This window comes from Phodopus roborovskii, unplaced genomic scaffold (assembly GCF_943737965.1).
Source record: "Phodopus roborovskii unplaced genomic scaffold, PHOROB, whole genome shotgun sequence".
Taxonomy (NCBI): Eukaryota; Metazoa; Chordata; class Mammalia; order Rodentia; family Cricetidae; genus Phodopus; species Phodopus roborovskii.
The window spans coordinates 26904959-26977047 of NW_026126525.1; the positions used below are offsets into that span (position 1 = coordinate 26904959).

Genomic DNA, 72089 nt, shown 5'->3' on the forward strand with positions numbered 1-72089 from the left:
GTAGGGAACTGGACTTAGCCTTGGCCATTGAGATGGAGTAGAGGTAGGATCCAGGGGTGACTTAAAAACAGTACTTGGAGGGTGTAAGGAGCCAGGAGAAGAAATCTGAGTAATGCCCAGGCCTGGACTTGAGAGTTGGCTGTGCTTACTAGAAGACCAGATCTCTAGGCTCCTTGGTGATCTTTGTGGATCTGAAGGTCCTGCTAGGTCCCCTAAGCCATTTGGCTCTGTGAGTCTCCAGTTCAGAAGAGGGCATCATTAAAAACCATGAGCATGTAGAAAGTAAAGAAAGCCTAGCAATGCCCAAGGAAGAGAGGTCTGGGGAATTTTGCCTAACTACCAGTGAACAGACAATACAGTGCAGAGCTCCAAAGCCTAAACCACTTGTGTTTCCTCATCTAATCTCTGTATTCCTGTGGGTATCAGACAATTTCATTTTCACACATAGTAGAGGCTGCTGGTTGCCTAACCTGTATCCACCTTTCTTGTGTCTACCTATGTTGGAAGGGGTCTCAATGTGCTCATCTAGAAAACTACACTTCCCAGCACACTTTGCAAATGAGAAAAAAAAAAAAGGAAGTTGTTGTGTGAGACTTCTAAAGGGAGCTTCTAAGGAAGCCAGAAGTCATACGCCCTGTTGCTGTCCTGCCTGTCTTTATTACTTTCCTAGGATGTGGGCCTGATGACTGGGACTCCAAAGGCCATTTTCAGGCACAATCTTGAGCATAGAAGCTGCTATTTAAGGCCAGAGAGCAGACAGGAAGACAGTTTCTGCATCTCTGGTGCCTGGAAAACAACCACAGATCTCATGGTAGCAGTGAGACCTAATACATCTAATAGATTATTCATGTGACAATTAAACAAGATGGTGAAAGAAATGATGAAAGAATTCTAGAATGAGACTGTGCAGGGATACACACACAATAAAAAGAACACATCAGGCAAGCTCATGTGCTAGAGAACAAATCGGGGGACATCTCCACATTTGTTTCAGTGTCTTGAACTGGGGCTGCAACTACCAAAGTAGACGCCCAGATGCGCCCCCCTCAGGGTCTATTAGCTGAATATCTCTGAATCCCAAGGGAATGTTAATTCCACATATTGAAAAGAAATACAAAAATAGTGCCCATTGTGATTACAATCTAGCAACGATAATTGAGTGATTGCAAAACTTGGAAACACCACTCTCTCTCAGCTGCACGGCATACACTCCCTATTTAGTACAAAGTTCCTTCACAAAAAATTTGAGGAAAGAATTCATACATAAATACATGTGTGTGTGCATATTTATCCGTGTGTGTGTGTGTGTGTGTGTGTGTGTGTGTGTGTTGTGCTATTGAAGTTCCCCTTAGCCTACCAAGTCTTCTAGAATTCTAGCTCCAGGTTTTCTGACCAAAGCAATGAATGTAGGATGACCTGCAACCTCATCTCCTTCCCAAAACTGCCCTGGAGGTTCTGGTCAACCTGGAAGCAATGGCAGTTTCTGAAGTTGTTTTACATAAAGCCATATCCATTGGCAAAGGTGTGCTCACTGGCAGGCGCTGGTGGATCATGCCTTTAATCCCAGCACTCAGGAGGCACAGGCAGGAAGGTCTCTGTGAGTTCGAGACCAGGCTGGTCTACAGAGTGAATTCTAGGACAGCCAGGACTACTATACAGAGAAACCCTGGGTCAAAAAAAAAGATGTGCTCACTGAATCTCTGAGGTCCACGATCCTGCCAGCGTCCTCTCCATCTACCTACAGCACTGAATCAATGACTTTTCAAGAAGATGAAGACCAGAAAAGTATTATCAGAACTTCTGCCCAACAACACAGAGGACTTTAAGGGACGAGTGCAATAATGTATTAGAGCCAAGCCAGGTCCATTAAGTAAACATTAGCATAACGGGAAGAAAAAACGACAACTTCCTACCAAGACGAAGGGAACAAGGATATGGCCAAAAGATAACGGTTTCAACGTTCTTGGAGTTTCTGTTGCTCTTTAGCAACCCCTTGTGGAATGTTCAACACTTTGCATCCTAGGACCCATGAGCTCCATACCCAATTCCTCTAAGCACTTAATACCCTAAATGCATTGTCCTTTTTCCAGGCACAAAGATATAATAGAATTTTCCAGCACTTCACAATGAGGAAGAAAAATTTCTGCATACCAATAAAATCCAACTGTTGAGAACCAAGTGAGTTAATATATCTATACTCTGTAATGAAAGACCTTTGATGTTCTGCTGAGAGGTGTGAAGGGAGACACAGGACATTTAAAAGGAAGCATAAGCAAGCCTACCATACACAAAAGATCATTCTAGAAACAGTCGAATTTTGTTGGGTGTGATTCAGTATGATGGATTGAGGCTACAAAGTTGAGATGGACCACTGAAGCATCCTGGATAGTTTATGTCAACTTTTCACAAACCAGGAGGAGGAGGGAGCCTCACCTGAGAAAATGCCTCCACAGTACCAGGCTGTAGGTAAGCCTGTAGGGCATTTTCTTAATTAGTGATTGATGAGGGCCCAGCCCATCCCTTGCCTGATAGTTCTGGATTCTAAAAGAAGGCAAGCTGAAGAAGCCCAAAGGAGCAAGCCAGTAAGCAGCACCCCTCCATAGTTTCTACATCAGCTCCTGCCTCCAGGTCCCTGCCCTGCTTGAGTTCCTGCCCTGACTTCCTTTGATGATGAACTGTGATGTGAAACATAAGCTGAACAAACCCTTCCCTCCCCAACTCGCTTGGGTCATCGTGTTTCATCACAGCAACAGTAAACCCAGCTAAGACACCAAGGCAAGAATGTGACGCACAGAGAAAGAGAAGGACAACTTAGAGAGTGCTGACAACTTCACAGGTTGGGTCAGCTCTCCAGCTAAGACACCTGAGCCATTGGCAGTGTGGATAGCTATGGCTGCTGTGAGCTTAAGAGGTCTGGAATAAAGCTGAGGTGGGAGATGAGAAGAGGAGGAGTTTGTGAATGCTGATGCTTTCACCGGAAGAGCTTTGCATCTGGAGATGGGCTTCTGTTCTGAACACACCTTTCCCAATTGTATGTTTGTCTGTTTGTTTTTAATGCTATCATAATCCACACAGCATCTACCTATCCCAGGACTAAGCATCTACCTATCCCTGGGCTAAGCATCTACCTATCCAGGGCTAAGCTAGCTGAAAAAGTTGTTTGCCTGCCATCCAGCTTTCCCAACATGCATGAGTCACACTGCCAACCCTGCAGCCAATCCCAACTGTACAGCCACAGCTAGCTCCTTTCCCTAATATTTACAAAATGTGGATTGAATGAGAAAGGAAAGCATCCCCCATAGGCTCATCACTTGAACACTTGGTCCCAGCTGGTGGTGTTGCTTGGGAACACTGTGCAATCCTGGTAGGTGGAGCTTCACTGGAGGAAGTGGGTCACTATAGGAGAGGCTTGAGGCTTTACAGCCTAACCTCACTTCTGGTCTACTCTCTGTCTCCTGACCGTGCAATGTGACCAACCATCCCAGCTCCTGCCACCATGCCTTCCTGTATTTGATTCCCAGAAGCACAAGTAACATAGCAATAACATAGAATTACTTAGTGTGATGTCGTGAAGCTGTTATAAAATGTAATAACAGGGGGCCTGGAGAGATGGCTCAGTGATTAAGAATACGTACTGCTCTTAACTTCAAGGACAGCTCACAAGTTCCTGGAACCCCAGTCTTTCTGGCCTTCACAGGCACCTGCAATCACACAAACATACCCACATACCCACACACATACACACAATTAAAATTTTTAAATAGTATTTTTGATCCATGACCTCACTATGTAGCTCTCGCTGATTACGTAGCCCACAGATCCATCTACATTGGCATCCTAAACACTAGGATTAACAGCATGCACCATCACACCCAGCATAAGTCTCTCTCTCTCTCTCTCTCTCTCTCTGTGTGTGTGTGTGTGTGTGTGTGTGTGTGTGTGTGTGTTATAACAGTGGTAGTGGATGGATATGATCAAAAAACATTGTATGAGTGCATGAGGTTTCCAAAGAACAAATAAAATAGTATTTTGAACATGATGAAAGTCTGCACATAATAAGCATATTCACTGTTGTCATTAGTTGTCTGATCACTTGCTGACTTTTCTTAGGAGCATAGTCCAGTCAAGGAGCCATGTTCATGAATGTGGTCCCAGATGGACAGCATCATACTGTAACCCATCATCTGTCCTGTTTTGTAACTATAGAGTAACAAGGAGCTAGACTGTCTTGCTTCTGCCTACTGTAATCCACACAAAACTCTACACTCGAAAAAGAAAAGTCAGGCAAAAGGACACCTCTGGCACATAAAAACACAAACAAAACAGAAATATAAAACACGTTCAGTTTATGGTGATACTAGTTAGAATGTTTCAAGACTAACCAGGGCTCATCTGTTCAGTTGTTGTTTAAATTCAGTTACCGGTGTATAAAAACTCTCCACCGAGTCTCAATCACTATTGTTCTCATTACAGTGATTAGGAAACAAAGCAGAATAGATGTTTTGAAAAGGAAGGTAATACAGGGCTAGAAAAATAAGAGAAGCAAAAGCAAAACGGTCTTTCCCGGCTACAACATGATATTGTTATTAGGAAAATGTGGAGTTTCCACAGAAATCCCCTGGACGGTTGCAAGATGCTGAGAGGAAATGCCTGTCAGTCAAAGTACAAGAACATGATGGTGACTGAAGGAAACATGAGGCAATTATAGATTTCCCAGAGCATTTTCTGCTAACTCTACCTAATGCGAAGCTGCTGAGGCTCATGGGTGCAAACCCGAAGGACCACAAATGCCAACTTTGACGGCCCCAGGGCCCCTCCCTCAGTACAGCTGCAAGGATGAAGAGCCTCCACTCTAAAGTCACTGGCTTAGGGCATCTTGAGCAAGTGGCCAGTCCTCAGCTGTAGCATAACCTAAACACAGAGCACTGTGTGCGGTACTCCACGCTGAAGCACGCCTCTATGCACAGACTGCCTCCTTTGCCAAGTTGCTCCCATCAAAACACACAAGAAGTTCCAACGCTGAAGAGGAACTGAAGCTAAACAGTGTCTGCTTATTTAGAATCAGCCGCAGAGCAAGTTTGCCATCTTGGTGAGCCGAGAGAATTCCAGAAACTTCACCCAAAGTTCAACCAACTCAGAGGCCTGATGCAAACAGCCATCACTCAAGACCACCTATGCGCTTCATTCCAGAAGTGCTGGGGATCACAAACTGCACTGCCTCCATGTTCCTTTCCTTCTCCTCCATCACCTCAGTCACCCCAGACTTGGATAAGAGACCAATAAAACTCTCAGGTAAGTGGTTCTCAACCTGTGGGTCACAACCCCATCAACAAACCCTTATCTCTGAAAGTATTTACAGATTACAGTACTACAACTCATAATGGTAGCAAAATTACAGATGTAGCAATGAAATAATTTTATGGTTGGGAGTGAACACAGCATGAGGAGCTGCATTAAATGGTCACAGCATTAGGAAGGTTGAGAACCACTGATCTGGGAGGGTGTTATCAATTTCAAAATCTGGTGAATGAGCTTTTCAACTTTCTATGTTTGAAGCTTTTCATAACAGAACATACGAGAGGGGAAGAACTAACTTCTTTGTTAAATACGGTCATAGGCTGAGAAAAGAAATAGGGTGTGTTGGGAATGTTTTTGGGGGAATTGAAGGAGGAGAATTAAAGGGGATGGGAGTTGACAAGATCATTAATACATTGCATGCATGCAAAAGCTTCTAAAAGAGTAATGCATGCGCTATGAAACTCGAACCCAGAAATTACACATATGTTTTACCAAACAAAATTCAATTTCTGCTGCTTGGAAATTTGAAATTTCTGCTTTGCAATATTTTATTAGGTAGGAAATCCATGAAAACAATATTAGAAAATATAAATAAGGCTGGAGATATGGCTCAATGGTTAAAAGCGATTTTATTAGAGGAGCGGAGTTGAGACCACATCACAAATATACAGGCTCACAAATATGCCTGTAACTTCAGTTCCACAGGCACCCTTCATGGGCCCCTGTGCACACATACACGTAAACAAATTAAAATAGTTTTTTAAACAGTGAGCCAATCTACTCACACACCACTGTGTGTGTGTGTGTGCTTTGCTACTCGGGGTGAAAAGTTACAGAGATAAGGCTGTCGAGGATGCAGACTAGGATGCTAGAGAACCCAACATTAGGTCTCTCTGATAGATTACTCTGTAGGCATAGAAAGACCTATAATCAAATCAATGCCTATTTCTGGATTTCCACCCCATTCTACCTGTGTTCTGATCAATAACCTAGAATTTCACAAAGGGCTGTGCATCTTTGGGCTCCATGCTGAACCATCACCATTCTCTTTGAAGTGGGACCAGCAATAGGATGGCATCACATGTCAAACAGCTGTTCATCATCACTGCCACTTTTGGTTTCCAGCACTGACAGGTGCAGCCTCTACCTTTCCAAGAGATGTTCTACCTGTATGCTCCTACTGTGAAGGATTCACACACACATATATATACTTCATAGGGAGAAGGACAAGCAATTGATCCTGGCTTAGTTGTTCTGTTGGTTTCTTGTCTATCTTCAACACCCAATTCTAAAGCTTTTCCTCCATTGTCCCCTAGCTTATGGGAAGGCTATTGTCTTTATATGGGGATAATACTTTGAATTGTTTATTGTATTTCATTGAGGTTTGTAAGATGTTGCTGAAATAGGGCTGGAGAGATGGCTCAGTGGTCAAAAGTACTGCCTGCTCTTCCAAAGATCCTAAGTTCAATTCCCAGCAACCACATAGTGGCTCACAACCATCTGTAATAAGATCTGGTGCCCTCTTCTGGCCTGCAGGCATACATGCAGGCAGAAGAGAGAAATTTGTACAATTAAATCTCTATATTGGAAGAAGTTATAATCTCAAATAAATGAAGCTCTACCTTAAGAAGCTGGAAGACAAAAAGAACAAACTTAACTGGAAATGGGCAGAAGAAGTAATTAATAAAGACTAGAAATCAATTAAATAGAAAAGCAAATAACTGAGAGTAGAGAAACAATGAAACCAAAATCTGAAATTATCATTAAAATGAATCAACCCCAAGTCACAACCAACAGTTAAAAACTGAGACAGAAAGTCAGGGATGGGGGCTTGCACCCGTACATGAGGGACTGAGGCAGGAGGATTGCCATGAGTTCAAGGCTAGCCTGGGCTACAAATCAAGATCCTGTCTCAAAAAAAAAAAAAAAGTATAGCACCCAATGTTCAATACCATAAGGGGGACAATGCTTCAGACTGTACAATATTAAAGAAGAAAAGAATGTTATCAGGAACTCAGTGCTCATTAATCTAATAATTTACAAGACAAGGACAAATCTTACGGAAATACAAATTACTTAATCTTCCTCAAGAATAAATAATCTGAATACCCCGATATGAATTTAATGCTTTAGCAGTGTAAAATCCTTCCAAGCCTGGGTGGGTTCCATGGAGAATTAGATCAAATATTTAAGCCAAGTGTGGTGGCACATGCTTAGAGTCCCAGCACATGGTAAGAGAGCTAAGTATGAGTGTGAGGCCAGCGTGGAGCACATAAGGAGACAATACAAGAATGCTAACTGTGGTGAGATGGCTCAGTGGGCAAATATTCCTGCTCCTAAGCCAGATGACCTAGGTTCAATTCCACCCCCCCCCCCAGAACCCACACAGTAGAAGGAGGGAACAGATTTCTAGATAAGATCCTGTGACCTCCATGGGCACATTTGTGTGCATGCGCGTGCACGCGCGCGCACACACACACACACACACACACACACATACACTGAGAGAGAGAGAGAGAGACTAAATAAATAAATAAATAATTTTAGAAAAGAGACAGGACCAGGCATAGTGACACATGTCTTTAATTCCAGCACTTGGGAGGTAGACAGAGGTGGGTCTCTGTGAGTTCCAGGCCAGCCTGGTCTATATAGTCAGTTCCACGAAATCCATAGATTCATAGTGAGATTCCCTCTCCAAAAAAAAAAAAAGCAGCAAACAAACAAATACATAGGGGAGGGGCTCAGCAGTTAAGAGCACTTGCTGTTCTTGTAGAGGACCTGTTTTCAGTGCTCACAACCACCTATAACTCTAGTTCCAGGGATCTGACACTCTCTTCTGGCCTTCAAAGTCTCCTGCACATATGTGCTACACATAAACTCACTCAGGCTTACACACACCCATATGATAAATAAATTTGATTAATTGATTAAATCTTGGAAAGGAAAAGAAAACTGTATTCTCTCAGTATGCGCAAACAAAGCTCTTCATGCATTTTAATATCCATTCCAGATGAAAATTCTCACCTAATTAGGAGACAAAGAAGCTTCCTTAACCCACTAAAGGTGATCTGTGAAACTCTTTTGTTAGCATTACATCAAATAGAGGAAGCCTCATTACCTTCCCTGTAACATCCAGAACCAGGCAATGACGGGTGGGCTTTTCACTGTTTCCATTTTTTATCTTGGCTGGAGTTCTCTGCCAACGCAATAATGTAAACACAAGAATAAAAAGCACCCACATAGTCAGGCGATGGAGGTGCATGCCTTTAATCCCAGAACTCAGGAGGCAGAAGCAGGTTGAACTCTATGAGTTTAAAGCCAGCCTGGTCTAGAGCTAGTTCCAGGGCAGCTAAGGCTGTTACATGAAGAAACCCTGTCTCAAGAAAACAAAACAAAACAAACAAAAAAGGCACTCACATTGGAAGGAGAAAGTAAACAAACAACTGGGGATGATTATGTGCGCCTTTAATCCCAGCACTGGGGAGTCAGGTGGATCTCTGAGTTAGAGGCCAGCCTGGTCTACAGAGCAAGTTCCAGGACAACCAGAGCCACATAGAGAAACCCTGTCTCAAAAAACAAAAACAAAAACAAAAAAAGTATAAGGCATGCACAAGGTTTTGCAGCACTACTTACAGGAAATGGATCAATCTAGACATCCATCAAAGATGGATGGATAAAGAAAATGTGACACACCCACACAAAAACAATGAGAGCATGGCAGTTGAGAGGAAATAGATGCTACTGGAAATCTTTATGTTATATGAAATAGACCAGACCCAGAAAGACAAACACCAGGTTTTCATCTACATGCAGAACCAAGATCTTAAATGATAGGCATTTGGGGATGCAAGGTGTCAGAATATAATAAGGTCGATTAATAGAAACTGAAAAAAAAATCAAATGCCATTAACTAGATGGTATAGGCTTGTAATCACAGCACTTCAGAAGCTGAGGCAGGAAACCTGAGTTCAGCCTGAGCCACTTGGTGAGTTCCAGGTCAACCTAGGCAATATATAGAAACCCTGACTCAAAAACAAAAGAAAAAAATTCATGAAAATATGAAATATTTGTAAGTATAGTAACAAAATATACAGAGATGCATTAAAACTTACAGCATATGGTCTGCCCTCTGGATCTGTGGGGTCTCCATACCCACAGATCTAACCAACCATGGATGGAGAACACTTAGAGAAAAACAAAGAAAAAAGTCCAGAAAAGTTCCATAAATAAGGTGGATTTGTTGAGCAACACCCTGAATCTAGGTAAAGAAGCAATGTAGAGGCGTACCCCACAGTAGCCTTCTGCCCCTTCACAGACACACACACACACACACACACATACACACACACACACACACACACACGAGTAAAAGTAACTCCTTTTTAAAATCCCAGTCTTTACAACCAGCTTGCAAGTAAATCTATCAGCCTCTGTCCCCAGGGAATGCACTGACCTCAAACAAGATCTGTCCTGTGCTAAGGGAGAGGCGGGGGGAGGGGGGGCACTATGGGCTCAATGCAACAGTCTTATACTTTGTAATAGTTGCTAAATCCCAGGGCCTGAACTAATGTCCAGCTCAGTAAGGTTGAAGCCTATAGGAATAGTTTGGAAAGAGACATGCAGGCTGTCATGGAAGTGTCTAGAATCATAGCAAAGACAGGATCAGGAGGAGACAAAGCTATCCCAATCCAAGCTCCCTGCCCTCAGCATGGTGTCTGCCTGTATCCCCTCCACACAGAAAACCTTCAGCCTCATCAAGACGATCCAGTGAATGGCACTCTGTGTTCTACTCTCAGACTTTTCATTACTCCAAGGAAGGCCTGTGAACTCCAATCACAATTTTCTGCCCCGCTCTTCTGTGTGATGTATTGGTCCCCTCGGGTCCCAAGTTGACTAGAATGAAGTCTTCCAGCTGCCTCATTTAAGCTTATACATTTTAGATATCAACTCCACAAGGAGGAGTCTACCCTATAATAAACATTCTTGGAGGAAATTAATTTTAAAAATGGCTTCCTGTGGCTGGCCCATTGCATCATGCTGTCATGTATTCTCTCCACTTGAGAAAGCAAACCCAGCCTTTTGAGGGAGGAAGAAAGGAGGCGTAATCATCCCACACTCATGAAGGATGCATCCAGTCTGAAAATGGCTTTGTGTACACCTGATTCTACCAGGAGCCCTGTGGGAGAGCCATCTAAACACAACAAAGATGGACAGTATAGCCAGCACAGATCCCCAACAACTTTCCTTTGTTTCAGAGAGCTTCATTGTAGTCAAGCATCCAACTTGGGTAGACCAACCAGTCTACAAGCCAAGCTTCACACAGAAAAGCCTGGTTCTGATTCTGTTTGGAGCAGCCGGCATGAAATGTGATGAAATTCAAAATAGACAGGATACACAAGCTCCAGAGGGAAGTCATTAATGCCCATGAACAATGATAAAGCAAAATGCCATCTGCCAGGCTAATGTGACAAACCTTTTAAAAATTCCAATTAGCCTATAAACCAGAATGGGGGGGGGCAGATACATTCCCCTGCCACGTGAGACCATGCATCCACGATATCTTCATCACTTTGTATGTAAACTACAGTGTAGATGATGGAAGCATTACTGGTGTATGAATCTATTTGGGAAATGGTGTTCATTATTCTTCAGGACACAGGTGCTATTTGTGTAGCCAGGTGGGGCAGGATGACATAAACTGCTAATTAAGAACACATACGTATTTTCACACACATTTTAACTCGGGATGAAACAATTGTCTCTATTATAAACACCACTACCATGATGATATTGGGTTTAGCCTTTATGCTTATTTGGAGTTAAAGATAATAAAAAAAAATTCTGTTCTGTTATCCCGAGGGAAATTGCCTAGCTTATGATGGATTCTGATATGGTCGGCTGTTTTCCTGAGTTGCTTTTCATGAAGCACACCACTGTTAAAATCACAATGCCCATTATTAGGGCTGATATATTTCAGCCTGAAAAGAAAGGCTCTGATTACAAACACATAGAATAATTCTACGGGATGCACTTGCCCATTGCTTGTCTTTGAAAATGCCAAAGAAGCCAGACAAGCTACTTCTGTATGCTGATATTCTCAGTATCTCTTGCTTTCTCCTTGGCTCATCATGCAAATGATAGTGGGGTTTATGTATTTGGAATTTCTAATCCTAGTGCTATCATATTACTCAGTTACGTGGCTTTCTCAAAAGCCACTAGTCTTGAGGTATCTTGGTTCCTACGCATATGAGATACCGTCCCTGTCATTGTAGAATTTTTTTTAAGTTATTGTAAGATTCAAAAACGTAAAAAAAAAATCATTTTCAAGGTTTTTTAAACCCCTAATAAAAAAATCACTAAACCAGATAAAGTAGACAGAATTGTCTGTGTTATGTTAAAGGATGGAACTTGTGTAGCTGTTGTTCAGAAGGAAAAAAAAAAGTGTGTTTTTATTCCCAGGAATCGCTCTCCTTTCTGGGCAGAGCCAAGGTGGAGCTAACACCCAATGAACACCATGCTCTGAAGGATACAGGCTTGGATGTATAGGCTGCCTGAATTTGGGCAATAAGGAATTATTTTTCAAACAGGGATCTGTTTTCCAATTATTAACATTATACTTTCCATTAATTAATTGCATTAATTTATACGATGAGATACCAGGTATGTGACAAAATATGAAGGTCATAAGTCTACGTATAACTTTCATGGAGGATGCTAAAGCATAGCATAGGTGATGATGCACAGATTCAGACTCATTATCGTAACAAACACTGTACATTCTGAGAGGTTACAGTAAAGACAGAGAACCTGCTCATGTATGGTGTTATTAGTGTATAGGAGATCTTGACTTTCCATCCAATTGTCCTGTAAACCTAAAACTGCTTTACTAACTAATCTACTCAGAGGAAGGATGGAAGGAAGGAAGGAAGGAAGGAAGGAAGGAAGGAAAGAAAGAGTCAGTCAGTCATTGTGCTACATGGCTATGATACCAGCACTTTGGGGGCTGAAACAGGAGCATCACAAAAGTAAATGCCAACCTGAATATTATAACAAAATCCTGCTGAATTGTAGAAAGGGAGCTGAATGGGATTCTGATCAAACTGAAAAACAAAAGAAGTAGTAGACCCTCATAACTTTAAATCATATATAATAAATCATTTATTGAAATATAAAGATCTCCATTTACACTTTTTAAAACAAAACATGAACAGGGGTATTTGGAAGCCATCTTGCATCGGCAGACCCTCCCTATGGAGTTAGTCGCTCTCAAGCATTCACCACACCACCATCTTGGGAACATGTAAGTATTTTTTCTCTTTATTACTTCTAAAATATAAATTTTGGACATTCAAAAGTGCAACAGTTAATGTGCCTGTGGGGAATATCACAGTTAAAAAAATATAAACAAAGGCAGTGATACAGCTTGTCATATACGTTTTGGCAGTATTCTCCAAGTCTACATAGCAACACATATATACATATTGATGTATAACATCATTTTATCTTACGTCCCTCTTCACAAATATAGGACCATTTTGTACAGGTTGGCAGACCACATTTTAAGGGCATCTCTGATCATTTAAAAATCCATAAATTGTGTTCCTCGGGCCAGCTTTGATTGTCATCATAAAAATAGAAAGCAGGAATGATTGGCAAATTTTCTTCCGGAGACTCTGCAGGAGGCCAGAAAGGAAATAAATTGGGGATACACACAAAACCCTGTTTAAAAATAAAAAATGTATTCTTGCTGAGTGTGGTGGTGCATGCTTGTAATCCCAGCACGTATGAGGCAGAGAGGCAAATGGATCTCTAAGAGTAAAAAGGCTAGCCTGGTCTATATGGTGAGTTCCAGGACAGTCAGGGATACATAAAAGAGACCCTGCCTCAAAAAAACAAAAACAAATGTATTCTCATTTACTCTCAGAGGAGAGTGCTGCTAAGGACATGAACTGTTCATCCAACCTCATGGCATCATGCAAGGCCCAAAGCAAAATCAGAATTAAAAAACAAGAACAAAAACAAGGCTGTGCAATTGGGTGACAAACAAATGTTTGAGCTGCAATTCTAGAAACACGAATGTGTTTCAAGTCTAATTGGCCCTAAAGAATCTAGTCAGGTTTTTGTTTTTTAATTGGCCAATCTGGCTCAGTCTTCACACTTACTGTGAAAAGGGAAAGTTGGGGTTTGCTTTGAGATTATACCGGTAGGGAGTCAAGTACCCTGTTATTGCTTCTGTGGCGTCCAAAGCATCACCTGCTGGAGGCATATACAGTGATTGCAGTAATCACAGCCCATGTTTCATTCATACAGAGTCAGCAATTAGGCACATTGCAGAGAATGCCGATGAACTCGGGATAACCAGTCTGACAGTTTGGATGGCTGTAATATCCTCCCACCTAAACCTCCCCCAAATCCGGAAAACTTTTTCATCTTCTCCACCAAGCAGACTATACAAAGACCTGACACACGGAGTTACCTAATCTGTGGACATTCTTGGAGGTGGACAAGCTCAGGTTCCCCACCCAGTGGGAAGTGGTACCCACATTGTCTAGAACTGGAAGATGTGCCCAAACCAAGATTTTGCTCAGCTGAGCCTGCAAACTTAAATTAAGACTAGGAATCGGATGTTATTGTCATGAAGCCAAGAACTTAAATAGTAGCCTTCCTGCTAAGTAGCCTTCCTGCACGGTTGACTTCTACCCAATTCCAAATTTCAAAATTACCCCACCCACAGCAACCCTCTGTAACTCAAGCCAGTGTTTTCTCAACACTGGTTGACCAAAAGCACCAAAGAGTTTACTAAAATATAGATAGGTTCCTGCTCTCCTCAGACCTAGTGATTCCAAATCTCTGGGGGAAAGACCCAGGGCCAGTGACTGAAGTTGCAGTTAACAGTGGGAGCCAAGCTAATGTCCATACAACCTTCATTCAACAGCACCATTGTGGTTTTGGGATATGCAGCTCTGTCTCTTTAAGACAAGAGAGGAAAGTGTGGTGCTGATGTTGAAGCATCCTTAAAGGTCACAGATTCAAAAAGTAGGGATGGGTGGGATCCATCAAAGTCATGTCTGGCCATGAAAGAAACTTCTGCCCATCTGAGTCCTTTTGTAGACTGTTCATTTCCACAAGGTCACAGCATGAGAAGTCACATTGGGCCCAGGCTTAAGCCTTTATACTGAGAACATCCAGGACACGGGGGTTCTACTTTGTTTGTTTCTAATCCCATTACTTCAGAGGTGATTAACTGCTTTTAGTGCCTTGGATTAGGGAGAACACTACTTAATACACAGCATCAAAAAGTTCTGGACGATACTACTTATACTCTGCTCTCTAGTGTTTGCTAACTTTAATCCACTAAAGCTATTATATTTTACTGAGAAACATGTTACTTAATATAAATGTCAAAAACTGCCAAACTTGTCACCTACTTAGTAAGGGTTTTTGTTCTAATTGTGCTTTCTCTGTTGGGAAGTTGTGTTAAGGATTACATATTTAGCATTACTGTTAACAGTAGTAGTATTATAAGTATTCATTACAATATACAGAGATCTTGGGCTCCTAAAAGACCCAAATCTGTTACTCAAGGTTGGTTAGTTATCATCTTTTGCCTCTTTGACACTAATAAGACAGTAAAACAGGATGGCCCCAGTACCTTTCAAGGTTCAAAGTGGTTTTGCATGTACTTCATGAGAAAATTCAACAGCAGCTGGTACTGGATTCCAAGAGGGAAGTACATGGATGGATTGAGTGGTCTCTTCAGAAGTCCAGAGAGGAGAGTTAACACAAATCTAAACACATCCTTGGTTAGAGTTATTTACATAATTACAATGCTGAAGCTGTGTTGCAGCACAAATTGCGAGTGTGGGAATCTCACCAACGCCCTGGAAACACAAAGCTTGCTTTCTGTGGCCTGTTATTCTCTTGTCCATTCATTTCCAAACTTCACACACCGCTGAGATGCTTCTGACGCATTGCAAGGGGCAACTCGGACAAAGTCCAATCCAAGTATCCCATTCTTTCATAGAGGCTCCCTGAGGCCCGTGGCAGGGAGCTTCTCTTTCCACATCACCCAAGTCCTCTTTTCAACCTCTGCATTGCAATGAAGTGGTTTTCTCAAAGGGATCCGAAGGAGGCCCCAGGAATGGAAGATAATCCCCAAACCTGCCAGTTACAGGAAGCTGTCCTCCACCAGGTCTGAGGAGTCTATACCAATGTCATCCATCATGTCGATGTCCTCAATGGTCTCGTCCTCTCTCTTGATGAAGGTGGAACTACTGGAACCTGTCTCGATGGCACTCTCTTCTGAGGTCTGCGAGCTGGTGGGGTTGGAAAGCAAAGGCTAAGGTCAGGAACAGAACTTATGCACCACACAGACTGTATTTCCAGGGTGACTGCCCGAGACAAAGGGACTCTTTGTACAAGGTCCTTTCCAATTGAAACACATGCAGCCAAACATGGCAAGTTTGCCTTCGGGCCAGGCAGCCACTGATTACCCATTGCTGCACAGAACCAAAACAAAGGCAAGACACAGCCATCTTTATAACTCAACTTGCCTTCTTTCCTGCCACAGGTGTTTTGTGGAAGCTGCTAAAGAGACATAACAGTTTCTACTTTCCCTACACATCCTATCAGGGAGAGAGTAAACAACAGCCTATCAAAAGGCATTGGGAAAGAAAAACAAAGGGACGAAGTCAGCTGTGAGGTTCAGTCACACCAGCTGCTGGCTGTCTCTGGAACCTCCAGAGCATGAGGCTAGAGTACCACATCTCCCTCACTCTCTTGCCATGCTCTTCTCTCGCCTCACTCACCCAGCCCCTCTGAGACTGAAGACAGAAGAGAAAAGGTGTTCTTTTTACACATATAAAATGACATGCCAGAAGCCTCACCAACATGGCTGCCTAAAACAAGACCTGAATAAGAACAACACTAATAGACATGTTAATGTGTAATGGGGAAAGTCAAGCGGCCTCAGCTCTAGGTTAGAGGCACCTAAGGAATGTTGAGATCAGAGAAACGGTCTTCCCCAAGGAGGAGCATTATACAGGCTGAGCAGGCTGTATTTATATACTTAGGTGAATATATCTACACATACACAATTATAATCTCAAAAACCAAAATATATGTAATAAATTTTAAGAGATTTCCCTGGAACATAAATAAAACTAAACAGTGCTAAAAATGGCATGCAATAATGCTTAACAATATGCCTGTTGAGACAATTTGTATTCTGCCTTTTATCACTATCCACCAAAATCTGGTGGCTAAAACCATGGCTTCTTCCCCATTGTGAAGTAGCTGCCCTGTGCTTCACACAAAGAGACGGTGAAGGCAGACCACCAGAGGAAGGGGGGACAGGCAGGCAGGGTGAGGCCTGTGAGTTGGTAGTTTGCAGATCCTCCTCTCGTTATTCCGAACTGTACGCAGAGCTAAGGACTATTGATGCAGTATCCCAACCCCGCCTCTATCAACGATGTCCTCAGCTCCATGACCGTTTAAGACCTCAGAGGAGAGAGAGGCTATCACCAGTCATCACAGCTTTGGTGCCACAGTGATCTAAGGACTCAGATCAGAAATTGGCCAGAGACGCACTCACTTGGGGGTGAAAAGACACCCTGGAACTCTGCACCTTGTTGCCTGAGCGCAGTCCACCACATCCCTGCCAGCTTTGGTCTCAAATGAGCCCTCCCATCCAGGCTAGCACAGGGGAAGGTGAGCAGATACCCCCAGCTACCTGTGTCTGTTCCTCTTGCCCAGGTCTTCCTCCTCTGGAACAGGGTCAATGTCTGGCAGGGGGATGATGTAGCCGCTGTCTGCACTCAGTCTCTGTTCATCCAGGCCACCTTCCCAGTCCTTCAGCTTGTCATTCTCATTTTTGTAAGTGACACCAATGTACGAATTGTCAGAGTCCACGCGCATGCGTGCCACAGCCGGATGGTCACTCTTCAGGAAGTCCAGGTGAATCTTTTCATAACTCTGAAAGGATGCATGTAATGCATTTAATCAAGTGTTACTGACAAACTGTAAAGTGAATATAGACATTTAGAATGTATGGCTCACATGTGTGTGTTCCTACAAGGATAACTGGGGGCGGGGTGTCATGTGTTAACCATCACCAGAAATGTAAGACATGAAAGAGGGACAGCCAGTGGCTCAGGACTCCTGGTAAGACTTCAGACACAAAGAGGTCTGTTATTGGAACAGGGTGCCTGCCACTCCGGCTCAAGACAAACATGTACAAACATGGAGTCTGGGGACCTGTCACCGAGTCACTCCGAGGCTCACACTGGGCATGTAGAGAGCAGAGGGCTACGGCTGGAAGCATCCTTCCCAGCATCCTCCTGATCCCTCCGTGCTGGGGAAGTCTGACTTCTGATGTGAAAAATCCTATTTTCCCTTTGTGGGGGATAAGAGGGGTCTTTTGTTGTTGTTGTTGTTGTTGTTATAACAATAGGTTTACATATCTGCTGTTTCTCTCTGGCTAATACTCTTCCTTCCCCCAAATAGGTCTTTCTGCTTTTATATCATGTATGTATCATTACTTTCTATCCCCTCCAGCAAAGATCCTCCATTCTCATGATCTCCTTTCTTGTTTCCTGACTTACATACAAGCAACCGTGCATAAGCACACACACATGCTCTAATTATATATGTAGAGGCTGGAGAGATGGCTCAGTGTTTAAGAGCATGTTACTCTTGCAGAGGACCCAAGTTCAATTCCCAGCACCCACATCAGATGGCTTACAACACTTCCTACAATTCCAGCTCCAGGGATTTCCATACCCTCTTCTGGCCTCCCTAGACACCTATACACACGTATAATACATATAGATAATCAGGTATATACACATATATGTAGGCAGAAATTTTAAATAAAATATTTATATAAATAAATGCATGTGTGAATATTTACATGTGTAAATGTGCATGTTATATTATACACACATACACATAATTTTTAAATTAATTTCTACATATAAAAAAACCATTGTACTTGTCTTTCTGAGCCTGGCTTATTGCACTTAGTGTAATGACTTCCAATTCCAAACATTTTCCTGAAAATGTCATGATTTTTTGTTTGTTTGTTTTTCACTATAGCTTTGTAGTATAATTTAAAGGCATGTATTATGATCCCTCCAGCATTGCTGTTTTAAACTATAGATTACTGCTATAGATTACAGCATGAGACCGGCACAAAACAGGCATATGGCCAACAGAAGAGAATAGAGGATTCAGAAGTAAACACACACACCGCTATAGCCACCTACTATTTGACAAAGGTGGTAAAAACGTACCTTGGAGAAAAGCCAGCCTGTTTAACAATTGTGAAATTAGAAGAATGTGGAACTAGACACACTTCTCACAGCACTGAGTTCAAAATGAATCAAAGACCTGAATGTAAGACTTGAAATTTTGAAATCGCTACAATAAAACCCTTCAAGATATAGACATGGACAAGAACTTTCTGAGCCAGACTCCAGAAGCACAAGATTAAGAACTGACAAATGGGCCTGTGGCACACACCTTTAACCCCAGCACTCAAACAAAAGCAGGATACTCATGAGTTCAAGTCCAGCCTGGTCTACATAGTGAGTTCCAAGCCAGCCCTGTCTCATACTTTCAGGCGTGTGCGCACACGCATACAACACATGGGATTAAATGAAATGTAAAAGCTTTTGTATAAGGCTCGGTGTGGCATGACACACGCATTTAACCTCAGAACTCAGGAAGCAGAGGCAAGCAGATCTACTTAAAGAGTTTCAGGCCAACCAGGCCCGCACAGTGAGATTGTCTAAAACAATAGATAAACAGACAGGGGCAATGGCTCATGCCTTTCTTTAATCCCAGTGCTAGGGAGGCAGAGGAAGGAGGATTTCTGAGAGTTCTACCTAGCAAATTCCCTGTCAGCCAGAGATACAAAGAGAAACCCTGTCTCAAAAACAAACAAATAAATAAAATGAAGGAAGAAAGAAAGGAAGGAATAAGTGAAGAAAAAAAAGTCACAAAAATGAAGAGAAAGCCTAAAGAATGGGGGAAAGCTCTGCCAAACACACATCAATCAATGGATTAGTATATCAGATATATAAAGAACTGCAAAAGTTAAATTCCTCAAAATCATCTAATGAATGGATTAATAAACTGAATATTTAGCTTTCAAGAGAATAATACAAATAGCCAATAGATACTTGGAAAAGTATTTAATATCCTTAGCCATAGGAGAATAGTAAAGCCATTTAACCCAGTCAGAATGGTTATCAACATGAAAGCAAATGGAAACAAATACTAACATGTTGTATTGATGGAAGTCAGTATGGAGGTCAGAGTCCTCAAAAAAACAAACAAAGCAGGGATGTGGTGGTGCATGCCTTTAATCCGAGCACTAAGGAGGCAAAGGCAGGTGGCTCTCTGAGTTCCAGGCTAGCTTGGTCTACAGAGTGAGTTCCAGAACAGTCAGGGCTACACAGAGAAACCCTGTCTCAAAAAACAAACAAAACAAAACAAAAACCAACCAACCACACAAATAAACAAAAAACACTAAAGGAAAGTTGGACATGGTGACTCACAGGATTCTGGAGGCAGAAGTGAGTTTGAGACCAGACTGGCCTACATAGTGACTTCCAAGATAGCCAGAGCTACACAGAGAGACCCTGTCTCAAAAAACAAAAAGCAAACAAACTAAAACCTAACAGCAGAATTACCATATGACCTAGTTATACCCTTCTGGCACAGGGAGTCTTGCCATCAATGTATAGCATGGCCCAGCCACAAAAGACAGAAATGGAAAACCCCTCCTCTTCCCAACAACATAGAATCTTCCTCTGGCCTGGGTAAATTATTCCTACCTGCTCCCAGAATCACTGACAGAGGCGCAACATGTGCTAAAGCAATCAAGACTGACATACTGAACTTTCAGCTCCAGGGCAAACTACTGATGTTGCCTCTCAAGAAGAAAGAGAAACGGGTCAGTCTGCAGGGCCTACTCTGAGATGTAATTCATCACACTCGAGTGCCTGGCTTCCCTTCTCAAGGCCTCAGCACAAAATCGCTCCATTCATTTGCAGCTCCTGCGTGGGTCCATGAAATTACATTTGTTCCTTTGAACAATGCTTTTTGTGCTTCAGAAAACCAGCTGGAGTCACAGATAACAGCTGGGATTGTCCCCTCCAGTCAGCTGGTAAAAGCCAGTTTCGAATGAATTTAAGGACATCCAAATGAGCAATTTAATGGCCTCAGATGTCCTGAGAGTTCTAACTGCGCTGCAGCTTCAGATACTCAAATGTCTGGAGAATGAAGTGCCTACAGGTGCCGAGCATGTAAGATGAAAGGGAGCCCTATGCGAAGGGAGGGGGTGTCTTCATTCATCATTGCTACCCGGGTCCTGTAGAGCACTCTACCCTGTAGAGCCACGGTCACGGAATCACACAATCTGTGTCTCCCTTTGAAGTGTTCCCTTCGATCAGCGCTGAACAGCACTGCTTGCTGGTATAACTGCCAACTCTTCTCTCCTCCTTGCCCACGCCCTCCCACCCACTGCCATGGGCTCAAACTGACCTTCTTATATTGTCCAGGCAGCAGATTCTCCACTATCTCAGTCAGGTGGTAGAAGGAGGGTCTCTTCTCAGGCTCACTGTCCCAGCACTGCACCATGATCTCATAGCTGCAAAGGCAGAACATTAAGTGAGTGTGGCCGCGCGTGTAGATGTCGGCCACCCCACAGACCCCGGGTGGGGAGGGAGCTTACACTTCACTGGTGGCATGGTCAGGTTTGGCCATCCGGTACCCGCTCTTGATCTTATTGTAGAAAGTGGAATCAACCATCATGCCAGGGTAGGGTGTGCCACCTAAGAGTCAAAAAGAGACAGTGCTGGGGTTAAAGGCGTGCCCCACCACACCCAGCGTAAGAATACCATTTTCATCACAAATGTTCAGATAATTACAGCCAGATTCAAAGCCAGGACCTGAAATGTCAATGATCCACTGTTTTAAGGGAGTGCCAGGTTTCAGGACTGGATATCAGGTCCAGTGTAGTGCCCTGAGCACACAGGCACGCTTTTACTCCAAGACCCCCTTTTTTTTTTCCCTTCCTAGGAACCCACTTTACAGCTTATAGGGTTTACCTCTAGCTGTGTAGCCCATATGTCCCTAAAGGTCACAGTCATATCTCATCATTCACTTACAACCTTCCCCTGGCAGCAGGCACCTGTGTCCAGGCCATGGTGACCAGTGATCAAATGTTAAGGAGGTTTATCTCCTCAAGATGGGGAGCTACACCCCTTTCCTTGCCACATCACCTTTTGCCTGGGCTTTGTTCATCATCAAGGAAAGGAAAGGAAGCTATCAGTGAACTATCTAGCCTGGAGTCCAAAATGAAAAGGCGGATGTCATCAGAAGCCCTTTCCATGGGAGCAAATCACTCTAACACAACCCAGGAGAGAAAAAGGGACAGTGACCAGGGTTGAGGAAACATCCCCCAAAGACTCCTCTGGGTCCACTCAGCCTACATCAGACATGATAAAGGCAGACTTGTGGAATGAAACAACTGCAGTGTGAATAGTTGACACTGCGTGTGTCATCCTGGACCTGAGACAGACACATTACCCTTCAGGATAAGCCCAACTAGCAGAACAGTTAAGCCCATACCAAGGGAAAAGATTTCCCAGAGCAGAATGCCGTAAGACCAGACATCACTCAGCGTGGTATAGAGGTTGTCAAAGATGCTCTCTGGAGCCATCCATTTCACAGGTAGGAAAGTCTGTAGAGAAGGAGAGAAGAAATTAACCCATAGGCTATGCTCCGATGTCTGAAGAAGTGGAAATGCAAAGGGCTTTTCCCTGAGTTGTGAATAATGCATTAAAGTTCTTGCCTGCATCATGTCGCTCATGTGTTTACTATTCACTGGCAGCTAGGTATGTTGTGCATGTACATATATATGTATGTATGTTCACATGTATGATGGTGCATGCATGCGTGCGTGAGTGTGCGCGCCTGTGTGTGTGTGTGTGTGTGTGTGTACATGCGTGTGGAGGCCAAAGGCCTCCTGTTCTTCAGAATAATAGACCACCTATGATTTGTTTGTTTGTTTGTTTTCTCTGTGAGAAAAACCTCTCACTGGCCTGGGGACTCACCAATTCAGCTAGGCTACCTAGCCAAGGAGCTTCAGGGATCTATTTCCACCTCCCCAGCACTGGGATTAACAGCACCAGCCCTTAAGTCTGGCTTTTTACATAAATTCTGGAGAACAAACTCAGATGCCAATGCTTTTACAGCAGGCACTTCACTAACTGCTATCTCTCTAGCCTATTGTGTAGATTCTTAACAATAATAATGAACAAAGAATGGTCAATGCCCCTTCTTATCTCTTCTGAAGGAATAATATACTAAAAACATTCAACTTTCAATTTACCAATACTGTGACCTTTGATCCATGGCTCCAGTCCCCCTGTTTTCGGGTAACCCTAAGAACAAAACTAAAACCAGATAGCTACCTGTATATAAATGACAACTTCCAAACTCTAAGAAGTAAGTGGTTATTTTCCACCATCAAAAGACAAGACACTGAGAATTGTCTCTTTTGCAAAGCTGGTCCAAACTTCAGCTGAAATAGTAAGTCTAGACGAAGCATTCTTCAGGCTAGCATCCCTCAGCTCTTCCCCCTCCCAGAATACTAAGAAAACAGCAGCAGCCGTTCATAACCTTAGGTGAGAAATCATTTCCACCCAAGTTCTGCAACTTGTTCAAGGCACCTCGGAAGAGCCACAGCTACGGTCATGAGCATGAGTCATGAGTCTGAGACACAGACATGGACAGAGAGAGGCCACTGTCCTGCCTAAGCAGATGATTTAGCCTGTGATCTGTCTTACACCAGTGGAACAGAGTGACACATAATCATACCTCCAGGTGTCAGATGTGTCCTAAACTACTCATGTGCTTACAGGTTGAAGAGATGGAGAGGGTGGGTCATGTAGATAATGAAACTATCTTTAAGGAAACTGAACTCTCCTATTAACTCCAGCAATCTTAATCTAAAGCTTAAACTTGCCTCTTGGAAAGCTGATAAGAACTTCAGCACTAGAGATCTCCCTGGAAATGCATGCTTGCATGTTCATATGCATACTTGACTTATTAGGAGTTAACACTGGGTGTATCTAATTGTTCATTTTTAATTTTACATGTATGGGTGTTTTGCCTTCAATGTCTGTATACCACATGCATGCCTAGAGTACATGGGAGTCAAAAAAGCAGTGGGGGGGGGCATCAGATCCCAAGACCTGTAGCTATCACAGGCAGTTGTGAGCTGTCATGTGAGGGCTAGGAACTGAACCCAGAACCTCAGGAGGAACAGCAAGTGCTCTTCTTAACCATTGAGCAATCTCTCCAGCCCCTGCTGGGTGCTTCTCCATGTCAAGTACTGTCTATAGCACTTTATAGGAATTACCTAAAATTATTCCCTGGTAGCAATTTAGGAAATGGATGATGCTACTGAGAAATTAAGGTATGAGATAGACGATAAACTTGACCAAACAGCAGCTCTGCTATCCCGTGGAGCTGATACCAGGGTATTCATTAAGCCTAAGGTTTCCCTACTGAGACCTCTGGAGCCAGCTAATGAACCTTGTGAACCTATTTCAATACTATGACTCGTGAACTAAGAAATAAGACAACTTCAGAAATTAAAGGGCATGGGGTCAAACAGTAAGGGTAGAGGGAACGTACGCTGCCTTTTGACACGTAGTTGGAATCATGCATGATGTCTCTGGCCAGGCCAAAGTCACAAATCTTCACAATCTTCCCTTGTGCTAGAAGGACATTTCGGGCAGCCAGGTCCCGGTGGACGCACTACATTGGAAAGAAAGAGACCACTTCAGAACAGCTCCAGCTGAGTCCAGGTAGCAGCGCTTCTACAAGACAGGCCACTCCATGGTAGCATTTGAAGGGTGCTTTGGCAGGAAGAACTCGCCCTCTCTCCCAATTCTGACTCCTCCTGAGGAATGAAGGGTACCGGAGGGAGGGAGGGAGACATGCAGCCAGTTTGGGGAAGGCAGGGAGAGGCAGGTAAACTGAGAAGGCAGTTTCCTTGCTACTCTAAGATCTTTCTCCCAGCACTTCTTTCCATGTCCCCTCCCTCTGAATCTGTGGCTGGGTCTGGAGAGGTCTCTGTGCCTTGGACTTACATTTTTGGAAGCCAAAAATTCCATTCCTCGGGCAACTTGATAGGTGAAACTCAATAAATCCAGCAAAGTTAGACCCTCGGAGTCATCATTGGAAAGGAGGCTTTTGTCTCCTGAGTCTGTGGGAAAGGAATCAAATGTGTTGGTGTTGGCTATAAACATGGGACCCCCAGGACTCTGACACACCCCCCCGGTTTGGCAGCTTGCAGGAGTTTGTCCAAAGACCCCCTCCAAAAGCATTTTCCCATAGTTTCTAGACTTCACAGGATACAGAAACTATGCAAAGGAGGCTATGGGTGTGGCTCAGTGGCAGGGAATTTGCCCAGCATGCATTTCAACCTCCAGCACTATAAAAATAGAAAGAAGAAATAATAGCTCTTCCTTCCAAAAGAAATATATACAGGTTGAGCATTCCTGACCCAAAATCCTGAATCTAAAATGCTTCAAACACACAAAACTTATTTAGCACCAGTGTGATGGCAAAAGTAGAAATTCCCATGCCAGACTTCATATGACAGATCATAGTCAAAACACAAGCACACTAAAAAAAAATATTGTATAAAATTACTGTCAGCTATGTGTCTGAGGTGTGTATGAAACAGATAGGAATTTCTATTTAGATTTGGCTCCCAACCCCTAAGATATCTCATTATGTATATGCAAATATTCCAAAATCTGAAAAAAAAATTCAAAACACATTCAGTCCCAAGCATTTCAGAAAAGAGACACCCAGCCTGTGTGCACAAATGCACACCTGGGGGGCAGATAGTCACATGCATAATGATTAGTCAAGTCAACCTCCTCCATGGATTCTCACATACAGACTTCCATTTGCCCTTGGAGTTCATCTTCCCCCTAGTCACCATCACCTCAGCCATCTTGTAGACGGCACACACACTGAAATCATCTGTGGCAAACCTGAGGTTTGATTCATGCCCTTTTTACTTTGTGTATATTTTGCCAGTCAAATCAACCAACCAAACAGACCAGGCGGCTGTCTTCAAGGACAGTGCCCATGGCCAGGCACTGACCTCCCCTTGTAACCTGTCCACTTTCCCCCATTTATCCCATCTGGAAGGGCACCAGAGTTTTCCAGGAAGGCAATCTAGGCCAACAGTTTGCAGTCCTTCTCAATGATTTTCGGGCCAGTGATGAGCAGCTTCAGCCATTCATATTTTTTCCAGCCAGCAACGGGAAGGCCAGAAAACTATGGTCTGCCTGCCAGCAGGACCCAGGCCGAGAATGACTCAGGCTCACCAGCTCTGCCCAGGAAGCAATGTAAACTATTTTTAACCATATGGGAGTGGAAAGAAAGCTCTGCTTCCAATAGTGCTCATTGGGTAAACTTTAAGACGTGTTTGGAAGTTCACCCTTTTGTCAATATGAAGTGAATGGAACTGCAGATATGCAAAATACTATTGCATATTGGTTCTTACAAAACAAGCACATATTTTTTTTTTTTTTTATCATGGAATGTACCTTCAGCCTAAGAACCCTCAAAGCATTCAGAGCTCATTAGAGATGTTTTTATTTTAAAACCATCTCCACAGCGGCTGAACAGTTCTGCAGCTGCTCATGAGCAGCAGGAACCCCCAAAAGCGGGATCACAAAAGGTCAGGCTTATCTAGACACTGCTCACTTCGAGTGTGTGGTTAAGCGAGAGCCCTGGAGGGGCCACCCCAGAGCGGGCATGAGGTGGTCCATCTGGCATGGCATCACCATGTGGCACCCTGGAGTTGACAAATGACACATGAATTCATCCCCACCACATACGCTTTCTGTTTCCAAAGCAGAAAGGCCAAACAAAAGCCAACAGAAACGTCAGAAAAATCTAACCTCAAACTCACAACTCTCTGGTTACCATCACAAATTGTATGTTAGGAAAGTTAAAAACAAGGACTATCGCACATGGGGGGGGGGGGTGGAGAACATAAGGAAACTATGTAAGATTGCCAGCTTTCAGTTTGGCCATGGGAGTGGGGGGGGGGAAACACCAATTATCACCACTTCCATTTTTTTAACAAAAGACATGTTAACAAGAAAAGATCATTATAGCACAATGAATTATTTATTTAAAGCAACTACATTTCAGTTTGAGAAATTAATTACATATCTGTCTTTGATTTTTATTTTTATAATACTATATACTCTTTTTTTTTCCCAGTGCTGGAGAATGAACTGTGTACACACTAGAGCTACATCACCAACCCCGTCGCTATTCTTCTCACTCACACACCACAGATCTACAAAAGACATCTGTCCCAGCTGAACAGCCTGCTCTTAAGGATCACACAGTCTGACAGGTGTAGCCCCTCATCCCAGCTACCCTTCCTCTGAGTGTCACATCAAACCACAGACAGATCACATTCGCCAGAATGAGCACGGGCACTTTTACCTAGCATAGATTTCTTCTTATAGGAGGCCGGCCGATCATACAGCGATCTCTGGATGTCAGAGTATTTAGAGACTTCTTTCCTTTCGAGCATGGGGACATACTGTGTGGTATCAGCTTGCTTCATGTCCATGTAGTCACCATTGTTTTCAAAAGATAAAATCACATAACTGAAAAAAAAGACAAGAACATTTCACCCCAAGTGGCCTCTAATTTGGTCAGTTAGTAGATGGCATGCTAATGTGGGTACCTACAGAGTGCCATTAATTGAGGGAGGTGTCAGGGTCTCAGGGATGAGCATATATAATCCCCATGTGCAGTGCACGCTGTGCATGGGGAGAGGGGGAGTCCAGGCAGACAGATGAATATTAATCAGTCACAAATGCATGGGTCATCTCAATCCCAGATGCACTGAGAAGGAAGGATGATTTTGATGATGTGGAAGGAAAATGCCCATCTGGGAGGAAGCAATTCTCTAAAGTCTGCAAAATCAATACTGTCTACATGGAAGGGAAACACTACAGGGTAAGCTGGGCTTCGCAAATGGTAGCTGCCATGATTCTTCATGTTTTACTTCTCTGTCCCCAGTGTAAGTAGCAGAGACATCCCCAAGAGCCTCAGTGAAGTCGAGGTCCATATCCCCCAAAACACACAAAATGCTCTGGGTCTGGTACATTGAAGGGTTGAAAAGTTCATGACAGTAAGGATAATTCACCATTATCCTCTGTCAGTTAAGTAGCCACGTGGCCATGTGGCTCAGACAGACAAAATTCCTGCAACTCGATAAACTGAGCAACCATTTGTGGCCCATTAAGTAAGGGAGATCCTTGGACTTTCTGATCCTACAGAACCTCACATACATAGTCTTAACAGACTTGGAAGTTTTAGCAGTAGAGACAAGTGAGCATCATTGGCCCAAGTTCAGCAAGAACCAACAGCTCCTTGCAAGGCACAAATCTAGATTTCCCTGGCCAGAGCTGCATTTATGTGTCCTAAGGAATCACATACAAAGTAGAGAAATGTTTTCAGGAGGATCCCAGCCCCACTGTTACTCAAATCTATCAGTACAGCCTTCCCATATAATGACCTAGTCTGGAACACCTGCAGCTATGTATCCATCCACACTGACATGGATGGCTAGGTAGACTCCAAGCCTTATGGCCTCTGGTGTTAGCCAAGAAGCCACAGGCCTGGAACTGTTAGAACAGGCTTTTTGCCATTAATGATACTAAGGCAAGGACACAGCGGGCTCCCTTCATACTTACCTCCTTGTACTGTCGTCTGCAGGATTCAATCCAAAGATGTCCAGCTCTTTCTTTGGCTTCTCTGGGTGACGGCTCATGAAGCTATCTCTATTCTTATGCAAATAGTTGACCAAATCGCCATAGAAGCAGTACTCAGTGATGATGTAAATGGGGCCTGTGGGAACCAAATGCAGTCAGGTATAAAAATGGGAAACAAAAAGAAGCCATACGCTCAGAACCAATGAACTTTCAAAGAGTCAAGGCAACCAGTGGGTTCCATTTATGAACTTTATACTCATGAGGCATGTTTGGTGCAGAGGAGAACAACCTAAGTGTTCCCAGCACACGCTCGCTCCAGGTCAGAGAGCCTACCTGACTTGGTGCAGGCTCCCAGCAAGTTCACGATGTTCAAGTGTGGTCCCAAGTGGGTCATTATCTTCAGCTCAGACATGAGAGCTTGCTTTTCGCTGGATCTCGCTGTGGCTGTTGAAGTAAAGGAGATGGCAGTTCAACTCCTGGTTCTCAGACAAACACATCTGACACTGTGATTCAATGATATTTCCTTACCGAGGGTCTCAAAGAAGAATTCTAGATGGTTCTTAGTCTAGACTTTAATGAGTGTGTGTGTGTGTGTGTGTGTGTGTGTATGCTCTTGTGTATACAAATATACATGGAGGTCAGAGGTTGATATCAGGACATCTTCTTCAACTACTTTCCCATCTTATTTTGAGACAGAGTCTCAAACTGAATTGAGCACTTGGCAGGTTGGCTAACCTAGCTGACCAGTAAGCTTCCAGGATCCACCTGTCTCCTCCTGACTCTCTGCAGTGTTGGTGTATGGCAACATACAACCACTTCTGGCTTCCTATATGGATGCTGAGGGACCAGAACTCAGGTCCTCATGTTGCAACAGAAAACACTTTACCCCTTGAGCCATTTCCAAGTCCCATATTCCCTAGTCTTTATGGAAAAAAAAGTCACTGGAAATGAGACATCTGATTTTTAGCAATGAGGGAAAAAAGCAAGAGAAACCTAATTGAGAAGAAAACCAAAGACTAAATCCACATAAGACATAGAGTCTGAAGAATCACAACATAATATTAAATTTACTGCCCAGTCACTTGATATTTGCATGTTCAAAGCATCCCTGGGAAGACTTACGTTTAAGCATCTTCACTGCCACCTTCATAACAGGCTGGGACCGGCTTAATCCATAGGCTGTGCCTTCAACCACTTTCCCGAATGCACCAGACCCCAAGATCCGACCTGTGGGCAAACAGAGCCATCAACGCCAGCCCCAGGCTCCTCCGTTCTACTGGCAGAGGCCAGCACACAAGGGTGTACAGCTGGGTGGGTGTTTTTTCTGTGTTGAGTAAGCCTAATTATTCCTCCAAGTCATCATGTCAAAAAAGAACTGAGCCCACAGGGAAGGAAATTAGTGTAATTGCTTTTGTCAAATAACATTTGCAATGGGAAGGAAAACACAGACGAGAGAGGAGAGCTCCGCCATCCCTGGTGAGAACATCGGCTCCCGCCAGGCCCTGGGCTCCTGTGCACTTGGCTGCCTCCATGGCTGCCGCCCAAACCCCCTGCTTCTCCATCCTTCTGCTTCTCCGGTGCAGACAGGGACGACCCTTGCATTAACAAATCCTTAACCACTGGAAATGCTCAGTGTCCCAAATGCCACTGATTCTGAGGATCGCACAAGTGAAAACTTGGAATAGTCGCCTTTGTTTTAAAGGAAGAAGGTCCCTGGACCAGAGGCTGTGTGTGCCAGCACAGCCCTTCTTTGTGTAGGGAGACCAAAAAAAAAAAAAAAAAAAACCAAAGCTGTTGTCTGCACCCTTAAAGAAACCATGGTCTGGGTGGGGGTTGGGGGGAAACTTTCCGGAAGCCAGTCTGACCATGGACAGCCCAGGCAGAAAAGACAGCACGAGTAGACGTGCCCTCTTTTCCAGTCCATGCCTCTGGCGTTCATGCCTGGAAAGGTTTTGTTCCTCAAACAAGTTGGACTTGCCCAAGAGGCTAAGGACAAAGTGATGGGCGCCAGGGGTTTTGCCTGCCCCCACCCCCAGGGTTATTGCTTTTGACTTCTCTAAGTTCTGCACCCCTTTGGGGAGAAGCATGGTGGGAAATATTTATAATAAAGGAGTATAGTACAATGAAGCCGCCTCTCTTACTGACAGCTTGAGTGACTCTGTGAGATCTGAGTTCGGCTGTGCTTTGGAATGAGACAGACAGATAAGCAAAACTGCATTTGAATTTGGTGAACCCCTTGATTGTGACATAACCTGTAGCTCTAACTTCATTTTGTCTAGGTCTGGTTTTTATTTTATTTTAGAATGTGATTACAAAACTCATCGGGACTTTATATTTTTGTTCTCAATCCAGGATTGAAATGTTTGACAAACTATCTTGATTTTTATGTTTTGCTCTAAGATGTGTGTGTGTGTGTGTGTGTGTGTGTGTGTGTGTGTGTGTGTAGACAAGAGGGAGTTGTTTCAGGGTTTTTGAGACAGGATCTCATGTAGCTGAGGCTGGTTTTGAACTCTGTATGTAGCTAAGGATGACCTTGAACTCCCAATCCCCCTGCCTCACTGGGATTACAGTTGTGCACCACGACACCAGCATGTACTTTTACATCCTACATTACATATATAGAAAGGAAAAATATACAGATTATAGCATACTGAGTTATCTCACTTCTCAGCTAGTCCTTTTTAATCACAGAAGTTCACTTCATTTTCTATCTTTGGAAAATCATTCCAATGATACAATTAAGAGTTCCTTTCGTTTTGGTATTTTGATATAGGGTATCATGCGCCGCAGGCTTGCCGAAACTCCCCTATGTACCTCAGATGATACTGAATTCATGATGTTTCTGCCTCCACCTCCCTATAAGTATACAATACCTATAGGTATAGCTACATATAGGCGTATATGACTAAGCCCAGTTAATTCCACCCCTTTTTCAGCTCTGGCGATAGAATCTGGGGCCTCAAATAGGCTAGACACTTCTCAACCTTGACTTCCCCTTCTCGGGCCTAATGAGTTTATGCTCAAGCTATCTATGTAGCCCAGGCTGGCCTTGAACTCGGTACTCCTTTTCAGCCTCCCTAGTGCTGAGGAGAAGAATGTGAGCCACCACACTCAGCTCTGTGAGCCTTTCCTACCAGGCAGAGTTCACCTCCCTGATTCTTCCCCAGGCAAAAGCTGAGTGGGTAACCCTGGGATCCTGGGAGGTTATCCTACAGAAACTTACCAAGTACCAGTCCATCCCTCGGGAATTCCCATCTGGAGTCGTAAGGCAGCTGCATCGGATCCACATAAATGTACTCATGTCCATCGGGGCTGATAGATTCAATGACCCTCCAGCGAATTTCATAGCGCGGCTTCTGTAATGACCAGGGCAGATAACTAGTGAATTAGCAGTCTGGAGGCACCCAAGCTTCACACAGAACCAAAGTGACTGGACCTGGGAAGGTCTAACATGGTTCACCACACATGTGCCTAACACGGTCCACCACACATGTGCCTAACACAGTTCACCACATGTGTGCCTAACACGGTCCACCACACATGTATCTAACACTGTCCACCACACATGTGCCTAACACAGTTCACCACATGTGTGCCTAACACGGTCCACCACACATGTATCTAACACTATCCACCACACATGTATCTAACACTGTCCACCACACATGTGCCTAATACAGTTCACCACACGTGTGCCTAACATGGTCTACCACACATGTATCTAACACTGTCCACCACACAGGTTTCTAACACAGTTCACCACACAGGTTTCAAACACAGTCGTCTGCCACACATGTATGTATGGAACGTGGTTGTCCACCACACATATAACAGTAGTCTATCACGCTCGTTCTCTGAACCAAACACAGAAAGAGGCAACTGTTTTGTTCTGATGATTCCAAAGACTCACCTGCTTCCAAATGACAACCAGGACGATGAGAGAGACGATGACAATCACCAACAGCACCAGCACCGCGGCAGCCACCGTGAGTTCAGAACGCAGGGCTGCGGGGCAAAAGAGAGGCACGGTGGAGAATTTCCTCAGTTATTCGGGGGCAAAGAGCAGGAAGGAAGTGACTGAGCCTGACTAGGGAGGTCTTACTGCTGTTGGGGAAGTGTCCAGACTCCCCGGCTCACTTTAGGGGTGGCCAATACCATCTCTCAAATGCTTGTACCCCTGAATGAAGTGTGATTCTCCCCTGGCACAAAACACTTTTTCCAAAGATGCTCCAAGGATCCCCTTTTGAACAATTTGATTAGAGACAATGAAGGCTGGGAATGACTTGGTTTGCAGAAACAGCCACCTCATAAGCATCATGGTAAAGTGCATTTGAAACATGGCATTGTGTCCTTTGTTCCTGTCTTTGGGCTCTAGTCCTTCCTTTGTTTCTTTGGAAGACTTCAACCCAACTCAGCTGTTCTAAGGAACAAGAGACAAAAGATTCTTCCTCCTTGTTTTCCACTCCAGCGGCAATAATCAAACCAAAGAGGCTTAGTAGCTATACTATATTTGACAACCAAAAAATGTCCACAGTCGCTGAGAATGCAGCTGGGTCTGTGGATGCCAATGAAGGGACTGAAAGCAAGACCAGTGTTTCAAGTGCAGACAGGGCTGAATTCCTATCTTGAGACCTTCCTTACTATGTGACCCCTGTCTGAGATTCCACATCCCACCTGAGGAAGCCAGGGCTTGGCTGGTGACCCGGAGTTGTCCTGCCTACTGAGAAACTCACTAGGAGCCACCAGCTTCAGCTCTCGGTTCCCAGTGCCAAGGTCATTCTTTGCCAGGCATCGAACTGCAATGGTCTCTTCCACTTTGGCAAAGGACACTCGTCCCTCCACCGTGCTCCTGCCTCGGCGATGGAACTCTGTGATGATATTTGAGACGTTGCTGGCCAAAGTTGTCCATGAAGTGTCGTTATTGCATCTAGAGAGAACATGACACAAATGGAGGCCTAATTACCACAGCTCACAAAGACCAGGGACCCTTCCGCATTTCTGACTTTGCACACATTTGGCGGTTGCCGCAGGTTAGCTTTCTCATTTTATCATGCATATTCACTCACATTAAAATTCATTTGCACCTGCTCAAGAGGAGTAATCTCATACTGATGACTAAGTTTGTGAAGGAGGCAGATAAAGTCAACAAAATACAACTACCAATCTAAAATCTTGAACCTCCAAGCAAACTGTTAAGATAGCATCAGATATGTTTAATAATCTCAATTTCTCTCTCCTTCAAAAACACACTCCCTCCTCATCACCAGCCCCAGGGAGAGCTTCTAAGGGGTCCCTAGGGCTGCAGTAGCCTTCTGCATTAGATTATTAGACAGAGATTCTAGCACCAGAGTCCCCCCCACAGCCCTGGGTGAGGGGGCAGCAGAAAGCACTCTGAACACAGCTGGTTGCCATGGGAATAAGTGTGAACACACAGTTCACCGGCCCACTTAAGAGGGACTGGAGAGACAGCTCAGCACTAAAGAGGGCATACTGCTCATGTAAAGGACCCACGTTCAGGTCCCAGCACCCACAATGGGAAGCTCACAACTCTAGCTTCAAGGGATCCAGGCCTTCCTCTGGTCTCCAAAGAACAAGTGTCTGTGAACACTCAGACAGGCACTGCCTGGACTTCTGTCCGCATGCCCTTGTAGCCACTAAGACAAAGTTGACCAAATAAGAAGTGTGAGCCTGCCAGGGGTGGTAGTGCACACCTGTAACCCCAACACTTGGGGGGACAAAGCAAGAGAATTTTAAGCTTGATGTCAAACTGGGCTGAATAGTGAGGCCTTGTCTCATAACAGGACTGAGCTAAAACTATAGGCGGGTGCAGTTAAAATCCTAGAGTGACAGTGGTTCTTAAAATCCTTCTTGTCTTCACATTAGAGACAGTTGTAAAAGAGAAATAGAAAAATGATGGGGAATAAAAGGGAGAAGTAAAAGCCCTTTGAGAACACACGTGCATATGTGCATTACGTGCATGTGTGCACAAGCGCTAGCACATGTATGTGCACACACTCCTTTGCACACATATGCACACGCGCACACACACAACGGAAGATGGAATCCACTTTCAGAACCCTATGGTACAGTTCGTGAGTAATATGAGCCAAGAAAGAATCACAAATATAAAAGAGGTCAACCAAAGAAATCAAATGCAGCACAGGCCTTTAGTCCCAGCACTCGGGAGGCAGAGACAGGTGGATCTCTATGAGTTCGAGGCCATCCTGGTCCATAGAGCTAGTTCCAGGACAGGCTCCAAAGCTACACAGAAACCCTGCCTTGAAAAACTACACAAAAAAAAAAAAAAGAAAGAAAGAAAGAAAGAAAGAAAGAAAGAAAGAAAGGAAGGAATTCCTTTATGTCATGAAAGAAACATTCTGACCACACAAGAATAGGGAACATCTGGTTTCCATACTTCTTAATATCCTTGCAGATCATCCACTCAATGTCCGGGAGGGGTGTGCCTTCAGCTGTGCATCTCACAGTCTGTCCCCCACTAGAGCCATGGTGGTCATCCACAAGCTCCAGGATGGATGCAGGAACTGTGAGAGGAAGGGAGAAATCAGAACTGTGCCATTCTTGTCCCTGGCCATGAAGGGACATCCCTTCAAGGAACATTCCCACAATTTCAGAAATGATCCTCAAGACACCAGTTGTATTAAACAGAAAGAAACACTCCAGCTGAAACAGACCCACTCAGTTAATAGCTATTTCAGTCAGCGTCTGGGGGCTCTGTGCCTGGATGGTTTTGATCTGGACTGGGTTGTGGGAGAAGTGCCTGTGGTCCTTCAGCTTGGAAGGTGAGGAGGATGCTCCAGTTATCTTTGCACTTGGGGTTTAGACTAATGGATTTGACCAAAGCATAGAGTCAAGCAGCCTTCACCCAAATGCATCCGAGGGACATCACTGGGTTTTAAAGATCCTTTTGTCAGTTTTTAGTGAAAAAAGTTAGAGACAGGCAAGTGTTTTGCCAGCACATAGGTATTTGCACTGAATGCATGTCTGGGGCCCATGGAGCCACAACAGGATACTGGACCCCCTGGAACTGAAGTTAGAGGTGGCTGTGAGCCATCATGTGGGTGCTGGGACCTGAACCTCAGTCCTCTGCAAGAACAGCAAGTGCTCTGAGCCTATGAATCATCTCTCTAGCCCCTTGATTTGTTTTTACAACATGGGATTTCATCACAAAGTAATAATAATAAGCTTGAAAAAATGCACTTTTAATTTACTTTTCCATACTTTAAAGTAAATAATAATTTAAACTAGATAAAACTAGATAAATATTTTAAAATAAATATTTAAAAAACTAAATAATACATACTTTAAAGTAAATAATAATTTCAACTTAATATAACTAAATAAATATTTAAAATAAATATTAAAAAACTAAACTAAATACAAATTTAAACTAAATAATACATACTTTAATTTAAAATTTTTCCTCAGAACAATATTTTTTTTCCTCCAAAATTGCTTTAGATCCAGACCTTTTTAGAAGTGAGTCCTAATGACATGTCTTAGGGAAGGACTCAGCCTAAGTATGTAATTCATTTATACCCTCAAACACACCTTGCACACATACCCGGGTGGCAATCTTATACAATATTTTTATATACCTGAATATTTTCTGACCTGTCACAAGATGTTAGGCCAGAGTCTTCCACTTGTAACATCATGTGAATACTCAAAAGATTTCAGATGTTAAGTGACATGCGGAGGCACATGTCTGGAATCCTAGCACTCGAAGGTTGAGGCAGGAGCCTTGAAACAGTACACACTTAGACCCTCAGTATTTCGTAGCATTTCAGACTTTTGGGTTAGCAATGCTCAAACTAGACATGAATTTGCAGAAGAGACAACGTGACCCCTGACATGTGCCGTGTCTACTCGCTGCTTCTACCCTATGGTCTTGCTTTTCCTCCAAGGCTATGCAGACAAAAGCCAAGCTGTCTTTGGAGGACAGTCAGTCACTGAGAAAACGTGATCTTTACATGACTTTTACATACCTAGAGTTGACAGCTCAAACGTGTAACTCTTCACATCATCGTCATTTTGAACTATGATGGTGTAATGGCCACTGTCTTCTTCCTTGGCCCGGATCAGCTTTAATTTGCTTTGATATCTTAAAAGAAGAGAATTTTATTTTACTAAGTAGTAGCCAAATAAACACCAATTGTTTAAGCAATTACAGTCTTTGATTGAAACTTTATTTCTGGGGAGGAAAAAGTCTCCATTTCTTGCTAATGGGCAATGTCTTTTCTAGAATTCTTAATCTAACTTCCACACACTGAAAAGTCTCACACATAGACACAATAGAAAACAAAGTATTTTAAAGATAAGACATCTCCAGGAGCTACCAACTCTGACAAGGTCTCATTTATGAATGAAAATAAACAAAGCCTTTTTAAAATGAAAATACTTAAGATGCCTCAGTTGATAAAGCTGCTTTTTGCTCAAATCTGATGGAGTGAATTCAATCCCCAGAACCCACATAAAAGGTCAGGTGCAGAGATGTCCATCTACAACCCTAGCACTCCAGTGTGAGATGGGAGGACACAGGAGAATTGCCCCAAAGCTCTCAAGACAGCTAGCCTGGAATATTCAGCACAGAGAAAGAAACAAGAGAGACCCTGCTTCAAGGAGGCACAAGGCAACAATGGACTCCCAAAATTGCCCTCAGACTTATAGGTGTTTTGCACGCCATGTCAGTGTGTGTGTGTGTGTGTGTGTGTGTGTAAATATAGTATTTTCACATCTGGCTGTCATTATCAAACATCCTAACACACAAAAACAGTTGGATGAAACAAAATTGTAGAAATTATTGGGCTTTCTACACCTCCCTTTCCTTACATAGAAAATAGGATAATTATGCACACAGAGCACTCATTTTGAAAATTCATTAAATGGTATTAAAGTGGGAAAGCATTTCATGGGCTCCAAACTACTCTACAGGACCTGTAGAAAATCAGGCTTTGCTAGTGTCCCCTCTCTGACCATTTGGCTTCAGGACTGGATTTCCTTAGAGGCCACCTACACACACCCAGCTGTGGATGGCCAAATGATCCAGGCCATTCATAGCCTACACTTGTTGAGCCAAGAAAGCCAGTGGGGCCACTGGGTTTAAGCTCCATGAAGCCAGGGTACTCCACTCACCTTGTGCTGCCAGGCCCCACCCAGGAATGAAAAGACTAAGTGCTGGAGGGTTCTCAAATCACATTAGCAAGCAACTTTCCAATGCCACTCCCCTGCCAAGCCTGCCTTCTTGACAATTCTCTTTCTTACAGCCTAGAATTCTTGCTCAGACACATGTGAAATGTCAGCTGTGCCAGGGTAACCCTATGTCTCCCAGCACTTGAAAGCTGAGGCATGAGGGTCACTATGAGTTTGAGGTCAGGCATCACTACCTAGCAACACCCTGTCCCAGGAAAACAGACAATAGTAATAATAATAACAGCAACAAGAAGCATAATGATGGCTGCTTTAAATGGTGCAGTGGTTCACACCTATAATCCTAAAAGCTGTGAGGCAGGAGGATTGTTGAGAGTTTAAGGTCATCTTCGGCTATAGACCATGTCTAAAACAAACATAAACTGTGCCCTCTGACTCCTGGATTCTACTCACAACTCAAAACTACAAGAGAAATGGAGAGGCGCAATGGTAGAGTGCTTGCCTAGCATGCAAGACACACAAGAGACCCAGGGTTGATGGACAGATAGCACCAGGAGCAAGGAAAAGCAGCGCTACTTAGATGAGAGTGCCTGCCGGTCACCCAAGGCCAGGATCCAAATGACTCAAACTTAATTAGACCCCACTCTTATTTCCCGTGAAACCCTGGCTGGGGGCAGATGCACCCTCAAGTGACGACATTTTGTTACAGGAAGGCCTACATGTAAATTACCTCACAGGTGAAATCAGTGCCTATGTCTGTTGAAATAGGATGACCCATCATGGATCCTATTAAGCCCAAGCACATTCAATTCCCCCACCTTTCCTTCTCTTTAGCTAGATCCAGTATGCCGTCTTTCACTGGGGGACAGAACTTTTTGGTCCTTTCTCTCCATTGTGCCTTAAATGCTTATCAATGTATTATTGCCAGGCTACCAGGTTATCACTAACGTGTGGCGAAAGTGTGATTAAGATGGGACTGTAAGCACATCTTAGCTTTCATCTGGTAGGCTGTGTGGTCTGGCTGCTCAGACATACACCATCTTTCTAAGAAGACACGTGTGACAGACGTACCTGGGAAGGACTCCCTTACCTTGTTTCCTGGCTCTTCTGCACATCAGTGGTGATCTCAGTGAGATTCTCTATCAGAGTCAAGTTGTCCTTCAGCCAGGATATCCTGGGAGTGGGGTAGGCCTGCACCTCCACCACGAACTCTCTGACCTGATGCAGGTTGACAGCTTCCAGCTGGCCAAAGGTGGGTTTGATCTCAATAAAACCTTTCTCTGCACAAGCAAGAGTTCCCGTTACATAATAATCACTGCATACAGATCCCAAGTACCGTGAGTGACTGACATTTAAGAAAACAGTACGGTACCGTGGACGGAAATGGTGACTTTCTTCATTTCTTTGACCTCCTTCGTGGCCTGGCGGGCAGCACATTCGTAATCTCCACTGTCTTTCACTGTGGCCTTGGGGACCGTCAAAGTGTACACCAATTTGATTGATGGGACTTTGATCTCCTCCAGCATGGTGACGCCTTTGTTTCTCTGCACACAAGAAAACTAAGGTTTGAAAAACCCCTTCCAGAGCAACCCTAAACAAACTTGTGGATGTAGCTGGACTCAGCTCTAAGTGATGTGGACTGCATGGGAGGTTTGGCCATCGGGAGGGCAAGCGTACGTGGGAGCAGGGGTTACAGAGGAAATTGCTATACTTTGCAATTTTGTGTGAGCCTAAAGCTGCTCTAAAACATAAAACCTGAAGAATAGAAATAAAAACCAACAAGGCCCCATTCCTCCCAGTGGACTTGGAAGCAGTTAGTGGTTGCTAGGAGAGACATTTTCTTCAATGTCTCTTACTACACTGGTAAGTGACCCAGGCTCCTGTCAGTGGCCCTTTGCCCACTCTTCTAGAAACAACTCTCATTAAGCTAACTAGGGAACATACAAGTTGTAAAATGGCATGAAAAAGGAAAAGGGACTAGCTTGAAAGAAGAAGGAAGTCAGCTAGAGTAGAAGTGGTAAGAGAGGAAAGTTAATGGTAGATGGACATAATCAAATGCATGGATGAAATTGCTATAATGAAATCCATTAGTATGTATTGTTCACATATGGCAATAAATAGTGAACATAACCCCAAATCTAGATCCTTAAGAAAAAAAAAAAAAGACATGCTTTAAAATGATATTAGAGGTAGGTGTGGGGCTTACAGCTGTAATCCCAGCAAGTGGGAAGCGGAAGCAGGACTATTTTCCTGAGGCTGAAGCCAATTTGAGCGACATAGCAAGTTCTACGCCAGCCTGGACTACTGAGTAAACCCCAGAAAACCAAAATACAAGAAGAAATAAAAACATTGGGGCAGCAGCTTAGTATGTGTGACTCTGGGTTCAGTCACCAATATTACAGAACATTTTTTAATAAAAAAAATAAATGACAGAAAGATAGTCAATGATCTGTGTAAACTGTCTATACTATTCACTTGGGATGTAGATAAAACAAACTATGTTGAAAGAATAGTACATGTTAATTATAAATATTTATGCATGAAAATTTCAAAAGGATTTATCTGTCTGAAATCTGAAATATACTGCTCTGTCTGAGAATCAGGGTTCCCTGTGTCCCCCACCCCACATCTGACAAAGTTTCAAAAAGAAACTTTTGGTACTTTTGTGGGGGAAAAAAATGTGTTTAAGCATTTTATGTGTTTGTGTGCCAAATATCATGTGTTTCTACTTAAAAATATCTGTCTCTCATAAATGAAAATAAGTTTCATGTCTCAAAGAGTAAAAACAATCTAGAATGAAGGAAAAAAAAGTACCAAATCACCTTATAGTGCAAGAAATATGTGGACATACTAAACAGTGAGTGTTCCTCAATGCATGGAGTCAATTACATCTAGCTTAAGAACACCCAACTTGACTCAGCAAGATGTCTCAGTGAGTGGGTGAGCGTACTTGTCATGCAAGCCTAGAAACCTATGTTCAACCCCTAGAACCCATTTAAAGGTGGAAGGAGAGAACGGACTCCAGAAAAAGTAGTCCTCTGGCCTCCACGCCTGTGCAGTGATGAGCATGCTGCCTTACACAAGCACCAATGATGATGAACAAGGATGTAAAAGAACGGTCAGCAGGCAAGTGGAGCCAGCAAACCCATGGGAGAGGAATGGCCAGCAGAGCAAAGGTGTCCAGTGACAAAAAGACCAGGGTACCGAAATTTATAACTCACGAGAAAGGAGAAAAGTACACTGTATGTGATACATATAATTGACTATAGAATCGTATGTGTGTATTTTGTTCCCTATGAGGCCCCCATCCACAGTATTAAACACCATTTCTGCATTTGATTCCATACGCTTCGCACAAGTCTCTTACATGCTCACTGTAAACATCAGAATGAGACTTCACACAAAGTTCCAGTTCGAAGGAAGTAATAAGTTCTTGTATGCCATTGCACAACTTGTTGACTATAGACCATAATAACATACATGCCTAACAACACTATCAGATGACTCAAACCCCAAAGCACATGAGTCAAGACAACAAAGATACATGACTACCTCCACAGTGAGGAAATATTCAAAATGCAGGCAGTTGTTGCTTTGCTAATGTTTTAATTGCTGTGTTATAGCCACAGAATATCCCCCATTTGTTTCTGACTCCTCAAAGGGAGTCTTAGTGGGTTTTGAACCCCCTGGTCCCTTTATGTCTATCTCAGACTCTCCCCAATTGAGAACAAGTAAAGGCCCTGGAGTCAAATGTGCTCATTATGCGTCAGGGAAGCTGAACCCTGGAGAAGCCCAGGGATGTGCCCATTGGTGAGAAACACCACTGGCATGTGGGCATTTCAAGTCCTGCTGTGTTGGCCCATGCACTCCATATCTGGGGGTACTCACCACTTCTCCAGGGTAAGTCCACTGAAGGTCAACCACCTCATTGTTGAAGACAGCACAGGTCACCACAATTGTCTCCCCTGACTTATACACAGTCTGACGCGCTTCCATTTCCAGATTCAGTTCTGACGTTGCTGAAATAAAAGACAAAGGAAATCCAGTGTAGTTAAGATCTCAAAGTAAACCTATAGCTGAATCAGGTACATTTAAAATGATAAAACATCATATACAAACTAGTATGATCAAGACAAAAGTTGGAAAATCTAGGAAGCCTTGCCTTTTAGTTGAATCCAACTTGGGGGTGTAGTTATAATAAAGAAATACAAAATAATAACAATAGTAAAAATTGATCTCCTTTAAGCAGAACACCATGTGCCTGGGCCTTTGGGTTAGCTATGGTTGCCTGGCAATCAGGTTGGCTATGACTACTCTTTCCAGTCACTTCAAAGTTCTGCTACTTCTCCGCTCTGCCCCTCAGTCATCCTTAGCGCCTCCCCCAGCACAAAATAAAGTTGTGACAAGAAAGAGGCAAGTGACATTTTCTTGCTTCTGTCCCGTGTCTATGGAAAGTTCTCCCTAAAACCTTCCGCTCCAACCCCCAATGTGTGATAGACTTTTCCAGTCCAACTAACCCCTCCATTCAAAGGGAAGAAAGCTAGCCTCTTTAACTATAGTCTTCCTTCAAAACTGAAACCTCTTAATTCTTAAGTTACTGAAATTAATCTAGGCCTCCAACCCCCTGGGGTGTATGTTTGTTTCTTAGGGCTGTGTAGTCAAGAATGTGAATCAGATAGTAAGAGGCTTATGCAAGACAGAATTCCTTGCGGTATTTTCCATGGAGCATGCAATCTTACACGTATAAGCAAGTTCAGCCTGTGATGGTTTTTAAGCCTGTATTATTACAGCTACAGAGGTCAGCCACATTGTATAGTGAAAGAACAGTCTTAAATTCCTAAACCAGAGCCAGGTCTCCACTGCCAGTTACTACAATCAAATTAAAAGGCCTCTTGCCTGTCGCTCCCATTCAAAGGGGTGGAAGTACCTTTCAAAGCATAAACGTTAAATTCGCCGGTCTTGAACGTCCTCCCTTTGACGGTGGCCTCACAAATGTATGGCCCCACACTGAAGGTCCCGTTGAAGCCCTGCCTGCTGTCGTAAGAGGCCAGCACCAGCCTACCATTATTGTGCAAGGTTACTTGAGTTTCTGGATCTGTGGTGCGACAAGGTATGATGGCAGAATCATCCTCTTCCACGATGACTAAAGAATCCGTCATCCCTAAAGGCACAAAGGCCATGTCTGGGTCTGTGATATTAAGGAGAGAAAGAAGAATCTATTAGGGTTTCATTTCACTTTTAGACATTTATAAAGAAAAGGTATCCCATTGGCATTGTTATCATTGCTGTTATTGTATTATTATTATTATTATTAATTGTGTTGGTGGTTCGAAGGATACCACTCAGAGGCTCACACGTGCTAGACAAGTTCTCTGCCACTGGATTACACCCGCAGCCTGGCATGACTCTTGCTAGGTATGAATGCTACCTCTGCACATATGTCCGAGAGTCACACCGCCAACATTAGTTATTTTGACAAGCAGAAAGTAACTTTAAAATCAAACAATAACCGCTAAAGAACAACAATAAACATTACAAATACCATCTAGGAAGCCAAATCAAAAATTTGAAATTTGTTTTTCATTTATATATTTATATGTTGCATTTTTGTTGTGCTCCATTTTGTTTGAGATAAGGTCTTGCAGTACTTCCCAGTCTAGACTGGAACTTGTTAAATGACCCAGGGTGACCTTACTAGCCTTGCACTCATGATCAGTCCTCCTGGCTCAACTTTTCTGGTGTTAGATTCTAGGTGTCTACTACCTTGTCCAGCTGTAATTCTTATCTAATGAACTGTTCTTAGAAACCCCTACTGCCTATACCTGATATCATCAAGTAGCACAGATATCTGTCAAAAATAATCTCTCAAGAAATAAATTTTAAAAAGCCCAGGCTGTGGTATGGGGGTGAGACTCAGGGAGGGGGGCAGAGGATGCACTTAGCTACCTGAAGACCGTGGGCTTCATCCCCAGCACGGGTAACCCCACAGCTCAAAACCCCCTCCTTTGCAAAGTCTCTACTTAAACTCCTGCGGGAGAAGTGTCAAGCACCAGCTTTATACCTTCCCCAGGAGAAGGTCCCATAGGAAAACAACACAGGAGCCACTTGGGTGGTGTTTGTACTGGAGGTGGGAAGTGAAAAAGAACAATCCAGACTAGTTTAGGCACACTGAAACTTCAGGGACCACTTTTAACAAGCCCATGGTCCATTATATTTACAGCATGCAGAAAACCCTCCAGGATTTAAAAAACAAAAAACAAACAAACAAACAAAAAAAAAACACTGAAATGACCTATGTGCTCTTATTATCATTATTAATGCTATTATTTGTTTCATCATCGTCATAAATATGTGGCATTAAAGTGACACTATAAATACATAGCTGCTCTTTTCACAACAAATTTTTTCATTGTTAGAGAAAACATTTCATGGCTAGAGAGATGACTTTGCAGGTACAATGCTTGTCATGCAAACATGAGGATCAGAGTTCAGATCCCCAACCACCATTAACATGCAATAAAAGCAGGATGGGTATGACAGCCTGCCTACAATGTCGAAGCTCTTTCCACTCCACAACAACGTACCAAAATTCTCATCATTGTAATTTGTGTTCAGAGTTCCAAACTCTTGAACCCTGTCAAAAAGGATTCAAACAAAAGCTGCACCTTAGTTTCAAGTTCAGATAGCTCAACTAATGTCCCTAATGCTTCAGCCTTGCTTTCCTTTCCAAAACTAATCTTCCCTCTCAATAAGTACTACGCATATAACCTATAGGTAACACCAGGGTTCTTCATTGTGCAGTTTCTATGGAGACAACATCACCACACACTCATGTACTGACAATTACAGGTTGGCAAAGGCTCACAGCAAAGGCAAGGTGGGTGGTAGACATCTCAAGCTGTCAGCTAAGCCTGGGTTCTGGAGAAAGTACATCCCTCCAACTACAGAGGCTTAACTGTCTAAAGCCTAGGCCTGTGACTCCATAACCTAAGAGCACACTCCCCAGCCATGCTCCTTACCAATGAGGGAGGGAAAGTGAGGTCCATGGGCAAGAGGCCACCCTCCAGCATGGTAGTACCCAGCAACCCAACAGAGTCAAGCAGGATCATGCAGGACTCTCCCACTCCTTCCCTAGCCTTGCCCCTTGTGAAAACCCTTGCACAACTTCCATCTGTTTGTCCCTGGACACAAGATCATATCGTTAGCATGGAAATTCCCCTAAATGTTAATGACAAAGACAAAAAGAATTCCTTCCAATTCATCTAAAGTAAATGCATATTTGTATTAGAACTGAAACTGGGTGGCTATTTGGAAAACTACACTAGTGAACTGTAAATACCCAAGGCAAGGCCTGCCTGTTGGGTCTGTCTCCTACACCAGGCATAGAGCCTGATATACTTGTAAGAGCTTTTTCACACTGACCAAAATAGAATGATTACGTTTGATTTTTGGTTTTGGCGCCATACCAATAAAAGACATGCCTTGCTAAAGACTATCTTCAAAATTAATAAAACTCTGACATGTTGTCAATAAGTACTTATCTCTGAGTGGGATCTACAGCTTTCCACATGATAAGGAAGTACTCTGCCACTGAGTTAAACCCCTAGCCAAGAATCTTGCTTCTTTAAAAAAAACATTTGCTTGCTTGTGTGTATGAGTGTTTTGGCTAGATGTATACAGGTACATCACATGTGTGCAGTGCTGGTGCAGGCCAGGAGAGGGCACTAATCTCCTGGACCAGGAGTAACAGATTGTGTGAGTGCTGGGAATCAAACCTGGGTCCCCGCAAGACTAGTGAATGCCCCCAACACCTTCACCATCTCCCCAAGCCTCTCACGAGTTTTCATAGATTTGAAAATGCAAATGATAAGCATTTAATCTTGTGTATTTTGTTGATCATAAAGTAGGTAGTCTCAGCTACTTGAGAAGTTGTGGCAAAAGGATTGACTGAGTTTGGAAGTTTGAATATATCCAGGGCAACATAGCAAGAACTCGTCTCAGAAGCAACAACAAAAAAAGCTGAGTATGGTAACACGTGCTTAGAACTCTGAGACTCAGGAGGTAGGGAGAGGATGATGAAGTTGGGGCCAGACTGAACTACACAGGCCAGTCTATCTTTAAAACAAAACAAAACAAAACAAAAAAAAAAAACAGGGGGGGGGGGGCAAGGTGAGCTTGGTAGCACATGCCTTTAATTCTAGCACTCAGGATGCTGAAGCCAAAGAGTTGCTGTGGGTTGGAGGCCAGACTGGATTACAGAGCAAGTTCTGAGACAGCCAAAACTACAAGGCAAAAGTCACAAAAACTAAAATCGGACAGACACACATGGAGCTAAGGAGATGGCTCAGTGAGTAAGAGCACTGGTTGTACAAGCATGAGGACCTGAGTTCAAATCCTAATCACTCATATAAAAATCTGTACCTTCAGCAATTCGGAAGGTAGAGACAAGAGGATAGCTTGGGTTTGCTGGCTGCCAACCTAGCTCCGGTCTCAGTGAGAGAGGAAATCAGGTATAGTGAGGTAGCAAGCGTCTGCCTCTGGCTTGTGAGCAAAAAGAGAAAGAGGGAGAGAGAGACGAGGAGGACAAGGAGGGAGGGAAAGAGGGCAGGATGAAGGAAGGAAAAAACTGTTTTCTATCCTCCAATTTCTCTGCAATAAACATGTATGAATTTTACAAGCTTTATGGACCTTAACACAGTGAAGCAGAGACAGGACAGGGAGCGGCTTGGTCTGGGACAGCCCTGCGCCTCACCTGGTACATAGATGTAAATGTGCCTGCCTTCAATCTCGCTCTCTTCTGTCTGAGTGTGGTTGTAATAGCAAGTGTACCATCCGGTGTGGGCCGCTGAGGCGTTGACGACTTCCAGCACTGTCACAAAGAGGCCACTGTTGTTCTCCTCAGTTCTGATTTCCACGGTGGGGTCGTCTTCTTCAGACATGGGGTGCTGCCAGCTCACTTCACTCTCCCCAAAGCAGCTCAGAGAAAAGGACGAATTCAGCTGCACAACCTTCTCATTCTCGTTCGGAAGGATGGAGGGTAATAAGAGCTGGCAGGAGACGAGGCTCGGCCCTGTACAAAGACGCAGGCATTGAATGGGGTGAGCCAGAAAGGAGGGCTTCTCCAGAACACTGAGAGCGCCCACAGTAGCAGCTCAGATGAACAAGGACCATTTCTACGTGAAGCTCCATCCCTCTGGAGGCCCATGAAAAGCAGCCCATTATGACAGCCACCGCATCTGCTGAGAGTAGCAAGTGTTCCAAGGCCTCAACAGTCCCACCAACCCCCCCCCAGATTCACCCCTCCAAACACTCAAATGGATAAAGGATGTCTGATTCCAATTCCATATTTCACACTTTTATGTGTAACCATAAAATATCCCAGCGCGGTCTGGGGCTCAAGTACATATGGGTTCTTTATCATGCATATGCCCTGCAGAAGTTTTCCTTGGTTAAAAAAAAAAAAAATGGGCAGGAGATGTGAGAAGAGGGGCAGGGAGATAGAGCGAACAAAGCACAGAGTGAGTAGTTCTGGGCTCTCTCAAGAATCACACGTCTTTCCTCACTGAGGCCCTCCGGCATGCATTCTCTCCTTAATGATTCCCCAAATCCAAAGCAGAAGGCATGGGTTTACATTCACAAATAAGGACTAAAACCAGTAGAAGGGGATTGCAATTCATCTCCAAACTTCAAGTTTCACCCCAGCTTCCCTTGTCTGTTGTGTGAAAGGAGACTCGAGATGACTTAATTATTAATTAATGGTCTCTGGTTTGCCTTGGGGCCTAACTTTAGAGTAATATCGTAACACACAAACACGTAGATGGAATCTAACAAGCACCAGGCAAGCGCTCTACTGTGCTCTATTTCCCCAGCTCCCTTTTTAAAGAAAGGGTCTCACTAAGTAGCCCTGGCTGGCCTTGAATTTGCGATCTTCCTGCTACAGCCTCCCAAGTAACTGGGATTACAGGCCTGAGCCACCAAGCCTGGTGAGGTCTTCATTCTATTTGAACATGCCCTGATTGATCTGATCATTTCTTTGCTGCAAACCCATCCCAGGGAGAGCAAGAGGGTGGTGGGCAAGTACAGGAAGCATTTCATTGCCAAAATTATTCCTGACCCTCAGAGCCCTGACAGGGAGCACTTGTTGCGAAATGGAGTTAGTGCCATTCAGGCAAGGGCACCAGGAGTTCCCCATCACCCCACAAAACTGTAGGTTTCTTCTTCTCACCCCCATTCTGCCTGTGTGCAGGTGAAGAGAACCATGGAGCACAGAGAGTAAACATTAAGTTCCCTGGGACAGTGAGTTAAGGGGACAGAGATGCACGTGAGGCTACATACCCGTGAGGAGACAGCTGAGGACCAGGAAGGCCTGGTGGGAGGTGCCCATAGCCCCGGAGAACTGCAAAAGACAAAGACAACAAACGCCATTAGCCAAATGCCAAACCACTGTTAAGCCAGGTTCTCCGCAATGGGGATCCTTAACGGTGCCATTTCAATAGACGCATGTCCCAGCGTCAGGCTAGCAGCTAATACAGTGAGACGACAACTAAGCAGAAAGTATCAAAGAGCCCGGCAGAGCTGCAAAGTCGTGCCAGGGTCTGTAGACAGTGTCTCCAAAACAGAGAGAGACGCAGGGAAGTCTCTGCCTCACGCGGGCTGTCACTTGTTTCATGACACGGTGCATCAGGAGTCTGACCGTCCCAACCTTCAAAAAATTTCCTTGGGCTGGATCAAATAACTGGACGATAAAATGTGATTTCAATAGAGGCTAACCAACATAGCTTAGAGGTGGCCCCCACGACCCGGAGGCTCTCTCAGTCTGTGTTCTTGTGGAACCAGGCTACAAAAGTTCAGAAAGCTCAGGACAGGCTCATGTATGAAGGACCACTACAGAGAAAGGAAGAGAGGCCTGGAATGGTTGGAGTACATACACCTTTAATTCCATCACTGGGGAGGTATGAGGGCCGTCACCCATTGTCAAGGTTAAGAACATAGATTCTGTGCAGACCAAGTTCCAGGGAATAGAAAAACCCCTTCCTAACAACTCTCCAAAGGGCTATGGGTGGAGTGGGGACCTCCATCTGTCTCCTCAAGGGCCATGGGTGGAGCCGGGACCTCTGTCTGTCTCCTCACAGTTTCTCGCTGTGAGGCACAAAATTTAGCAAGTGATCCAAAAGCACACAGCCAGGGGCAGAGCCAGGAGTGAGTGAACTTGTTCACATATGTGTACATACCTGTTCACAAATGTGCAATTGTATACAGGTGCCTGTGGAAGCCAGAGGCTGATATCAGATATCCTCCTTGATCATGCTGCACTATTTTTTTGAGGCAAGAGGATCTCTAGCTGAACTTGGAGCTCACTAATTTGGGTAGACCAGCAGGCCAGCAATTCCCAGGGATCTGAGAGAGGTCAGCCTTTTGGTGCCCACTCTTTCCAAATACAATCTGCCCCTGACCCCTCTCTTTCTCTGCAAGCCACAACTAGAAAACCTAATTGCAGGGTTGAGGACCAAATGCACTTCGAAAGATGCAGTCTGGCCTAATGGCCTCTTAGGATCTTGGCAGGTGCTAGAGGATGTAGGGTTTCCAAACTGCTGTGGTGACAGCCACAGGGGGCCCCAGAGCCAGGCTGGTCGCCTGATTTACCACAATTAGCAGTGAGGGCCTGTGTGTTTGTACACACAAACATCAACCTCCCACCGATAATCCACTTGGCCAGCTTCAAAGCAGCTCCCAGCGCCAGCTTGCCGGCTGGGATTTTTATCACATTCGCATCCTGTAGTTCTCCATCCAGGCTCCCCAGTCATGGATCTTTCCAGCCCCACTAAACTCAAGAGAAAGACTCAGCGCACTGACGGAGCAGGCTCTGAGAACATTCTGGCCCAGCCAGGCTCCAGCAGATTTCCTCCTGTGTGTCCAGATACGGTGAGCTTGCTGCCAGGGCCCGTGATTTACTGGCATACAAAGTGGGCAATGAAAACAGGGCCTCTGAGAGAGTGATAATGGTGAAATAGTGAGCATCCACATGTGTTTGCTGAAGATTTCAAACTTCCGTCTCTGATAACAGCCATTCCCTGGCTGGGAAAACCGGGGGCATTTATGAAGTAGCATGCCTTTACTCTTCTGCAACCCAAACAGACAACTTATCCATGAGTAATTGTAGCATGGCTGCCTGACAGTGAGAAACACAGACTACTGGGGGAGAAGGAGACTCCCTATGATTGCTGCCCACTGAAAATCTCAGGGAGTATTGGTTTTATTGGTCCTTTCTTACCCTGCAAGTGCTATTCCTTTGTTGTTCCCAGCCTGGAACATCCACAGGTCAGACATACTGATATATAAGTAGCTGTGGTTACAAAAGCTGAGGCTTGTAGTAAGTACAGTAAGTCAGAGCAGTGGGGATCAACACTTTTAAGGGAAGAATAACATATTTTGGGGTGGGGAGTTTGGGGTTTGTTTTGTTTTTGAAACAGGGTTTCTCTGTGTAGCTCTGGCTTTTCTGAAACTTACTCTGTAGACTAGGCTGACTTTGAACTCAGAGATCCACCTGGTTCTGCCTCCGGATTGATGGGATTAAAGGCATTAGTCAGCACTGCCTGGCTGGGATAACCGATTGTTTTGTTGTTGTTGATGTTGTTTGCTGCTATTGTTGTTTTTAGAGACAGGTTTTAGAGCCTGTCCTGGAACTCGCTCTGCAGACCAGGCTGGCCTTGAACTCACAGAAATCCACCTTTACCTCCCAAGTGTGCGCGCGTGTGTGTGTGTGTGTGTGTGTGTGTGTGTGTGTGTGTGTGTGTATGAGATAATTATATTTTTGGGCTGGTGAGATGGTCCAGTGAGTGAGGACACCGAGTTACACAGGACCCAAATGGTGAAGAGAGAGAACAAACCTCCATAAATTGTCCTCTGGCCCACATGTGCACTGTGGCACACACACAAATAATAAATACATAAATGTATTTCTAAATTAAGTCACTTATTGGTCAGGCATAGTGATGCAGAGAATGAGGATCCAGGGTTCAAGGCTAGCCTGGGCTATAAGAGACTTCAACGCAAATAGATAAATAGATAATTATTGTTTCTTTCTCCCATGTCACTCCATGTTGGACTTCAGTCTCCAGCCTCCATATTCGCAGCTCAGAAGCGTACCACAGTTGGAGAAACAAGACAGAACATGAGATTACAACCATTATTTCTCCAGCAGGTGCCAGGTTCATCTCCAGCCTGTTGTTCTCATTTCTTCTGAGAAGACACTATGCACATTGTATCAGACTAGCTTCTGACTGCAACTCTGACACTCCATCTATCCCTCTGAACTCCAGTCTTATCTCTAAGGTGAAACCATCCATCACTAGCTTGCCTGTTTGCCTCCCCCTGTCCTGAAGGGACCAACACAAATAGCTTCATTTAAAGTGCATGGGTGCTCACTTTGATTCTCTTTCTGCAGACTCTTAAGATGTTGTCAGATGATGCCAGTCATGCCCTTTGACTACCCCTTATTGGAGGCCCCACAACTGTATCTTCTGCCCAGTGGGGAAGCAGATGTGAACCTCTAGCTGGTATCACTGTGACAATCCTGCAACGTTAATGCAGAAGCAAACCTGATTACAGCCACTGTTCCGGCCCACTCTTTCCCTCTCTCCCTTTCTAGGTCTCCCGTACCCATGATGTAACCCAGGTTGACCTTGAACTCACCACCACATTCAGTCATCCCACAGCAAACAAAAGTGAAATCTACTGAAGGAGACCAGAGACCACAGGATAACTTGAAAAGTAATCAGGATGCAAGCAGTTCAACAGCGTCCTTTCCAGAAGAGCTGCCATTGCCCGGAGGCTAGAGCCAGCTTCCCTGACACCAAGGGTACAATGCTTGGGTTCCACAGCTCAACCAGTGGACACGGAAATCCACCCCACCCTGTCCCAATTAAAGCCCACTGGAGACCAACCGACTCTCAGCCCTTCAAGATTCAGATCTCTGAGGCGTGGCTCCTCCCAGTGCTCCTAACTTAATTCTAACTACGGAAATAATACATCTTGTTTTGTTTTTCCTCGCTGTCTTTCTTCAGTCTCGCCGCTTTAGCTCAGGCAGCTTAAATATGGGTCTGCAGTGTTTTCCAGCACAGAGTATATTCCCAGGACTTGCCAGAGCCCACTCTTAGATATTCCAATGAGGGGCAGTGATTGGGACAATCTCACATAAAAGCATTTTAAGGGATAGCCTGAGTCCATGCATCTTTCTGGTCTCCTTGTACTAGATATATAACTATGAGGGAATAAAGAAATACTTCCTTCAGACCTTCACTAAATGAACAGACAAAACAACTTGAAGTCACCAAGACCACATACTAGATTTGCAGAAAGTAAAACCCCTGCTACCTCCCTTACAGGTCTGCTCTATAAACACAGTTCATTATGCAAGTATAAAAGATTAAACAATTAGGGGGGTGGCGTACACCTTTGATCCCAGTGCCCAGGAGACAGAGGCATGCAGGGAATCTCTGAGTTCTAGGCCAGCCTGATCTACAGAGGGAATTCCAGGATAGTCAGAGCTACACAGAGAATTCTTGTCTCAAAAAACCAAAGCAACCAAACAAAAAAGATTAACTTGGTTTCGCACAGTGGCTACAATGCTCATCTAGCATTTGAAGGCTCATATACACACACACACACACACATATATATATATATAGACACACACAAATTAAGCTAGAAACTACACAAATGTCTGAAAAATAAAATCTGTTCTTCCAGTGATCAATACAGATTCATAGGAAAGAAAAATTATCAAAATCACCTTTCAGCTTCTCAAGAGCAAAAGGGTGTGGGGGAGTAGGGACTGAAAAAAATGGCTCAATGGTTAAAGTCACTGACTGAGTTCTGGGTTCAATTCCTAGTACTCACGTGGCAGCTCAGACCCAGGAACCTGACACCCTCTTCTGGTCTTATAAGGCACCAGGCATGCACATTGTTCATATACACACATATAAGAAAAACACCCAAACACAGAAAAAAAATTAAAACTTTTAAAGTGAGGAGAAAAAAAAGCAACTTCCCCTTTTGCCAATTTGGAGTTTCCCAAACCCGCTCAGAGATATATGCAGTTCTCCAGAATGAACAGCAGATGGCAGTGTTGGTTCAAGAACCAGCATCCTGGCGTTCACTGAGCTGCAGGCGCCATTGAAACCAACTGGGAGCTAAAATGCTCCAACTTTTACAACCTCTTAGGTTGCGCTTTTAGGTTGATTTGCAGTTAAACTCCGAGGAGTGAAAGCAAAAATAACAAAAGTGCCGTCTAAAATCCCTAAATTTCCTTGAGGACTCTAGGAGAATTCGGTGAGATACAAACTTAATCGCATGCATCACCACCAGCCTTATCATCACCGCTGCCTAGAGAGGGACCAAGAAGCAGCAGCCGCGCTGTGGAAGCCAGGAAGACAGCGCTGCTGGCCAGGCCGCAAATGTTTATCAGAACTAGCCACTGGGTTTAGAGGAAACAACGCTCTTTGCCTTTGCACCCGTCCAGGACAGGACGCCTTCCCCTGGTATCCTATTGTCACTGCTCATAAACCCAGCTCAGTAACCCGGGGTCGTAAAACAAACAGCAACAGTGCCAGCCTGGACGCACAAGCAGGCCAATGTCCAACATACAGCTGGGTCCGAAATCCACCCCATCCCCTCCACCCACCTTCTGCTAAATTATGATGCCCCAACTTTCCAGATCAAACAGGACCCTCAACCCACCCTCGTCCATCCAACCCCTCTCTGCGTCCACACAGTGCCCGCACGGAGACTCAAGAACGACCCACGTACACCCAAACTCTGGTGCTCTGGGCTCCCACGTCAAAGCTCCAGGGACTGCGGCTCCGACCGCCCAAGGCTGATGGGACAAGGGTCGCTCCGCGGGAGCCACTAGAGGGCGCGGCAGCCTTGCTGATCTTACCCGCTGGCTCGGTCGCCTACAGCTCAGGATCCTGGTCCCCAACAGCGCAGCACTCAGCGCGCCTACTTCTCCCGGTGGTTCCGCGCTGGCAGGCTCCAGATCGCGACACACACACTCGCACACGCACACACACCGAACACCCTGACTCCCTTTGCCTTTCTCGAACACACACACACACACACACACACACACACACACACACACACACACACACACACACACACACACACGGAACACCCTGGATCCCTTTGCCTTCCTCGAGCTCCCCGCCACAAGATCGCCACCAGATACCAGGCGCCGCGGATCTGCCCCCGGAATCCCAAGTCCCTGATCCGCCCAGCTCAGGGCTCCGGAGACCGCCGCACCCCAGGCTCTACACTCAGCGTTTGCATTGTTTTCAACTGCGACCTGGGTGGACGCTGAGCAGGGAGGAGGGAGAGGAGTCCCAGGTTTAGGGTTACAGGCGAGCAACAGCGCCTCCTATAGACCAGAGTCAGCATCGCCCGCAGCCGCCTGTGCCGAAGTCTGGACCAAGTCCTCTGTGGGATTTGGTTTTGAGTGCCCACCTTGCCCCTTTGTTGCCCTGTCCCTGAGCACCCCCCCCCCGCTCCCATTCGTGCCTCTAGCGTCTCTTCCTCCCGGGAGGGAGAGAATTGAAGTAGAAGGCCAGGGAAGGAACTCCCCGAGTCCGAGGCTTTCTTTTATCCCCTCCTACCATCTAACTCCAACTCGTATTTCGCCCTACAGTTTAAAACAAAAGAAAAAGACATTAAACTACGGGGGTGGGGGAGCATGCACCAGTAGGGCTAGGATCAGAATGGTCCGGAAAAGCTGCTTGCCGGGACTCTGCACTCTTTCCACAAGAGCCCCTCCACAACTCCTCCCCAAGGCCGATGCCTCCGGGCCAACCCAACATTCGGGGCCCGACTGTCGCTAAGCCTCACCTTTGAGTCACCTATCCAGCTTGCCAGCCCTTCGTCTAGAATTGCCACTTTCCCATCAGCTACCTTTAACCTAAACGCAGCACACTGAAGGCCAGAGGGGGTCCCACCCTTCGAGGTCCGCAGGCCGAAAGCTGCTCACCACGTCCCCAGGTCGCGCGCAGCCTAGGTCCTGTCCCCAGGAGGCAGAAATCCCGCCCGCCTCGGCGCCTGACGCGTTTGCAGCTGGAAGCCCAGCCCGAAGCCCCTCCCCCTGCATCTCTCCCTAGCGGGCGCCTGGGGAAAAAAGTCGAAGCCCCTGAGCCCAGAACTGGGAAACCGAGTTCTGATTCTAATCCCTGCGGGTCTCCAGACTAGAGCAAAAGCAGGGAACAGAGACTAGGGGTGGAGTTGGGCTGTGTTCGCTACCCTCTCTCCTGCGAGCTAAGTAAGTCCAGCTGTGCTATAATCAATCCAAAAACAGGGCCTTTGCGAGAGTTCCAAAGCAGGGACTGACCACGGCGACAAATTGGAGCACAGGCACAAGCACAGGCGCGCGCGCACACACACACACACACACACACACACACACACACACACACACACCCCTGTCGGGGAAACGAAGGAATCCTGACCAAGTGGAGTTCGGAAGGGAAGACGCTAAGAGGGAGGAAGAGAAGGGAAGCCTGGGCCCGGGAAAACCAGACCACAAGGGAGGTTATGTAAAAGCCACCGCCAGTGCGACGGCAGAGGCGCGCACTCCGAGGAGCGCCCCCACCCCACCCCACCCCAACCCCGCTTCGCGCCTCTTTCTGCATCTTTGGGTGTTCTGTCTGGGGATGTGCAGCAGGGGACCATAGTGCGGGTTTACACTAGAGGCCTCCTTCAGCTCCAAAGGGCTGCCCAAGTCTGAAGCCATCCAGGAGAAGCAAGGCAGTCCAAAACATTGAGCAATTCCACCACGAAGCCAAAAAAACCGTTTCCCACACCGCCCAGACTGGGGTTTTTCTGGGTAGCTCCGTCCGACGCTGGGCAGCCCAGACATAATAAGGGCCACCCACGCCCCCTCCCCAGCTTAGGTTCCCGAGTGACAATCTTCTTCCGGACACTTTCCTTACATCCTGAGGTCTTAGCGGGGCTGGGAGCGCTTAGTGCGGATCCTGCACTCCGGGGCAAGACCGACTCATAGTAGACCAACAGGCCAGCACTTCCTTTCTAGCCAAGGCCGGTCGCCAAGTCACCAGCAGCTCCTGCACACCTGGCCGCGAAACTCTTGCTTGGTCCCGCTGCTGGCTGGGGCCGAGCCATACTGCCTTGCTCTGTAGACTGGCCCACACCCTTTCCAAACAGAAAGAATCGCCGACCCCACCGACGAGGTTTCAAAGCCAAGAGGATGTCTCCCGCTTCCCCGGCACTGCCGGAGTTTGGGGGAAATTAATCTCACGTGTGTAAACTGATTTCCACAGCGATGAACGGTGAAGGAGGGAGGGCTGCTCGGAGACCGCTCCTAAACCTTGCAGGATAGTGAGTGTTGGAAGCAAAAAAGCGGACAGGAGCGCGGGAGAGGTTGCGCTCAGGCAGCCAGAGCTTAGCGAGCATCATCCCAGGGCAGAGAGGCGCTAGGCAGGAGGCAAGGGTGGTTGGCCTCTCGCCTTTCTGCTTACCTGGACCCACGGCTGTGCGTTCAGAGTTGTCCCTAACTTCTTCACAAGAAGACCAGCTCCTAGCCGGAGATCTCGCCTCTAGGTTGCCTGCGGCCAGGACTAAGCAAAGGCCAGGCCCCCCGGCCCAGCAGAGAAGACTCCACCGAGGACGCAGGCGAGTAGAGTGGGGGTGGGGACTACAGAACACAATGAGGGCCCCTCGGAGTGCAGTTCGAAATTCCTCAAATCCCAGTTGCTGGAATGCGAGGCCAGGACGACTTCTTCACTCAGGGCCAAATGTGTTTGTCATTATTCCAGATCGTTCGTCCGCGCCGCCGCCAGCGTCGCCGGGATGAGAGGCGCGAGATCCCAGCGCACTGCAGATCCCGCCCCGCGGCTTCTAGCACCCAAATGACTCGGCCCGAACTCTCGGGAGCCCTGGGAGCCGTCACCCTTCACCCGCGAGCCCCTCTCCTGGTCCCGCTGCCGCCACCGCCGCGCTCAAGCCTGGCCACAGCCCTCTCCAGCAGCAGCGCCGTCCAGTAATTACGAGGGATTGCCTGGCGCCGTGTGTACCCGGCCGGCACCCGAGGTCCGTCCTCCTCCAGCCGAGCCCTTCACACCTCCCTTTCTCCTAGTCCTTTCCCGCGCCCCACTCGTTGCCCCTCTCTCCCACACCTCTCCTAGCGCCCCCTACTCCGCCCGCCCCCCCCCCGCCTCCGAGCCACACCACTAGCTACAGCGCAGTCCAGCCAAACCGCGGGCGACGAATGAAAATACTCATTAAAAACCTGTCCTCTTCCAGGACCAACTGCCAAGAGGCCGAACACCGCTACTTCCACCCCCAATGTTACTTGGTGTTCGTCCCAGTATGCACGAATGCCACCCCCACCCTGAAGAAAAACCTCAAAAATGCAAGCCTAGCAATTTCTTTGGGGAGCTATAGGATTGTTAGAAAACATTGCTTTTAAAAATAGGTCTGGAGAAAAAACTGGTTTTAGTTTAGTTAGTCCTTGGACTAACTCTATGGTTATCCCAATCCCAGAGAAGTTTATTCGGGGGGGAAAAAAAATACTTTCTGGACACACCATTGGGATTCAGCTTTTTGTTTTTGTTTTCCTTGTTGCCCAAAATTTGAATTACTTCGCTTCTTCCAACCCCAAGATATGATCGGAGACTTCCTTTAGAAACAAAAGTCACTTTTTCCTCTCCCTTACCTTCTCCTTCTATGTCAATTCGCAAGGTAAATCCTATACACGAAGTAAAAAGTAAGCCTCAAGATTCCAGTACTCTCTTGCAGTTTGTTTCTCTCCCTCAAGCTCCAACAGTAATGGGCTCAAAACCCGCATTTTGTAATTGATTCAATGTTATAGTCCATCCTCCTAAAACTAATCATTTGCTCAAAGTAAATAGCTGTCAGGAAATGAAGTCCCCCCCCCTCTTGGCCTCTTCAAAATAAAAGCTTCCTTCAACTTCTTGCTCTCAGAATCTCTCCCGCTCCAGACCTCTCCAGTGCTTCTTGCTCTTATGCAATCAGGGGGTCCAGCCCCAACCCCCAAACTTCAACAACAACGGGGGGGGAGCAAACCAGATGGGATGGGGGTGGCTGAAGAGGGAGGTGTTGACGTTCTGCCGGGGGGGGGGGGAAGTTTCATGACTACGAAAAGCCCTCATTTCCAAAATGAGTCGGCTTCCCCAACTGGGGGATATTTTCCTGTGCTATTGTTTTGTATTCCCCTCGAACAGAAAATGCACGTAAAATTGCTGCTAGTTTCCAAAGCGAATATAAATCTAAAATGCAAATTTTCCCTTCTGTGGATATTCCGGGCCCAGCCCGAAATATGGCCCTGGGGAGAAATCCTAACGCGGCTGCGTCGTTTTGAACTGGGGGTCTTAAGGGAAAGTACTGTGTAGCTGCTAATCCTTTAATGGGATTAGGAAACAGCGGAGTCTAATACGAGGATGATGGGGTTTTGAAAGACTGAGTGAGAGACGGTGTGCAAATAACGGTTGCTCAGCGTACCTTCAGATTGTTCTCCAGAAGAACGACCTTTGTCCCCTTGGAGCCACTTATCTGCCCTGCCTTTGTCTTCGCGGTTATCTGGTCCTCGCTTCTATCTTCATACGAGAAAGCTCAGGTTAGGCGTGACTACCACACGACTAGTCAACTTCATCTTGAGAGAAGTATGTTGACGCTCCTAAATCCCATCCTATCCGAACCGGTAGTACCCAAAGAACCCTACCAAAGCTTTCGGGAGGTTGAGCTACAAACCCGGGAACCCTAGACACCCAGCGAAAGACAGCTGGACACAGCGATCCTGCTGATGAGGGAAAGGGGGCGCTGACACTCCAGAAACCAGACCTGGGTGAAGCGGGACTTCCCATCGAGGGTGGGGGAAGGGAAGGCCTTCGACTTGCGCTCTTTTTTTTTTTTTTTTTTTTTTTTTTAATTCTGTTGGTAGGGGAGATGAGAGCAGCCCTTTATCTCCCCCACCCTCCCTACCACATCTCACACACCAACATAAAAATGCACAAGGTGGCCAGGTGAACAACAAAACGTCGAGTAACCTCCTCCTTCACCAAGAGTGGATCTGGGGCTGAAGTTGAGAAGGTCTCCCCGAAATGCTGAGTGTAGTGCCTAAATGGGATAGGATTGTGGGGGTGTCGCGCTCAGGAAAAGGATGCCTGGGGCTGGGCTGGGAGCCCCAGTTCTCCGCCCTTCTGCACGCCTGCCTCTGGTGTGTCTTCAGCTCGGGGTGACTACCCTGCTCGCTATTACTTCCACATGTTCCTTCAGGAAATCATTGAAGGTGAAATGTATGAACAGCCCCTTGTTCGGAATGCTAGCAGGATACCGTAATGTTTGTAGATAATGAACAGGATGCGAAGGACTCCTGCATACGCGCTCGTGCGCGCGCGCGCACGCACACGCGCACACACCCACACACAGAGAGAGGGGTGGGGTGGGGTGGCAAAGTCGAGATCTAGGTTTTTGTAGTAGGTACCCAAGAATAGCAGAAACAGAGGCTGGGATCCTGCAGAAGCAAGCCTCCTTTGCAAGGGACACTGCCAGCTCTGTCCCACCACCATGGTCTCTCTCAAACCGGGTCCCTGCGTTCTCCGCCCACAAATGGTAACTTCACAGTTCATTTCAGAAGAATTTTAAAGGAGTCCGAAAAGTGGGCCGGCTTGGCTATCTTGGGGCAGTAACTCCTCAGACGTTTAAAGCAGAGAAACGGATGAGTATGGAGCACCCAGTTGCTCTTCTGGTAGTAATTACCTGCCTAATTTAAATGATGCCTTTGTTATGATCATTAACAAACATTTGCTAAAGTTTTCCATGTGTGACATTCCCTAAGGTTTAAAGGCCTGGAGAGTCCACTCCGGGGGATAGCGCCCCAGTAGGGGGTGGCGCAGGCAAGCAAATGGTTGGGCGAAGATCTCGCTGACTCCGGGCCCAGGGAAGCATCTGCCTTCCCTGCGAAAGGAAAATAAACGCAGTGGTCTGGAGCAACCTCGGGGCAGGAGGCCTGCAAGCTCCAGCGGTTGGTTTCTTAAACCAGGTCCTGCCCCCGCCCTCCCACAGCTCATAGGCGGGTTTGAATCGTATTTTCCGCCCTCCACTCTCCAGAGCTGTAGGAGAGGTCCGAACTGTGCCCGTCACTCAGCCCAGGGTGTCAGGGGGAGGGGGCGAGCCCAGCTTTTGCCAAGTTGTTCTAAAATCCTTCTAGATTGCTCCCTCGACGCCCCAGGTCCTGGGTGGTCTCAGAGCCCAATAGGGCAAGAGCCACTGCCTAGTCAATGTCTTTTCTCCCCTTCCCGGTGTCGTGGCGAGACCAGGTCACTCAGTGACTAATGAAATGGCTTTCTGCTTGGGATGCTGTACCAAAACCCCAACTTGCACTCTGTGATTGTCAGCTCCGTGGGTCTTTTTCCTTGAAGTTAAGAGTGAGGCTTTTCCAGAAGCTAAGACCGGGGCGGGATTGGGGGGAGGGGGGGCTCGCGCAAGGCCAGGAACTTTGGGGAACCAGATGGGAACGATAGCAGCCTTACGCCCTGGCCTTACGCCCCATGGCCCGAGGGCGACCAAAAATAGGGTACAAGTGTGTAAAAGGATGATGGCTGCTATATTGATGGTTTAACTTTCAAAAGAAGGCCCTGCGAACTTTTGACAGCCACATCAAAATGGTCACTGACAGGAAACAAAATCTACCTCACGTCTCGTCTCGGACTCCGAATGCCCGGCTCCAAGCCCCGCACCCCTAAGTTACGGCGACTCGACTCACAGCGGCGCCTTTTGGGCCTTCCCCACTGCTCGCCTGCCTTGCACACTAACAGTATCTCCGTTCTGTCTTTAGAGTCTTTCTGCTGAAGACCAGTTACAGCCATCAAAGCCATCACCTGTGAAAATTCACATTTAAACAAACGTGTTAATTTCTTTCAAATCAAGTTGACAGGCAGGACGGAATGCGGGGTCTGGTTTCTTGTTTGAAAATAAAGGGGCATTTGGTCTATAGCAAAAGAAAACGCCTTTGACTGCCCCTTTAACTCCTGACTGCATCGAGAGGAGGTTCCTCCCAGGACTAGGGAGCCTGGAGCAGGCTGGAGACAACCAGAAGCCGAGTCCCTGCGGGAAGGAGTAGGGCTCCACCCCAATCCTGGAGCAACCCGAGCCGAGGGGTAACTCACAATTACAAGAAGAGGAAGAGTGTTCTGAAGAATCTAAAGGGCTGGCGTAACTAGTTCCCCACTCTCCAAGCCTTGTCGCCAAAGGCTGGCTGGCTTTGTGCAGGGCCTCCCGGAGTCTCCTGGGAGCAGTGGAAAGCAGTTCCCTGGGTCCAAAGCCCCCCCCACACACACACACACACTCCCTAGGACTCCTAATACAAAGGCGGGTGGGTGCTGACCCTAATTGAGGACAAGAACACTTCTTGTGGCGGCCCAGCCTGAAGCCGGCCATATAGCCCTCTGCTCTCTGAACAGCTATGGCTGGACGGGACCGCGGGGAATCTGGCCTTCTGATCCCCTCCTCTTCTGTGGGGTACCAGCCTCCTTCTAGGGATCCCGTGGTTCTACTACCCTCTCCTCCCCGGGCCTTTGGCTTTTAGTTAACTTTTAATTTGAAAAGCCATGCGAGAGGTGGGGGAGGGAAGGCGATTGGGAGGTCTGCTCTTTATTAGGGACCTCCGCCTTCCAGCCTTCTAGCACGCAGCTGTGGCTTGGGAGGAGGGCTGGCTCCGCTTAGGTCAGCCGCCTCTAAAGAGAGAGCCTTGTCCTTTGCAAGTCCCAGGAGTGTAGCAGAGTCCCGAGAGGTGCTGTGTCATTTGTTTGTTTATTTGTTTGTTTGAGTTTGGGGTAGACAAAGCTTGTCAAGTGAAGAACCAGTTAACTGACTCATTGCTCACCCATTAAATGGGGTAACGCTGCAAACCCACAGGATCTATGGGGGGGGGCTTCCAAAAATAAATAAATTCAAATGTATTGTAACTCCGTACAATGGAGTCCTACCAAGCCAGAAGGCCCTCAGCTCTATGCCAAGTCGGAAGGTTCCGGCCCTCCCTTCCTAAGGTTGATGGAATGGAATAGTACAAACAGGCCTGCAGGAGTTCAGAGTCGAATACCCTATACTCAGCAGCTGAACGCCAAATGGAAGGTGCGGCAAGGCTTCTCCACACAAAGGGACCTACTCTAGAAGTATTGAATAGCAATCTGCACACAGAGGAACCTTAAGAGGGCTCAGCAGAAAAGGCGCGGGATGGCTAGAAATCACAGCATCTGGGAATGAATGAGGATGCCAGATCTTAGAAGGCTTTTAGGCTGGACAAGGGGGGTGTACATCTGCAATCCATCGCTCTGTACACTAAGGGAGATCACTGGCTGCAAAGCAAGTTTGAGAACAGCAAATAGATGATAGATGAATGGTTAGATAGACAGATCAAAAAAGAATTCTGGCTTCTGCTGTGTCTCAGGGAGGCTACCTCAGACTGGCAAAGAGGAAATGCCCCTGGCAGTAAGATCCCTCAGAGAGGGAAGTCAGAAGAACAGCCTCAGTGGGTGGCTGTGAGGGGAGAGGCGACCCAGGCTTAGGCCACACCTAGTGCCTTTTACTCAAGATAGGGAGGAGTCAGCCAGGAGCAACTTTAGGAAGGAAAATGATAAGGTCACTTTTAAACAGAATGTATTTATTTATGAAAGCTCACGAAAAGGAAGGAAGACAAGAAAATCTAGGGTAGGATTTTGGACAATGCCGGAAAATAAACCCTTCTTTTTCTAAGAAGACATTATCTCCTGAATATTCAGGACCCAGGCCACAAAGGTCATTTGAATGTGACTAGAGTCTACACTTCTGACCCAGACTGCTAGCCAGACTCAGCTGTGAGTGACATTCTATGAATGTTAGTTACTATATGTCTGGGAAATGAGTTGTGTCTCCTTTACACCTACTCTTAAATGGACATACATGCCTGTGTGATTTCAAATCACCCATTGACCCACAGAAGGCTTTAACCAGATCTTAGTTCTGATGTTACTGAGTTCTAGCTTTCTGTGTGCCACGCCCATCCCCTGGAGAGAGAGGTGAGGCTTGCTTCTGGGTTAGAAGAAGGATGTCTGATTCCAGGGACAAAGGTTGCATATTTGTCTCAGGTAAAAATGCTCCCTTTTCTCTTTCCAAGTAATAGTTCCTGAAGATGCACGGGACTGTGTAGCATTCCCTTGTTTATTCCTTTCACAGTCTCTCTTCCAGTTAGATTTGGTCTTGAAAAAGAGTTCCAGCCCATCAGATGTGAAGGACACACTTTTCTGGGGTCTGCAAAGCATGGCTTGTGAGGCCACCTTGAGAATGGGAACCATCTTCTGTAGTACAATAAATTGAAAAGGTCCCTGACTATCAAAGCCACAAGCCCACCCAGACCTAACATGACAGACACAAATGGTATCCTGTTAAGACACTTACTCTGGGGTTTTCTGTTACAGCCATGATTGGTCCTAACTGATAAAAATCAGAAGATTAAAAAAATCACAGTAACTCTACATACAACCTCACTTATTCACTCAGAACACAGCAAGCTAACAAAAACAATGGGAACCCAAGACTGCCTGGTATCTCTACTCAGCCTGCCTGGGCTGGGGTCTGCTCCGCCCCTGTGCTTTCTGTAAAACTTCACAGTATTGAGCTCATGGTTGCTGCCCCTCTGTTCAAGCCCCCCCCCAACTCCCTATCTTTCTCCTTCTCTCTATTGTGGCTTCTGTTTGTAGGGAGAGTTGCTTATTGGTTTGGTTTTTCTTTTTCTTTCCTTTCCTTTCTTTTTTTTTTTTTTTGGGGGGGGGGAGGTCAATATGTATCCCAGGCTTACCTCTGACTTCTGATTCCCTACCTCAGAGGCCTCCTAAGGTCTAAGATCATGGGCATGCATCAGCATCACAGTGCCTGCATCTTTATCTTTGGAAAGTAGGTGACACAAAAGGAAAGCAGAAGAGATAACAAAATGTACATATTGGTTCTCTCTCCTCCCTTACATTGATGGGGGAGGGTGTTGGATGGTTGGTTCCTCAGCTCAAGCAAACCTTTAGCCTCCCTAGTAGAGAAGATGGGACTGGGGGTGTGCCCCAGGATCAGGAACTTGTACAATTTGATTGTTGTATATGCAGTGCTCTAACCCAGACCCCCTGCAAGCTAAGCTCGGCCACCGAGCCATACTCCAGACCTACTTCATGCAGCCCTTTCTAACAGCTGCCTCTGCTCTAGAACCACAAGGCATTTATTTTAAATGAAAGGGCGGGGGAGGTTTTCTGCAAAGATGGCTCAGTGATTAAGAGCACTGACTGTTCTTCCAAAGGGTTAGGGTTCAATTCCTAGCACCCACATGGCAGCTCACAGCTGTCTGCAACTCCAGATCCAATGGATCTGACACCCTCACAAGCTACGACTTGGCTTTTTGAAAGAGTGGTCTGGTTTTGCTCTTCCCTTCTGGCTGACCTGGAACTCTACTTTGAGCCCCTCAGCCAGTGCTCCTTGACTTTCAAGTGTTTTAAAGGTGAATTTTTTCCACTGTGTGAGGTAAGAAAGCACTCCTCCCCAGACAATCCTACCACAAATGATCCATGGACCTTGGGCCATCTGCTTTCAGGCCTAGAAATGCAAAACAAATACAGAAAAATGGAGAGCCATGGGACCAGGAGATGGCTTGTGTTCATTCATGAACTATACTAAGGCAAGGCATGAGCACTAGCCACATGGATGCACATCTCAGCCTTCACAATGGCTACTTCAGAGTCCTGACCTACCTGCTTTTCTGAGTAATGGTGTCACTTTGGATAAGAATGGATATCACCCTTGCCTTTGACCTGTCTCCAGCAGCATTTACCCCACGGGACTGTAGAAGTTGACAAATGTTTATTTAACACCTCCTGTGCCCAGAACTGTGCTAGACTCTATACCCTGTTGTCACAGACAATCAGCTGCTTTGGGTAGGAGAGACAGATGGAAAACAAACTGGTCCCTGATTAAACAGCAGGTGCAAACAGGGCTCTGTGGTCACCAGGTGCTTGAGGCCACCATGGGCCACCAGAGTCATCTCAGTGAGTTACAAAATCTTCCTTGAAGGGGAATCTTCCATCACGTGATATCTGGAGCTCTGAGGAGTCCTGAGGCTAAATGCTGCATCTGAGGTGTGGACAAACTCAGTAGTAGGGTATTTACTCAGACACATGCAGTGGGAATGCACACACAGAGCTACATTTGCTCCTGTTTTAAAGTCATGCATGGCATGTAGATTGCCCAAGAAGTGTGTGTGTTTGGGGCAGTGTAGAGATAGCAATGTAACCTCCGTCCTGAGGTTTTCAATGTCCCCAATGCACTGTGACGCTATGAATGGAACACACCCTTTTAAGGGCTGTCATTGTTTAAGAGACAATTTGTTCTCCCAAGGATTTGGCTGCTATCATGGAATTCGAGTGAAACTGAACTCTAAACTCACCCTCCAATCTGATGCTTTTGACTGTCATCTTGGGAGTGGAGCTATCATGGGAAGATAAGAGCCCGATAAGAGCCCTTAATATTGTTGCTCAGTTCCATGAGCTAATGTTTCACAGGCTGACAATGAGAGGGACCACCTTGGATTAGAGCATCTTTTCAATTATCCGTTAAGTACTTACAGCTTATTGGGTTTGTACTACGTAACAAGATCCATAACAAGATACCAAAGACCTTCCAAAGATCCCACAAGATGTGTCAAGTCACCCATTGTGTGTATTTGGTTAATTTTTTATTGCTTTGTAACTGTAGTTATGAACTAAATTCACTACACAGCAGATAGTTAAACGGTTAAGGCAATTCATCCCGGGAAAGGAAAAAAAAAAAAAAAAAAAAAAAAAACTTGGTTGATTGACAAGTCCTGCGAGGTTGTGATTTTTAAAACCACTAGAGGGCGCAAGAGGCCAGCTCAGAACCTAAACTCACCACAATTGCTGCTTGAAACCAAGCTGAGTTCCCAAATTTTCTGGAGAGAAATTAGGTCACAGCCTCGCCCTAGCCTAAGCTCCCCCTGCCACTACTGGAAGACCGCGCAGTTGAGTCTAGTCTGAGGTTACACCTGAAGATGAGACTGTGTTTGTATTCATCCTCCGAACACTAAGTTTGAGATTGAGTGGTGGGGGTGGGAGGCAGAGTAATGCCAGTTTCCAGTCTCCCCCTCCCACCCTACCCCCCCTCCCTCTCCCACCCTTCTCACTGCTAGGCTCTGCAGTAGCCTTTGCTGTAAAAAAGATACAAGGTCACAGAGTCGCAGAATCAGGGACCTTTACTCCGCCTGTCTATGAAAAGCTACCTACCTGGGAAAAGCTACCTATGGCGCCAGGAAAGAAAGACCAGAGCGAGGCTACTAAGGAGGGACCACTTGAGCAAAGTCCCAGAATCTAGAGCTGGGGGGCAGAAGCCATGCACCCCCTCCTGTAGTGGCTGGGATGAAACAGTTCAGCCAGTAAAGGCGCTTGTTAACTGACACCAGAGTTCAGTCCCTGGGACCCACGTGATAGAAGGAGAGCACAGACTCCCACAAGCTGTCCTACAGCTTCCAGAAGTACTGCTGCTAGTGTAGTAGCTTGCATGCATTATGGCCACTCAGAAAAATAAACAAAAATGTAATAAAACACCGTTAAGGACTGGGCATAGTGGCACATGCCTTTAATCTCAGCTCCGAGGAGGCAAAGGCATACTGATCTCTGTGAATTCGGGGCCAGCTTGGTCTACATAGAGAGTTCCAAGCCAGCCAAGATGGCATAGGACCTGACCAAAATAAATAAATATTATAAAGATCAAAACAAAATGTCTAGCTTCACTAGGGAAGATTATACCTCATCAAATTCTTCCTTGTGATGACTGTGTAAAACTGATATTAATATTATCATGAGTTAGCCATTTTGCTCACTTGGAAGCCTGAAGGTCAGCTGAATCACAGCAACTTATCTAACTAGATTAGTGAATACAGTACTGACCATTGACTGCAGGGTTTCACAATACCACACAAGCACTCTACCACTAAGCTACAGCTACAGCCCCAGCCCAAGATCTGGATCTTGGTAGGTGGTCATATAGCTGCAGACATTCATAAGAGCAAAGGTGACAGTTGAGGGCTACTGCTCTTTTTATTTCCCTTGTGTTTGTTTGAGATAGAGCCTCACACTGTAGCATAGGTTAGCCAGGATTCCTGGGTGATCCTCATAGCCTGGTCCTCCCAGTGCTAGGATTACAGGCATGCGCCACCATTCCTGTCTCCTAATGCCTCGTTTATTTTTTTTTTTCCAGTCAACTTTAGCCAAGACTGCGATGACTGCAAGCCTTGCCCTTACCCATCTCACTAACCGATTTTCCCCTAAATGACTATTCAAGGGGACATTTTCACTGGTAAAAATGAGTAAAAGTATATTGAAGATTTATTCCCATTCTCTTTGAGAAAAAGACAACAGATTATTGCATGTACGGAATGTATTGACTAAAATAACTGTTAAAGATTCCTGGAGGTGGTAGTGGGGTGGTGGTGAGGGGGGTGGAGGGTTGGGGGGGGTGAGAGGGTGGGGTGGTGGTGAAGGTGATGGTGGTGGTTGGAAGTGCAGAGGCTAAGAGGCCCTCAACATCCCTGCCTTGTGTGCTCTGACTCTTGTCCTAGCTTCAAATGAGGTTCTGCTTAATTCTGAAGGAAAGACAATCCTAACTTCAGGCTCCCACTGGAATGTTATCTTATCTGCCTGACTACTGTTTGCTTCTCCTAAAGCCACCAATAAAGCCAGAGAAAGTAGAATTGGAGACTCCACAGCAACCCGTCCTGCGCCACTTGGGAAACAGAGGAATAGCTTGTCTGATGGCTGCTCAGTCATGGAGCAAAGAGACCCCAAGATGACTGGTTAAAACAAACGCATGGGGCAGAGGAATGGCTTGCATATAGAGCATTTCTTCAGCAAGCCAGGGGACTGACCCCCCAGAACCTAAATAAATAAACAAATAAAACACACGAACCTTCCCCTAGCATTACAAACTTCACTCAGACGATCCTGGGCATCCACTCATCCCTAGGTCTCATCTACAATTATATCCCCTTTCCAGGGGATGAACACCACCCGGGTCCATGTGTTAGTCCAAGGCTGGGTGAAAAACAAAATGGTCAGCCATATTGATGCTTCCTAAATTTCTAAATTCTAAGTCTCTGATGCTTTCCAGACAGATCGTCAATGTATGGGGTTATACATTCCCTTCAGATCAATTTTCCTACTGTTTCAGTGACCCTCACATTCCCATGCCAGGTCTACTGCTCCCACAGCCCCACCCGGCCTGCTCATTTATCCGGTGCACCTCACCTCCGCACAGCAAGTCAAGGCCAGTGCACATGACCAAGTAAGAGCACAGATGGTTACTGAAGCTGCTAACCCTACCCAGCGATGGGGGCTAGGATCCTTCCTCCTCCACCGTGGCCTTTATCTCTTCAACTGTGGGGTCTCCCTCAAGCATTGACACTTTTTACCATTGGAAAAAGTGACACAAAATGACTTCTGTGGACACAATCAGGATACCAACAAGGAATTCAGAAGTGAAATATGCCTTTTCTCTCCTACACTGGGCTTGGGTCATCCTAAATTCCCAGTGTTAAGTTTCTTCCTGTGTAAATGCCCCTAAACTCAGAAGACATATTCAAGCTCTACTGTGTCTAAAGCTGAGTGCTAAACTGACCAGAAACATACTGATAACAAGAAGTGCAAAGCTATTTCCCAGAAGTTTAAAATCTAGCTGTTGAGAAACTAAGCTTTACATGCCACACCACACAGTGGTGGCACATGCCCTTAGTCTCAGCACTCGGGAGACAGACACAGGCAGATCTCTGTGGGGGAGTTCCAGGACAGCCTGGTCTACAGAGAGAGTTCCAGGACACAGAGAAACCCTGTCTTAAAACAAAACAAAACCACAAAACAAAAAAAAAAAAAAAAAAAAAAGAAAAGAAAAGAAAAGAAATGAAATGAAAGGAGGAATGAAAGGAAGGAAGGAAAGAAGGAAGGAAGAAAGAAGGAAGCAAGCAAGCAAGCATTTCAGGCAGCTCTGGTGTCATATACCTGTGATCACAACAGTCAAGAGACTGAGACAGGAGGATCTCTGCAAGTTTGGGGCCAGCCTGGGCTACATGAAGCCAGGAAAGAAAGACGGGAAGGGAGAGAGGAGGCTGTGAAAACACCTTCCTGTAACCCAACACTCAAAAGAATGCCTTGGACACCTATGGCTGCACTCTGGAAGTCCACCATCACTGTCTCAGGATCCTACTGTTTGGATCAGAACCTAGACAATTCAAAATACTTGTCAAATAGAACACCACACTAAATTAGTTCCATGATCTGAGTTAGCCTTCCTTCCCATTGTTCAACCAAGCAACTCTCAGGTCTGAAAACAGTGTAAGTATTCTAAGAGTAATAGCAGCGAACAGATTTTATAGACAGTCCGGATTGGAGAAAGCAAAAGTTTTAAACAAAAGAAAATCGGTCATTTCAAAGTCACTTTCCTGATAAGATAGAGACAAGAAAAGAACAATGGGGAAATACCTGATTAGCTACCACCATGTTATTTCAGGTTGCACATCAAAGGGGGCTTCGTTCAAAGCCCCTGTTTGGGAAATTCTGCCTTATCGTGAGTCTCAGAAAGCCACAGGGATGCCTAACTAGGCTCCTTGATAACTGAGAACTTTAATTTGAGTGACTCCATTTCAACCCTCCCCCCAATTCTGTCTAAAAGCTTTGTCCAAGACAGCAGCATGTTATTTTCGCTTTTACTTTGTATTGGGACTTACTGCACAGTCCAGGTAGGCCACAGATTCATAGAAACCCTCCTGTCTCTGCCTTCTGGGTGCTACATTGGTCTCCCAAGGGATTGGTTTAAAGGCGGGTGTCAGTCACCACAGCTGGCTTTTAAAATTTTTTATTTTTTTAAAGATAGGATCTCATGCTGGGCATTGATGGAGCAGGCCTTTAATCCCAGCCTGGTCTACAAGAGCTAGTTCTAGAACAGCTTCTAAGCCACAGAGAAATCCTACCTTGAAAAAACAAAAACAAACAAACAAAAAGATAGGATCTCAAAATCTGGGCAATGTCAGAGAAAGACTTTAATCCCAGCACTCGGGAGGCAGAGGCAGGAAGATGTACAAAGCAAGTTCCAGTACGGCCAGGGCTACACAGAGAAACCCATCTCAAACAAACAAACAACCCAACAACAACAAAAACTGATCCCATGTAGCCCAGGCTGTCCTGGGACCCTGGAGTCTTTGAATTGCTGATTCTCCTGCCTCATCTCCTAAGTGCTGGGTTACAGGTATGTACTACACATGCAGCGTTGGGGATAGAACACTGGGCTTCCTGTGTGTTCGGCAAGTGCTCTATCAACCTAGCTACATCCAGAGAACCCTTCCTATTATTTTATTTTATCCTTCCCTTGTGCGTTCCCTGCTTAGGATAGAAGAGGGAGACAGGAAAAGGCCTGTCTGCCCCAAGGGAACAGCAGGAAAGAGAAAGGGGAAAGAGGATCGAGAAAAGAGGGAGGAGAGCATAAGTGGGTAGGGGTCTTTATTTTAAAGGGGTCCATGGGCTGGAGAGATGGCTCAGCCGTTAAAGGCTAGGCTCACAACCAAAAACATAAAGGGGTCCTTTACACCTTCGAGCAGACTAGGCAATCATGGAATCCTGGACTGACCAGGGTACTGCCTAAGTGCATTCTGCCTGGTGACTGGGGAAGGAAGGCCAGCATAATGCCTGAATCCTTAGACCCACTGTACAAGTTTGCAGCCACGGGAAACCTGGCCTGAGAGCTTCCTACCAGGCTAACAGGCCAGGCGTCCTCTAAGTGTGAGTAAAGTCAAGCCTGGAGGAGTGGAATTCATCATCTTCACTTCAAGTACCACTGAGGATCTCACACAGCTGAGCGCATTCTCTCATCAGTGTATACCCTTAAGAGATTTCTTGTGGCTCCAGGAATCCTCCTGAGTTAGCCACAAAGTGTGTTCCAAATCATGAGCTACGAGTGTAACATCCCTTAGCACTACAGGAACGTGCATTTTGGCAGGGTGACTGGCATTTTGAACTGAATGTAATCAGTTTATTGTATAAAATATTTGACTTCAGAAAAATGGTTCATTTGTGCAAAATCGTATCAGTGAACTTAGGGGTGGTTTGGGTGCTCGGGTATGAAGCCGTCCAGGATGGTCCAGGATGGTCTTTGTTCTCGAAGGGAAATAAGACAGATATGGTGGTTCCGCCTGAAGCCCTAGATCAGGAGACAGAAGTGAGAGAATTCTAGTGGAGGAAAGGAAACTGTGATGAGACATGTAATGTATGAGAAAAAAAAGAGAGGAGGCAAGGAAGAAAGGAAGAAAGGAAGGAAGGAAGGAAGGAAGGAAGGAAGGAAGGAAGGAAGGAAGGGAAAACCGAAAATGCATCTTAATGAGATTAACACAGAATAAATATGGCAGATCAATTAAAAAAAAAAAAAAAAAAAAAAAAAAAGAGGATCTTCTAAGGTTAAGACCAACCTGGTCTATTTATCAAGCACCAAGCTAACCTAGACTGCACAGAAAGACCCTGTCTTCAATTAAAAAAAAAAGTCAATTCATATTTATTTGCTTGTTTGTCTGAAACAGAATCTCATCTGTGGCCCACTGGCCTTGAGTTTATGGCAATCCTCCTGCCTTCTGAGTGATGAAGTTTCCTGTGTGACCTGGCTTAAATATATTTTATCTTCTTTTGGTTAGGGCTGTTTGTTTGTGTTGGAGATTGAACCCAGGGCCTTAATTATGCCACTACAGTTCCAACCTGTTTTTTGTTTGTTTGTTTTTGTGTTTTGAGACAGCTTTGGAGCCTGTCCTGGAATCTGCTCTATAGACCAGGCTGGTCTCCAACTCACAGAGATCCCCTTGCCTCTGCCTCGGAAGTGCTAGGACTAAAGGTGTGTGCCACCAGCTCCCAGCTCAGCCTGTTTTTCTTGTTTGTGTTGTTGTTGTCTTTGTTTTTTGTTTTGGTTGGGGTTTTTTGTTTGTTTGTTTTTTCTGTTGTTGTTTTAAAAAGAGTCTCACTAGGGCCAGGCTGGTCTCTGGCTCTATCATCAGGAATGTTGGAACCACAAGTATGTACCGTCATGAAAAACAAGTTTATAGCTAACAGACAAAGACATGGATAAGAAGGCCGAGGTGTGGCTTTACTAAGGGCTGCAACTATCACCCAGGCACGAGCCTAGAGCAGGGTTTAGCTCAGGTCTAGCAGGAATCGGGGAACAGGGAAGGGCCTCCACGAAGTTGGTCTTCCTGACTTGACATTTTGTTTTTTAAATCAAGCCTTCACAATTCAGTTCCATGCCATTCCTCAGAGATTCACTACCCTCCTGGTTGGAACACTATCACAGCAGGTTTCTTATCCCTCTCTGTGGCTTTTGTCTGTGCAACCTCATTTTCTAAACCATCAGGGAACAATGTGGCTGCCAGGAGGGTTGGCTCTGGGTCAGACAGTGGAGGCTGGAATCCATCTATCTCGAACTACTTGAGTTCTTCTTGACTAACCTGTCCATGCTGTCATCTTCTGCAGGATGCCAGCATCACATGAGTAAACACAGCAGTGCACAGCGCACAGCAAGGCTCAGATGACGATCTATTGTTGTACTGGGATCGCCTTGTTTCTTTCGATAAAAACTCCAGGAGGTGATTTTTTTCCAAAGAAACCCCATGTCCTAGGACATAAATGTCAAAATAGAGGGTCAGGGATGGTGGTA

The 72089-nt window shown here is 45.5% G+C and overlaps 1 protein-coding gene across 4 annotated transcripts; it reads right to left on the reverse strand.

Moving 5' to 3' along the window:
- Nucleotides 1-12428: 12428 nt before the first annotated feature.
- Pdgfra (platelet derived growth factor receptor alpha) lies at nucleotides 12429-57879 on the reverse strand. 4 transcript variants are annotated; one of them, XM_051198347.1, is made up of 23 exons: nucleotides 57831-57879; nucleotides 47643-47703; nucleotides 46060-46377; nucleotides 42235-42495; nucleotides 41196-41326; nucleotides 38680-38851; nucleotides 38398-38587; nucleotides 36146-36261; nucleotides 34555-34681; nucleotides 32873-33066; nucleotides 32050-32144; nucleotides 31363-31495; nucleotides 29262-29366; nucleotides 28473-28583; nucleotides 28122-28275; nucleotides 26860-27026; nucleotides 24468-24583; nucleotides 24010-24132; nucleotides 21937-22048; nucleotides 21038-21137; nucleotides 20848-20953; nucleotides 17030-17271; nucleotides 12429-15614 (listed from the first exon to the last, which is right to left on the reverse strand). In XM_051198347.1, the coding sequence occupies exons 2-23, from the start codon at nucleotides 47689-47691 to the stop codon at nucleotides 15467-15469; spliced, it is 3270 nt and encodes a 1089-aa protein (XP_051054304.1). In that variant the 5' UTR covers nucleotides 47692-47703; nucleotides 57831-57879; the 3' UTR covers nucleotides 12429-15466. The 4 variants fall into 4 exon arrangements, with proteins under 4 accessions (XP_051054304.1, XP_051054303.1, XP_051054305.1 ...); XM_051198346.1 differs by lacking the exon at nucleotides 57831-57879 and adding an exon at nucleotides 57025-57112; XM_051198348.1 differs by lacking the exon at nucleotides 57831-57879 and adding an exon at nucleotides 55829-55850.
- Nucleotides 57880-72089: the final 14210 nt, after the last annotated feature.

Excerpts from the sequence above, each read along its gene's own strand:
- Pdgfra (XM_051198345.1), bottom strand. The coding sequence starts at position 54,444 with ATGCAGGGGGAGGGGCTTCGGGCTGGGCTTCCAGCTGCAAACGCGTCA. Across the intron at positions 38,852-41,195 it reads GGACTTACCCTGGAGAAGTG|AGAAACAAAGGCGTCACCAT; the intron begins GTGAGTACCCCC and ends TCTTGTGTGCAG. Across the intron at positions 33,067-34,554 it reads ATCTGCAAGGATATTAAGAA|ATGCAATAACGACACTTCAT; the intron begins GTATGGAAACCA and ends TGTTCTCTCTAG.